The following is a 72,089-nucleotide window of genomic DNA, read 5'->3' as shown; positions in this document are numbered from 1 at the left end:
TTAGTCAACCTGTCTACCACAACCCAGATAGCTTCACAATTCTTGCCAGTCCTCGGCAAACCCGATACAAAATCCATTGATATGCTATCCCACTTCCACTCAGGAATAAACATCGGTTGCATAAACCCAGACGGTTTCTGATGCTCAATCTTTGACTTCTGGCAAATTAAACAAGAGTACACAAACTCGGCAATTTCTTTCTTCATTCTCGGCCACCAAAACAACTTTTTCAAATCATGATACATCTTAGTAGCACCAGGATGAATACTCAATCCACTACGGTGTCCTTCTTCCAAAATACGCTTTCGGAGTTCATCAACATCAGGAACACAAACTCTATCACCAAACCTTAGTATACCATTCTCGTCAACTCTGAATTCACCAATCTTGCCTTGATTAACCAAAGTCAACTTATCAATTAATCCAACATCAGCTTTCTGACCTTCTCTGATTTCTTCAAGAATACCACTAGTCAGCTTCAGCATGCCCAATTTAACACTAGTAGGAGTACTTTCACACACTAAACTCAAGTCTCTGAATTGTTCAATCAAATCCAATTCCTTCACCATTAACTTAGACATATGCAAAGTCTTCCTACTCAATGCATCAGCCACAACGTTTGCCCTACCCGGATGGTAATTCAAACCAAAATCATAATCCTTCAGAAATTCTAACCACCTTCTCTGTCTCATATTCAGCTCCTTCTGATCAAAGAGGTACTTCAAGCTCTTGTGATCACTGAACACCTCAAATCTCGAACCATACAAATAGTGTCGCCACAACTTCAAAACAAACACCACAGCTGCCAACTCCAAATCATGAGTCGGATAATTCCTTTCATGCACTTTGAGTTGTCTCGACGCATAAGCGACCACTTGTTGATTTTGCATTAACACACCACCTAAACCCATTAGTGATGCGTCACAGTAAACCACAAATGATTCTGTCGGACTTGGCAAAATCAGGATAGGAGCACTAGTCAATCTCCTCTTGAGCTCTTGGAATCCTTCTTCACACTTTGCATCCCAAATAAAGGCTTGTCCCTTCCTGGTCAGTTTAGTTAACGGCAATGCTAACTTTGCAAATCCTTCAATAAACTTCCTGTAATAACCTGCAAGGCCAAGAAAACTACGAATCTCTGATACTGACTTCGGAGCTTCCCACTGAGACACGGCTTCTATCTTTGTAGGATCAACAGCAATACCATTCTTAGAAATCACATGTCCAAGAAAACTAACTTCTTCTAACCAGAATTCACACTTCGACAGTTTGGCAAAAAGTTGCTTCTCCTTCAACAGTTCTAGCACAGTTCTGAGGTGTTCGGCATGTTCTTCCTCATTCTTAGAATATATCAGAATATCGTCGATAAATAACACCACAAACTTGTCGAGATAAGGATGAAATATTCTGTTCATATACTCCATAAAAACACCAGGTGCATTAGTAACTCCAAACGGCATTACAGAATACTCATAATGTCCATACCTTGTTCTAAAAGCAGTCTTCTGAATATCATCATCTTTCACACGTATCTGGTGATACCCAGACCTCAAATCAATTTTACTAAATACCTGCGCTCCAACCAACTGATCCATCAAATCATCAATCCTCGCCAATGGATACCGATTCTTGATAGTAACCTTGTTCAATTGTCTGTAATCTACGCACAGCCTCATCGAACCCTCTTTCTTCTGTACTAGCAGCACAGGCGCACCCCATGGAGAAACACTAGGACGAATAAATTTCTTCTCCAGCAATTCTTCTAACTGCTTCTTCAGTTCGGCTAGCTCAGACGGCGACATACGGTACGGTGCCATCGACACTGGACTGGTTCCCGGAATCAATTCAATAGAAAACTCCACTTCTCTTTCCGGTGGTAATTCATTTACATCTTCAGGAAAAACTTCTGGAAATTCACACACCACAGGTAAATCGCTACTAGCCACCTTTTCTTTCACATTCATCATTGCGAACAACATAAATACTGTTGCACCATCTCCGATAGCCTCATTCACCTGCCTAGCTGTCATTTCCAGATTATCAGCACAACTCTCTTCAGGAAAAGTTACCGTCTTCTCAAAACAGTTGATATGAACACGGTTGAACTCCAACCAGTTCATTCCCAGGATTACATCAAGTTCTTTCAACGGAAGGCACACTAAGTCCATTCCGAATTCTCTACCAAAAATATCAATCGGACAGTTCAAGCATGCAGATGAAGTAGTTACTGAACCCGACGCAGGAGTGTCAATAATCATACTTCCATTGATGTCAGATATCTCAAGATTTAACCTCGTAGCACAGTCCAAAGAAATAAAAGAATGAGTTGCTCCAGTATCAATAATCGCAACTAAAGGTGTGCCATGAATGAAACACGTACCTTTAATCAATCTGTCCTCTGGAGTAGTCTCTGACCCGGTCAAGGCAAAAACTTTTCCTCCCGATTGGTTCTTCTTTGGCTTAGGACAATTAGGACTGATGTGACCCTCTTCACCACAGTTGTAACAAGTCACAACTCTCTTCTTACAATCAGCCGCGACATGACCCACTTCCTCACACTTGAAGCACTTCTTCTGGTTCAGCTTACACTCATTCCTACGATGTCCCATCTCACCACAATTGTAGCATCTGATACGAGCACTGGAATCTCCCCCACTGGGTTTCTTCCAATCAACAGGTTTACCTCTACCATATGGTTTACCTCTGTCCATAGGCTTCTTCCCCTTTCTGTCAACCAACTCGCGAGAGTGAGATGACTTCAGCTTGATGCTATCTTCCTCAAAAATCCTGCTACAATCCACCAGATCAACAAATCTCCGGATCCTCTGGTACCTGATACCCTGTTTGATCTCGTCACGGAGGCCATTCTCAAACTTGACACATTTCGAGAATTCACTGGCTTCGTCGTTGTTGTAGTGCACATAGTACTTTGCCAGTTCCACAAACTTGGCAGCATACTCTGGTACAGTCATGTTACCTTGAACCAACTCCAAAAATTCCACTTCTTTTCTGCCCCTGACATCCTCAGGAAAATACCTCCTCAGAAACTCCCTTTTGAATATAGCCCAAGTAACCGCTATACCGCCGGCATCCAGTTCAGTTTTTGTTGTCAACCACCAGTCATCAGCCTCCTCAGACAACATGTGGGTACCAAACCTCACCTTGAGATTCTCAGCACAATCTATGACTCGGAAAATCCTCTCGATCTCTTTGAGCCATTTCTGAGCACCCTCAGGATCGTGCGTGCCTTTGAACAATGGAGGATTGTTCCTCTGAAAATTCCCCAGTTGTCTATCAGCACCAATCCCTGCTCCTACAGTCCCTCCTCCAAGCACACCAGCAATCATGCCCAGAGCCTCGGCAAGAGCATCATCGTTTCTTCCTCCTCTTCCAGCCATTTGTTCTGCTTAAATACAACAATCCAGTCAGAACAAGTATCGACAATAACTCGTATTAGTCGTATACACAGGAAAACTGATACTGACACTAAGACTCTGGTCACAACGACCGACTATGCTCTGATACCACTATTGTAACACCCCTCTAAATAACCCGCGGCAATTAAACATATTTATTTAAATCAGAGTAACATGTAGAGAGGTATCACACTTCATAAATAACAAAAGCACACGTCACATAAGTCATGCATCATTGGAACACCTGAAAATCATAACTCATTATCCAAACCATGTTCTACGCAGCGGAAAATACCACATCAAGTCTACATTATTACTAAATGTTTCAGACTTCAGTCAAAACAGATAAATATAGAGTTACATTCAAAACCACAAACAAACGTTCCCAGTGTTACAACTACCAGAGCATGACACCTGACGCTAACTAAAAACACTGACTCATGAGCTAATCCTCACCGAGTCGAACAGCCGCTATCTTCAGTCTGAAAATGACAACATGTAAGGGTGAGTCTCATCATAATTAACAAATGTTATAAGGTTATAAAGCAATAACACGTCACAGTTGCATCATTCACCCAATTGTTTCCTAAACAGACAATCAAAACAAAACAAATAACAACCAACACATCATCAGCATTTACAACACTGGAATACCTCCAAATCATGTCATAAATCATGCATATGAATGAACTGACACTATGCATGTGGTACCAACGTCATCCAATGGGAATAACCCATGACCGATCTATCATCATCCAGATACGGCCCTGCCAGCACAGATTCCACACAATGGGAATCATGCCCTTCACTGATCCAACACATCCCTTATGGATACAGTATCAACAATGCACATGAATGAATGCAACATATATAACATACTTATATCATTATCAACATCATCCTCAATCATCATCATCATCATTCAAGTATGTTCATATATATTAACATCATTCAACCACAATTCTATCATCATCATGTCGAAACACGTACATATTTGCTACAATCATCGTCATCATCAAGAAATAGCAACATATATTATCATCATTCTAAAACCAGTCAAATCATCATCACATAGATCGTTTAATAAAGTTCATTTAGCCCAAAACGGCGCATCAAATGAACCAACGGTTAGAAAGTTACGCCTCTTTGAACTTTCTTAAAATATCACAAAACATCAACAGCACGCGGCGCCATCAAACACTCGCGGCGCGGTACGAATCGAAACAACGCCTTCGCGGCGCGTACACATGTTCGCGGCGCGGAACGATTTGGAACAACGCCTTCGCGGCGCGGTCACCCGTTCGCGGCGCGTACTGAACGCAACAAAACTTCCTGACTTTTTGCCTTCAGGTTCGCGGCGCCTCCCCTCTGTACGCGGCGCGAACCGCGATTCTGGAAACCCCAATCTGCAGAAAAACAGCATTCCATGTATCCCAAACACCCCAACACATACCAGTGCGAACGTGGAAAATTATAATGCACAAACAACCCAATTTACGTCTCATAATGCACCAAATATTCATCAATTGAGATTATAACAACGCATACATCATAGATTCAAAACACAGGGTCAAATATCACACAATTGACACAATCCCTAAACCTATTATATGACTCAATTGATCCGAATTCTACATCTATTCAGCATTATCAACCCCTAACCCGATAATAGATGGTAATCAAGACAAGTCCCCCCTTACCTTAGATAATTCTGGATTCTTGGTCTCTCCCTCTATCGTTCTCCTTCGCGTTCCTCGTTCTTCAGACTTCTTTCTTTCACGCTCTTTCTTGGTTCCCAAATCCAATGTTTATGAAATAATAAAATTAGAAAAAAAGGTTTTACAGAATCACCCCCCCTTCTTCCACTATTTCCACATATGGCCCAAAAGCCAAAACCTCATTTATTTATTATTTCCACAATTTCTTTAATAATTCTAATTATTAATTCAATAATAAAATTAAATTAATATTAAAATTATACGGGCGTTACAACGCGGACTTGGGTCCCGAGGCGCGGTGTTGAGTTTTATCTAGCCGTCTGTACCTGTTCAATCACACTGGTCTGATGATATATAAAACTAAAACAAGAAAACAATAAAAACTTACTGCGTTGGGTTGCCTCCTAACAAGTGCTTTGTTTAACATCGTTTGAGCTCGACGATTAACTTTCTTAAGTACTCAAAAGTTCAAGAATACACACTTCCCGATCAAATTCTCCTCCAAGGTAAAATTTTAGTCTTTCTCCATTGACCGTCCAACTCTCTTTGGTTTTGCTATCCTCAATGAAAATAGCGCCATATGGTTTGACTTCTTTGACCATGAATGGTCCTGACCACTTAGATTTTAGTTTACCTGAGAAAAGTCTTAGCCTGGAATTGAACAGAAGCACAAGATCTCCGACCTTAAACTCTTTCTTTTTGAGTTTCTTGTCATGGTATCTTTTCATATTTTCCTTGTACATTTTGTTGGACTCATATGCTAAGTACCTGAACTCTTCTAGCTCGTGGAGTTGTTCTTTCCTTTTCTTAAATGCTAGGCTGTCATCTCTATTAAAGAAACGTAAAGCCAACAAAGCTTTGTGCTCTATCTCTATAGGTAAGTGACATGCTTACCATAAACCATTTGAAAAGGTGATGCACCAGTGGGGGCTTTGTACGCGGTCCGGTATGCCCAAAGAGCATCATCAATCCTTGCGGACCAATCTTTCCTGGATACTGAGACAGTCTTCTCTAGGATATTGTTTATTGCTCTGTTAGAGATTTCCGCCTGCCCATTGGTCTGAGCGTGATAAGGTGAGGCAATCTTATGATTGACGCCGCACTTTTCCAACACTTTAGCAACCTGTTCATTAACAAAATGGGATCCACCATCGCTGATAATTACTCGAGGCATGCCAAACCAGGTGAAGATGTTACGGTTTAAAAATTTCAATACCGTTTTGGCATCCGCTTTTGGAGTAGCGATAGCTTCAACCCACTTGGAAACATAATCCACAACAACTAAAATGTATTCATTAGTAACTGAGGGGAGAAAAGGTCCCATGAAATTGATCCCCCAACAATCAAAAACTTCAACTTCGATCATGGTTTGAAGTGGCATCTCATCTCTTTTACTTATTCCTCCAACTCTTTGGCATTTATCGCAATTTATCGCATGGTGGTGGGCGTCTTTGAAAATAGTTGGCCAGAAAAAATCGGATTGGAGAACATTTGTTGCTGTTCTCCATCCATTAAAATGCCCACCACTCGGAGAATTGTGACAATGCCAAAGGATTTGTTGGGCTTCCTCTTCAGTCACACACCTTATGAGTATGCCATCCTTACCTATCTTGAACAGATACGGGTCATCCCACACATAGTATTTAGCATCGGATAACAACTTTTTCTTCTGATGCCAATCAAAGTCCTCTGGTACCATACCGGTTGCTTTATGGTTTGCAAGATCGGCGAACCACGATCTCACTTGGATTTGAAAAAGTTGTTCATCCGCGAATTCGTCATTTATTTCTGCTTCTTGGTGAGTGACATTTACATTGACCAGACGGGATAAATGATCTGCTACCATATTTTCTGAACCTTTTTTATCCCGGATTTCTAAGTCAAATTCTTGTAAAAGAAGAACTCATCGAATGAGCCTTTGTTTTGAATCCGGTTTGGTCAGCAGATATTTAATAGCCGCATGGTCTGTGTAAATCACTACCTTTGTTCCAATGAGATAGGATCTGAATTTTTCAAGGGCATACACTATAGCTAGCAACTCTTTTTCTGTAGTGGCATAATTGACTTGAACGTCGTTTAAAAATTTGCTTGCATAGTGTATGACGTGAAATAATTTTTTCATTCTTTGGCCTAGTATCACTGTTATACCCCAAAATTTGCCCGCATCTTTTTTCAGAGAGAAGGCAACAAACCTCTGTCTAAAAATTGGGAGTTTCATATAATCTTGGATTTTATTTCATAAATATCCTGATTTTATGAATACTCAGTTTTTAGAATATTTTTATACAGTATTTTGGTTCGCTGTTGAATTCATTCTTACACAAATGCCAAATACTGTTTATCACTTCACACGCTGTTTATTTGAGATTTATTGACAGATAAATAATACTGACGCAATTGGTACATAATCAAATTTTGCAGGCGCAGAGTCCAGGGATTCAGACTGTACTGGTAACAATTAAATTATTATTGGTTTTGTTCCCCACTAATTTTTGTACTATATTATTGTTTTCAAATCTTTTCCTTTCTTTTCAAATCTCTTTCTTTCAAATCAAATCCTAACTTTATTCCATACACTTTCTTTCAAATCCTACTACCACTCAAACTTTCCTTTTTTGTACGGTATCACTTCATTCCCCAACGTCTCCATCCTTCTTTTCACTCTATATATACCCCTCACTTTTTCCATAAAATCTCACATCAAATTTCACTCATCTCCCAAATTTCTATCATACTATCTCATAATTATTTTCTCTTCTTCCCCGGCAAAAATGGCAAAGTGGGTGGATACGTTTTTTCTTGTTGTCATCACTGTTTTTGTGGTGATCATGTCCTTTTTCTGTCTACATAGTCCTGAAAAATGCAGACCTGGTGTAACACCCCTTTTATACCCCAAAATAAATAAGCATATAATCAGAGAATAAGCATGCATATAATTCAAAAGGGCGTCACATCGACTTTTCAAAAACTAAAAAGCCTTTAAAAACCGACAGCATTTACTTACAATATATGATACACCTGGTCATTTCAAATAACACTTCTCAATTAATCATACTTTATCTAGAATATGCATTCACAGCGAAAACTACCAATACTCATGTGTTTCATAAAATGATCCATGTCCCATACCATGATCAAGTCTCAATAATCATATCAACATAAATTAAAACATAATTCGGAATATTTGGCTTAAGAGCCTATCAAACAACAAGTAATAACATAACAGGTTCTCAAATCAAGCGTAATGCATAACCGAATAGAAACATGAGTTCAAATAACTAGTCTACCCAGTGTTACATGACCAGAGCATCGACTTACTACCTAATCTCCAAAAACTCAGAAGAAACTCCGACTAAGATCACATGCGAACTACTAACTCCAGAACCTGCATGTCGCCAAACGAGGGCAACATTAAAACAGAAGGGTGAGAATACGAATCATTATGAAGGAAGTATAATAAGATACAATGGTTAAATTAACATTTCAAGTAATAATAACCGATCGATATTTCACATGTTATCAAGTATACAACAAGTATAGAGAGTATAATATTTCAATTCCAATATTATATTCTCAATTACGCACACAACCATAATGATCACATATTCCCACATTTAATCAAATATGCATTCAAACATTACTCATTTCAATTATCAAGCTCATACACACATCACAACTACATCAACTTCACATAATCAATTATCGCATAATTCTAATGTGACTCAATGCAAGATTATGTGACGCTATGCATGTGGTACCGCAATGTGAACCCAATGTTTCACCAATTTCCGATTCAATATCTAGAATCCAAGCCACGCTTCCGATCCGGACAAGACCAAAGCCCACCAAAATGTAAACATATAGTTTACCGCTTCCGATTCACTCTAGAATCGAAGCCTCGCTTTTGTTTCAAAGCAAACCACCTTTGTTTCAAGGCACACCATGATATGAATGTATGTACAATGTTAATCAAACATATGCAATTAAGATCATCTCTACCATCTTAATATTTAGCATATTCCAATAATTCACTCTATGAATTATCCACAATATTGTACATAACATTCTCAACACATACATATCATTCACATATAAAAAGGTCAATTAATCAATTACGATTCACAAAATCCAATTAACACTAGTATCCATACTATCTCATGTCAATTCGCATTTATCACATATATATGAATATACACATTATCAAAATAACATCATTGGCATGACAATATATTATTCTCAACATAAATATTCGAGCCAAAAACCCAATTACAGATAAATTCTCAAAATATCGTAATTTACCAACAAACCGAATAGTTGATCTAATTCCAAATTATATTCCAATCAATTAAACACATTGAAATTAATTCAACTATTAATTTAATCAACCAATTAATAATCATACTATATTAATTTAATTCACTTCTACTTCTACTCCATTTCCAATTTCTAGCATTCTATTGCTCATGACCATTTTTTTATTGAAAAGAATATCACGCTAGCTTTCTAATGCTTCGAACGGAGACTCAAAACAGATTCACAGTTTGAAAGTTATGAATTTGTAAAGTTTCAACGACAATGTAAACACCGACATCTTAAACCGACAACTCTAAACATGTCAGAGTTACACAAAACAATTAGAAAAAATAAGATTCTTAATGACTCATAACAACTCTGACAACTTTATTGATAACTCTAACAACTCTATTGACAACTTTAACGGAATTGAAAATAATTTAAATTAACTCGTTAATCTAAGTGTTTATCTTTAATTCTAAAACTCTAAAAATATTATTATACTAATAATTTAAATATTAAATTATTATATTTAATATTATTATTATTAATTATACTAAAGAATTAGTATATTTTAGTAAATCTGAAACGTGATTTTTCTCAATTAACTCATAGTACTGCTACACTGTATATACATAAAGAAAAGTGGCTCGCTACAGTATACACTAGATTACCGGATTGGATCATCCATCACATTACTATATCCATACTAACCATAATACCACACAATATAATATGTATATGAATTTTAACAGCTTATATCTATATAACACTACAAAACATGAATCCTATAATTATTCTAATGACATACATATTAGTAGCACTAAAAGGATGCTTAGCTTAAAAACAAGTGTCAGACTGAATATCACGTTTTCAGGATATTGATTATATCAATTGTTTAGAACATATGTGCTTTGTTTCTTTTCTTTTTTTTTTCGAAAATATGTGTTATACTGTATATACTCCAGACTGAAAGTGATGCTACAGGTGTTCATATATTTATATCTCATAACGATGCTACAGAAGATATATATAAATAGTTCATCACAAGGCAGTATATACAGTAATCTATATTGCTACTATATTATAAAATATCAAAATGGATTCTCAATTTATCTCTCAAATTCACCAATATATCAACTCCAAACACAATTAATTGTCATATATTAAGGATTACTCATCAAAATCCAACATGTCAAAACCATAAAAATTAGGGATTCCAACCTAAACATGTCAAAACCTAGAATTTGAAGAACAAAATCCCTAAAGCATGTTAATCTACCCATTGACCCAATCATACTAACCCATAATAATAAGGATTCTCCCCCTTACCTCTTCAATGTGCTTCAAACCCTAGCTTTTGCCCCTTGTTATTCTTCCCCTTTCTTCCTCTTCCTCCTCTCCAAAATGAGCCAAAGTTATGATACCTCTATTCTTCCCAAACCCTTACTATATTATTCATATTGGGCTTAACCCATATAATTCCACTTCCTAACTAATTAGGCCCAATTGATGAAATAGAGTAGTTCAAATAAATAATTATCCTCCAACAAATAATATTATTACCCTTAATATTATTTTCCGTTAATCAAATTAAATCCGACTTTATCTTAATTAAATAAAAATCCAATAATAATATTATTTCTAATATTATTTCTCTCCATATTCCACTTTATTAATTCTTCGATTAACCGAATAAATTCCAACTTCACTTAATAATCCGAAGACGTTTCTCAATAACACCGACGATCCAATTAATTATCAAACTTCGTTCAAATTAAGTAAATAAATCCTTATTTAATTTAATTAGCCAATTAATTAAATTCGGACTGTTACAACTCCCCCCCACTTAAAATATTTTCGTCCTCGAAAATTATCTCAAACGAACAACTCCGGATATGAATCCTTCATCTGACTCTCAAGCTCCCAAGTCACATTACCACTAACCGGTCCATCCCAAACGAATTTGACCAAAACGATCTCTTTACTACGAAACTTCTTCATCTTTTCTTAAATCATCTTAATCTTATTCCTAGACTGTCGAACTAACTCGGGTCCAACCACAACACTCTCTCCAAACCTCAAAGATATTCAAACGACTAAACAGTCCTCTCCGGTTGACCATCAGTTCGCAGATGATATACCGAACTAAAAATGTAGCTTTGCACCTAAAGCATCTTGAAAACCTCCCCAAAATCTCAAAGTGAATCTTGGATCTCTATCCGCAACAATGCTCGACGGAATACCATGCAAACATACAATCCTCTCGATGTACAACCTAGCAAGTCTCTCTATCGAATAATCCATCCTCACTAGAATAAAATAAGTGCATCTCGTCAACTTTTCCAAAATGACTCACATCACTTCACAAATACTCGATGTTCTCAGCAACTTGAAAATAGATAACTGTTGCACCAACGAAACGGTTCCTGACAAATCCAATTCATTTACACACTTCCTCTATATTCCTCTTCATACTTTGCTACTAAACATTTTCCTCAAATATTGATATATTTTATTAGCATCATGACGTACTCAAACCATCACGATGTCCTTCTTCCAAAATTATCTTTCTCAAATCCAAAACATTAGGAATACAACTCGATCACAACACCTCATGACACTATTCTCGTCCATCCGAAAGTTATTACCTTTTTCTTGATTAAATCAATGTCCTCTTGTCAACGAGTTGTAAATCCAATTTCTGACCCTCTCGAATCTCATCTAGAATCTCTCACGTAAGCTTCGACATACTAAGCTTAACACATGAAGACGTCGCTTCATAAACCAAACTCAAGTCTCTAAATTGTTCCAACAATTCCAATTCTCGAATCCTCAACATAGGCTTATGCAATGATATCCTATTCAATGCATCGGCTATAACATTCGCTTTTCCAGGATGGTAGTTCAACCAAAATCATAATCCTTCAAAAGTCTACTCATCTTGTTTACTTCATATTCAACTCTTGTAGTCACTACACACCTCAAATCTAGATCCAAACAATAATGCCTCTTAAGTTTCAAAACAAACCCAACGACGGATAACATCCATTCATACATCGAATAATTCCTCTGATGAACTTTAAGTTGCCTTGAAGTATAACTACCACTTGTCTATATCTGCATCAACCCACCTCAACTCGAAATCACAAACCTAAAGAAACTCTCTTCCTTTAACCAAAGCTCACAATCAGAAAACTTCACATATAACCTATTCTCTTTCAACATCGATAACAAAATCCTTAATGTTCAGCATGTTCCTTGTCACTCTTAGAATCAAAACATCCTAAAAACATTACCTCATAGAACCTTATTTTCTTCTTACTCGACAAAACAGGCGCGACTTTATGACTATACACTCAGACAATTGAACCTCTTCTCATATAACTCTTCAACATGACCCTTCAACTTCTTCCTAGTCGTTTTACACACTACCAAATTAGTAAGACAAGTCTATCTCGTCCAATACGATCTCGTCTCCTATCAACAATAGATTAAGGGTGATCAAGTCCTCAATTTGTCAATAGACAGTCAACAATCATAATGAAACATAAACCTCCATTACTAAACTACAATATCGTCCCTTCAGAACTTGTACTAAATCAATTCCAAAATCTCTACCAAATATGCTCAACGGATAATTCAACACACAAAGAAGTAGGACAAAACTCGTAGCAAGTGTATCAATAACCATACTTCTACGTATACAGATAAAGCAAGATCCAAACTCGTAGCATAATCCAAAGAAATGAAAGAATGCATTGCATCATTATCAATAATAAAGCACGTACCTCAGATTAGCTCATCCTTAGCAATGGTCTCAACACCAGACAACGCAGTCACTTTCCCTTCTGCTCGCTCCTTCTTTGGCTTGTCACACATGGCACAATTATGTCCTTGCTCACCACAACTATAGCAAATCCTATCTGAACCAACTCAACAATCAATAGTTTTGTGACCTGTCTCACCATGCCTGTAGCACTTAATTGGAGTAGAAGCTTCTCCCCCACTTGGCTTCTTGCCAAGACCAGATTGTTCCCTCATGTCATCATACGATTTCTCACGGAATTGTTCTCCTCCTCATTTCAACTGTAGAAACCTCACTTCTTTCTTTCCACGCACATCTTCTGGAAAATAGTTTCCCAAAAATGCATCACGGAAAAGAGTCCAAGCAACTTCAATACCTTCTATTTCAAATCTCCACACAGTATTACTCCACCAAACGTCAGCTTCTTTTGTCAGCGTGTGAGTACCAAACTGTACCTTCTGTACATCAGTGCAACTCACGACTTGAAAGATCTTCTCAATTTCTCTCATCCATGCATGCGCTTTGTCCGGTCCATACCCTCCTTCAAAGATCGGCGGGTTTCACCTTTGAAAGTCTCCAAAAGCACGGAACTCATCCTCTGCTCCATAACTGACATTCTCTTGTAGCTGTTGTCCAATCGCACCAGTCCACCTCATCATTGCCTCAACATTAATGTCAACACTCCTTCCCGCATCCATCGTCCTAAACAACCAAACAACCAGGCAAAACAGTATCGATCGTGTCAGATACACGAATTAAATACAGCAGGATAAAAGACATTAATAACCTTGACCAACTGGTCAACCAGGCTCTGATACCACTAATGTAACACCCCTTTTATACCCCAAAATAAATAAGCATATAATCAGAGAATAAGCATGCATATAATTCAAAAGGGCGTCACATCGACTTTTCAAAAACTAAAAAGCCTTTAAAAACCGACAGCATTTACTTACAATATATGATACACCTGGTCATTTCAAATAACACTTCTCAATTAATCATACTTTATCTAGAATATGCATTCACAGCGAAAACTACCAATACTCATGTGTTTCATAAAATGATTCATGTCCCATACCATGATCAAGTCTCAATAATCATATCAACATAAATTCAAACATAATTCGGAATATTTGGCTTAAGAGCCTATCAAACAACAAGTAATAACATAACAGGTTCTCAAATCAAGCGTAATGCATAACTGAATAGAAACATGAGTTCAAATAACTAGTCTACCCAGTGTTACATGACCAGAGCATCGACTTACTACCTAATCTCCAAAAACTCAGAAGAAACTCCGACTAAGATCAGATGCGAACTACTAACTCCAGAACCTGCATGTCGCCAAACGAGGGCAACATTAAAACAGAAGGGTGAGAATACGAATCATTATGAAGGAAGTATAATAAGATACAATGGTTAAATTAACATTTCAAGTAATTAATCACACTATGTATAATCATGTAGATAATAATAATCGATCGATATTTCACATGTTATCAAGTATACAACAAGTATAAAGAGTATAATATTTCAATTCCAATATTATATTCTCAATTACGCACACAACCATAATGATCACATATTCCCACATTTAATCAAATATGCATTCAAACATTACTCATTTCAATTATCAAGCTCATACACACATCACAACTACATCAACTTCACGTAATCAATTATCGCATAATTCTAATGTGACTCAATGCAAGATTATGTGACGCTATGCATGTGGTACCGCAATGTGAACCCAATGTTTCACCGCTTTCCGATTCAATATCTAGAATCCAAGCCACGCTTCCGATCCGGACAAGACCAAAGCCCACCAAAATGTAAACATATAGTTTACCGCTTCCGATTCACTCTAGAATCGAAGCCTCGCTTTTGTTTCAAAGCAAACCACCTTTGTTTCAAGGCACACCGTGATATGAATGTATGTACAATGTTAATCAAACATATGCAATTAAGATCATCTCTACCATCTTAATATTTAGCATATTTCAATAATTCACTCTATGAATTATCCACAATATTGTACATAACATTCTCAACACATACATATCATTCACATATAAAAAGGTCAATTAATCAATTACGATTCACAAAATCCAATTAACACTAGTATCCATACTATCTCATGTCAATTCACATTTATCACATATATATATGAATATACACATTATCAAAATAACATCATTGGCATGACAATATATTATTCTCAACATAAATATTCGAGCCAAAAACCCAATTACAGATAAATTCTCAAAATATCGTAATTTACCAACAAACCGAATAGTTGATCTAATTCCAAATTATATTCCAATCAATTAAACACATTGAAATTAATTCAACTATTAATTTAATCAACCAATTAATAATCATACTATATTAATTTAATTCACTTCTACTTCTACTCCATTTCCAATTTCTAGCATTCTATTACTCATGACCATTTTTTTATTGAAAAGAATATCACGCTAGCTTTCTAATGCTTCGAACGGAGACTCAAAACAGATTCACAGTTTGAAAGTTATGAATTTGTAAAGTTTCAACGACAATGTAAACACCGACATCTTAAACCGACAACTCTAAACATGTAAGAGTTACACAAAACAATTAGAAAAAATAAGATTCTTAATGACTCATAACAACTCTGACAACTTTATTGATAACTCTAACAACTCTATTGACAACTTTAACGGAATTGAAAATAACTTAAATTAACTCGTTAATCTAAGTGTTTATCTTTAATTCTAAAACTCTAAAAATATTATTATACTAATAATATTAAATTATTATATTTAATATTATTATTATTAATTATACTAAATAATTAGTATATTTTAGTAAATCTGAAACGTGATTTTTCTCAATTAACTCATAGTACTGCTACACTGTATATACATAAAGCAAAGTGGCTCGCTACAGTATACACTAGATTACCGGATTGGATCATCCATCACATTACTATATCCATACTAACCACAATACCACACAATATAATATGTATATGAATTTTAACAGCTTATATCTATATAACACTACAAAACATGAATCCTATAATTATTCTAATGACATACATATTAGTAGCACTAAAAGGATGCTTAGCTTAAAAACAAGTGTCAGACTGAATATCACGTTTTCAGGATATTGATTATATCAATTGTTTAGAACATATGTGCTTTGTTTCTTTTCTTTTTTTTTTCGAAAATATGTGTTATACTGTATATACTCCAGACTGAAAGTGATGCTACAGGTGTTCATATATTTATATCTCATAACGATGCTACAGAAGATATATATAAATAGTTCATCACAAGGCAGTATATACAGTAATCTATATTGCTACTATATTATAAAATATCAAAATGGATTCTCAATTTATCTCTCAAATTCACCAATATATCAACTCCAAACACAATTAATTGTCATATATTAAGGATTACTCATCAAAATCCAACATGTCAAAACCATAAAAATTAGGGATTCCAACCTAAACATGTCAAAACCTAGAATTTGAAGAACAAAATCCCTAAAGCATGTTAATCTACCCATTGACCCAATCATACTAACCCATAATAATAAGGATTCTCCCCCTTACCTCTTCAATGTGCTTCAAACCCTAGCTTTTGCCCCTTGTTATTCTTCCCCTTTCTTCCTCTTCCTCCTCTCCAAAATGAGCCAAAGTTATGATACCTCTACTCTTCCCAAACCCTTACTATATTATTCATATTGGGCTTACCCATATAATTCCACTTCCTAACTAATTAGGCCCAATTGATGAAATAGAGTAGTTCAAATAAATAATTATCCTCCAACAAATAATATTATTACCCTTAATATTATTTTCCGTTAATCAAATTAAATCTGACTTTATCTTAATTAAATAAAAATGCAATAATAATATTATTTCTAATATTATTTCTCTACATATTCCACTTTATTAATTTTTCGATTAACCGAATAAATTCCAACTTCACTTAATAATCCGAAGACGTTTCTCAATAACACCGACGATCCAATTTCGTTCAAATTAAGTAAATAAATCCTTATTTAATTTAATTAGCCAATTAATTAAATTCGGACTGTTACACCTGGGATGCTTGCACTCCCTTACATCTATATATAGTTGTTTATAGCATGGGTTTTTAATCGTCATACTTAAAGTTTGTCGTATCTTTCGCTTTCAAATAACGTACCGTTCATTATATTTGTCGTACTGTTCGCTATATTTTTATGTAATATTTGTACTGTCAGTATTAAATATTGTACTATCTGTTGTACTGTCACTTAATTATCGAGATAATATTATGTGTGTTTATTGCTAGTTAAATATTTATTTTTGTGCATTAAATCCTTTTCAATTTTATTATCGGTAATTTCGTTCGCGTACAATATATTTTATTTATTTATTATGTTTTTGTTTTTCTAACAACTCATGTAAATAATTTTCACCATTAACACAACAAAAACAAAAAGAAAAAAATTAACTTTAACTGTTAAGTTTTCACTTTAACTGTTACGTTAATACCCAGAAAGCCAGTTAACAGTCAAACCCGCTGACAGCACGATTCTCGGTGTTTGTACCATCAGTCAAATCAATCTTTCGCATTTCAAAATTCCAAGATTTTTGTTCTAGAAGTCTTCTGATAATCACATGATCAACAGAGACTCAACACTGCACAGAAATCAGGTACGCCTAACTGTCTCCTACACAAACAGTCCCTAACTAGGGTTTTTGTTTTTTTCATGAGAACGAGTTTTTGAGACCTCAAAATGGATTTCATGGATCTCCATATGTATCAAAATGCCACCAGACAAATTTTCAAACTTCGATTCGCTCGGACGCACAGTCAACAACTCAAACGGTTAACAGACGACCAGTTTGACCGAAAAGTCAACAGACAGTCAAAAATGCAATTTTTTGTCAACATCCATATTTTGTCAAAAGATTCATCATTTGATCAATGGTTGATCATAATTCATCAAGAAAAGTTCAGAAATCGACAAAACTCCAAGTTTCAAAATTAGGGTTTTCTCATAAAAAGTCAATTGAACTGTGACCGGCCATAACTATTTCCTCGTTCATCTGAAAAATTCCAACCAAAGCTTAATTTGAAGAAAATTCAATTATCTTTCAAATGAAATTGGTTCCATGGTCATTGGATTTACCATTTGGGAAATATGAGCCAAGACATTACAGGTCATTTTCAAAGTCAAGAAAAAGCAGTTTTTTGTCAAAGCCCATAACATCAAGATAACTTCTCCAAATCCAAAAAAGCTTCCAAAGTAGCTTGTAGAGGACATCTTGAGGTTTCTAAAAAGTACAAGAAATCCTTCATATGATCAAAATTGAGGGAGTTATGCCTTGTTGAAGTTGGTCACTTTTTGGGAAAATGCATGAATCCAACATTGATCAAAATGGTTTTTTTTTCCAAAAGGGCCCAAGCATTTGTGATCCAAACATGTTCCTAATAATGTTTAAGGCCTCCCACGACCAATCTTAGGCCCATGGCATTTTTATTTCTTTTTTTGATTTAATTTTATTTCATTTAAAGTTAAATTAAAAAAATAAATGATCCAAGATAATGATCCAATGCTTTGTCTTTAGCTTGAGTCACCAAGTTTGATCCAAATTCTGAGGCATAGAGGTACAGAAGACCTATGGCAAGGGGGTGAAGAAAATTGAAGCCATGGCCAAGACTTTCAAAGCTTTTATTCATAAAAAATTCAAAATTTCAAAGGCACTCAAGTATGGAAGAAAAGCATGGTTGCTTAAGTTCTAAGCACTCAATCTTGCCTATATAATAGCTTGAGTCCATCAGCAACACACACACAAATTCTGAACCAGAAACATACTTGTATCAAACTTGAAAATTTCAAAGAAATTCAAAATTCGAATTTTAAGTTTAAGCTCAATTCAAGTCCAAATAAACATCCTAACACGATCCTTAAACATCACCGAACCTATCCCAATCATAAGCAAGCCTTGAAACTCACTAAACTAAGCTCTATAGCTCACGGTTTGTTCAAACAAAAATTAACACGAATTCCATCATACATGCATATTTAACAAGATGTAATTGCATATTTGTGTTTGGTTAGAGGCTCTGATCGTTTCTGGAACTTTAATTTGATTTTAATGGACGTTTGAAGCATATGCCATTTTAGGGTTCTTGGAGCTCGAAACGGGGTTTTTCGTTTAGGGAAAAATCAGACAAAACTAAGGCCATGGTTGTGACCAGTGGATCATTTGCAGTCGATCCATGGTCTCACAATGTATTTTTGATTCTTGTATAAAATTTTGACATATGCAGGTCTTGTAGCAACAGAAAATATCCGTAGTTAAAACTTTTAGCAACGGTTGCAGGTGCTAAGCCAACGGACGGAGGTAGGAGACGAAGACGTGGCATCTTCTCATTCTCCCATTTGAAAAAACGCGCGTGATCTCCCCCAGCCAGATCCTGTGTCACGCTTTCCATCATCTTTCCACACGCCCTCAACATTTGAGCCACATGATCAATCTGATTGCACATCTAACGCACTTGACTGCTGGTCCATACCATGGACTCTCCAAGCCAACCACACAGGATCCTTTTATTTAATTTTTCTATATTTCTTTTAATTAATTTAATTTCTCTTTTAAATTGATTAAAAATAGTTTAAAAAATCAAAATATTATACAAAAAATATTTTATTTTTCTTCATAATTAAAATATTTTGTTTAATTAATTAATATATATTTATATATTTGCCTTTAAATTATTTCTAACCTATCAAAAAATCAGGAAATATATATTCTTTTTATTAAATTAAGTTAATATATCATGAACTAATTTTGTACATAATTAGAATATTTTTCTCATTAAGTTTAATTTATGTGTGTAATTATTTGTATAATTATGTCTTAACTAACTTAATAATTTCAAAAAAAACATTTCAAAAATCACAAAAAAAAAATTAATTTTATTTTGAAATTAATTAACAAACAATTTGTACATATTTTAGACTTAATTTTTTAGGTTTAAATTTTATTTCTAATTCTTAACCTTTTAATTAAATTAATTATACATTAATTTTAATTAAAATCAACCATCCAAAAATTCAAAAATATTTTCCCTTTATCTAATTGCAATTTAAACTCATAGATAAGTGTATAGGTTGTCAAATTCATGTAAATAGCGTAGTTTACATTTCTCGCACAATCGATGTAATAGCGTAGATTTACTTTCCGCATTTTACATTCCCGCACTTTAAATTCCTGTACATATAAAATTGCGTGTATGTCAAGAATAATAACTGAGGTGCTAGATCACTAATTTCAAAGATAATATATCTGAAAACAAAACACAATCATACTTGCACCTCTTAGGGTAATCCCTCTGTTACTCTATTCAAAATCAATTCTACTGTTTCAAAATGCAATTCAAATTTTTGTTCTGTATCCAGTCAAGGATAATTTTCTAAAGAAATAGGAAAGAACCTTATAAACTTAAGGTATACCTCCTAATTGCTTGCTCAAACAAAAACAACAAAAGTTCTTACACATCTATGTTTTTTTCAAAACAAACTTTCAAAAAGGCAACACTTTGTATATATCCAAACAAGGATCATTACGAAGTTAAAAATATTTTTCAAACCATCAAAATATCTTTCGAAATATAAACACTTTGCATACATCCGCATAAGGATCATTACAAAGTTAATTCTTTACAAAATATTTAAAACCACATACAAGCATTTCAAGCAAAACAAACAGTGAGCTAAACAATTAAGAGCCCATGGATAACCATGGATACAAAGGGTGCTAACACCTTCCCTTTGTTAACCTACCCCCGAATCCAAAATCTCTTTAAGGTCTTTTTCTGTTTATTTTATAAACCTTTCTTTAATTGGATAAAATAAAAGTCGGTGGCGACTCTCTGATTTTCACAACTCAAAAATAAAAGAAGAGTCAGTTCGCATCCCACAAAAAACCGAGGCGACAGAACTGGCGACTCTGCTGGGGACTTCAAAAACAAAATGTTTTCAAAAGGGGGTACCTTAGAGATTAGATCACTTCGATGTTTTCAATTGCTTGTCTTGTTTGCTCTATTTTTCAAAGGTTTGTTTTGTTATTGAATTTACTTGTGTGAAAGATTCTAACCCGAATCTCGAGATACCTTAAGTATGTGACAATAGACCAAGGAAAATGTACGGCATGTACCGATATGGTTGATCTGGTAGTCGCCGTTAGTGCGACACTTTGGTCTGTACTGATATCCCTTGAAAACGATCAAGGAGTATGTTAGGCTTCCGAAATGTCATCAAGCACTAATTTGCCTTAGAACCTTTAGTTGAACTTGACTTGTGCCCTACTAAGTGATTGGCTTTGAAATTGATCAAAGTTGGTTATCCTCGAGGAATGTTTTGATCAGTCGTCCGAATGCTGTATTGAGATGTTGTCTCCAAGGATCGTAAAACCCGAATACCATTCTAAGACAGGTTTAAAACAACTCAACTTCAGTAGGGAGGGTATCACCTATGAACCTCGTGCAAGCCTTTAAACCTAAGGCTATTGTCTGATTTGTTTGTGTTTTCCACATGTTTGACATCATAATATCATAAACTTCATAAACATATCATTTTCTAACTAATCATTTCAAGGATCGAAGAGTTTACCTTTGTTCTGTTGTTGCAGTTAATGGCTCCCGTTACCAGAGATTATATCCGGATCAACATCTCAAGAGTACCATCTGAACTTAAGGAATTAATATCAGAATTTCCCAGAAATGCTTAATTCACCGAAAGGCACGGTAACCTACTTCATTTGGTTACCTCAAAATTTGAAGAAGACACGATACGAGTCCTGTTCCAATTCTTTGATCCCGAGCATCATTGTTTTACATTTCCTGATTACCAGCTAGTACCCACCTTGGAAGAATTCTCTGAACTAATTGGGCTACATGTTCGAGATCAATTACGTTTCACTGGTTTAGAAAAGATCCCAAAGTCTGAAATCATTGTTGCTGCCTTACATTTACGAAAGTCAGAAATCGAGTCTAATTGGGAAACAAAGAGTGGAGTCAAGGGTTTGCTTGCTAAGTTCTTAATGGGAAAGGCTCGATCACTATTAAAAGATAGGAGTTACTATGCTTTTGAAGAAGTTGCGGCTCTTTTGATTTATGGGTTGGTTTTATTCCCTAATCCCGACCAATTCATAAGTGTGCACGCTATCAACATTTTCTTAACCCGCAATCCGGTACCTACTTTGCTGAGAGACATTCTACATTCTCTACACACTCGTACCATGAAAAAGCGAGGAACTCTTATGTGTTGTGTACCACTACTGGCTAGATGGTTTACATCACACCTTCCCCGATCAGTGTTGAGAAATGAACAAAGGATGCAATGGTCTCGCAAGATTATGTTTTTGTCTCATTCAGATATCCGGTGGAACAAATTCTTTCAAGAAGACATCACTCTCATTGACTATTGTGGGGAATACCCTAATGTGCCACTCCTTGGCATTAGGGGAGGCATCACCTACAATCCTTCCTTAGCTTTGCGCCAATTTGGATATGCACGAAGAAATAGTCCTCATGACATGATCATCCACGACATTGTGTTCTACTACGAAGATGATTCCCAAAGATATCGACGAAGATTTATACATGCTTGGGGACAATGGAATTCTATTCCCATGGAGCCTTACCTCAAATGGGTGCGTGCTCGTGCTCAGAAGTTCATCATGCCATATCCCGCTATCCTACCTATGACTATTGAGCCAGAAGTCGAAGGGGAGGAACCTCGAGTTATTCTACATCCGGACATGCCAACTGACCTGGAAGAGCTGCAGAAATCTTGGGTTCAACTAAAAGAAGAAAGGGACACCTTCAAAGCACACTGTCAAGACTATGAGAGGAAAGTGTTGGAGCTCACCAGACAACTCCATGAAGAACAACAGATCAACACGTTCCTGGGTGCAAAGAGAAAGCATCCATGGGAGGCTTTAAGAATCCTTTATTTTCTTTATTTTTTCTTTATCTTGTAAGCCCGAAAGAGGCAAAGAAAAAAAAAGACAAAAGAAAAGACAAAAGAAAAAAAAGAAATAAAATGTTTGACTAATAAATGTTTATTTCTATTTTGTTTAAACAAGTTTAAATTCTAAGATCCTTGAAAACATTACATATACATTTCATTCATAAACATTGCATAACAGGTTCACATAACAGGTTTCACATCTCCTCGCTGTTTATTTCAGTTAGAAGGGATGGATTCCGAAACAAGCATCGAGAATCTCGAGGCACAAAACGCCCAAGTTCAGATAGCAATTTTGGAGCTAGCAAAGGGGCAACATGAACTAAAAGCCCTGATGACCAAGAAGAAAAAGAAGCCCAAGGGATCTGTAGGTTTGAGCCACCTCGTGAGGAAAGTTAGAGTCTCAGCCAAGATGCCCAAAAAGGCGCCAATCCCTGAAGTAGTAGATGAAGGTGATCAAGAAGACAATCACAGCAACCAGGGTTCAGCCAAACCCTCTCTCTGCTAACGAAGAAGATTATCATTCCGAAGACGAACAGGGTGATAGCAAATACCAGCAGTTGAAATAACGCATGAAAGCTATGGAAATACAAAAAAAATACCTGGTTTAGACTTCAATGATCTTGGACTCGTCTCAGATGTTGTTATCCCTCCAAAGTTCAAAGTTCCTGTCTTTACAAAGTATGATGGAGTCTCTTGCCCAAAGCTGCATCTAAGGTCCTATGTGAGAAAGATACTACCTCATACAGCAGATAACAAATTATGGATTCATTTCTTCCAGGAAAGTCTGTCGGGTATACAACTCGAGTGGTACTACCAACTGGAAAGTGCAAAAGTTCACACCTGGGAAGATCTGGCTGCTGCTTTCTACAAACAGTATCAATACAACGTTGACCTTGCACCAACCCGTACTCAACTACGGGGCATGACCATGGCACCAAAAGAAAGTTTCAAAGAGTATGCACAAAAGTGGAGAGATCTAGCTGGAAGGGTTCAACCTCCCTTATCTGATCGTGAGCTAGTCAACATGTTCATGGGCACTTTAACTGGACCTTTTTACAGTCATTTGCTGCGAAGCTCGTCGTCAGGTTTCACTGACCTGATATTAACTGGAGAGCGTGTCGAAAGCGGCATTCAAAGCGGAAAAATTCAAGTAGGCTCCTCCTCTGGAATTACAAAGAGGCCCATCAGTGGGAGAAATGAAGTCAATACAGTGCACAGTCAAAAAAGTCGCAACAAAAGTGAGCATCCCCAATCTATAGGGGCTGTTCTGATCTCTGCATCTGCACCTCAAAAAGATCAACCGCCGAAATATACGCGTCGACCAGATGCACCAAGAAGAAACTTCACCAAAATCAACATACCAATCTCTCAAGCATTGCAGCACTTGTTAAAGGCAAGTCTGATTACATTGAAAGACCCTCCGAAGAATGTCAACACTTCTCTCCTAGTTATCGCCCCGACGCAACATGTGCATACCATTCCAATTGTCCTGGACATGACGCAGATCACTGTTGGGCCCTAAAAAATAAAATCCAAGACATGATAGATGCTGGGGAAATTGAATTCGATCCTCCAGAAACTCCAAATGTCATCACTACGCATATGCCAAAACACGACAAGACCGTTAACGCTATCATGGACACTGTTTATATCTATGATGTGAGAGAACTGTCAACTCAGCTCCTTGAAATCAAAAGAAAGCTAATACAAGCTGGTTTATTTCCAGGTTGTGACCCTGATTGTTTTAATTGTGCGCACTTACCCAATGGTTGTGAAAATCTGAAAAGAGGAATTCAAAAGTGGATGGATCGTCGTATCATTATGTTTGAGAAGCTCCCTTCTATAGACAACTTGTGCGAAGGTTTTTCAAACGGGATAAAGATAGAGGACATCTCAGTGGTTTCTAGCGTGCCATTGAAAATCCCTACCAAGGCTCCCTTCAAGATTTCTGCTGCACCTAGAGTAGCATCTATAATCATTACCAATCCGGCTCCATTTCCATATTCCTCAGATAAAGCTGTCCCGTGGAGTTATGGCGCTAATGTTTATTTCCATGGAGCTAAATAAGACACCTCGACTGAGGAGGCCGTAAATCCAGCTGTTGATAATATTGTGGGGACTAGTAAGATTACAACTAATCCAATCCAGGTCCCAGTTCCTAATCAAGATGTCAATGCTCGAGGCAAAGAGCCACTAATTGAACCAGTTCAAATACCCGTTGAATTCACCGTTGAAGATCCGTCGAGGGAAGAAATGGAGGAAATATTTAAAATCATCTGCAAAAGTGAATACAATATTGTTGAACAACTGGGGCACACTACTTCAAAGATTTCAATGTTATCTCTGTTGAAGTATTCAGAAGCTCATGCCAAGGCCCTGATGAAATTCTTGAAAGATTCACATGTACCACAGGAGATTTCAGTCGACCAATTTGAAAATTGTGTTGCCAGTTTAACAGTGGATAACGGTCTCGGTTTCTCTGATGTTGATTTAACACCTGCTGGGAAAAATCACAATAAAGCCCTGCACATCTCTATTGAGTGTAACGGGACCACTTTGTCTCATGTGCTGGTGGACAATGGTTCCTCGTTAAATGTGTTACCAAAAGTAGTACTGGAAAAACTTGACTTCGAAGGAGTTGTGTTACAACCAAGCAATATTGTGGTAAGAGCCTTCGACAGGTCAACAAGAACAGTATACGGAGAAGTTAAGCTCCGAATTAGAGTGGGTTTCAGATCTTTGATTCTACTTTTTATGTGATGGAAATTCATCCAGCGTACTCTTGTTTACTAGGACGCCCTTGGATACATGGGGCAAGCGCTGTAACTTCTACCCTGCATCAGAAGTTAAAATATCCTATAAAAGGCAAGGTCGTCACGGTTCATGTTGAAGAAGAATATGTGGTTAGCCACCTGAGTAACTCCAAGTATGTTGAGGTGGATGGCGAATTCATCGAAACCCCCTGCCAATCTTTTGAGGTGGTCCCTCCAGCTATCTCTATTGCCAAACAAATTTCTGCTACTCCTGCTACAAGAATAACTCCAACAATGGCTTCTCTCAAAGATGCTAAGGCTGTGATCGAAGAGGGTGGTTGCATAGTATGGGGACAACTCCTTGACATGCCTTACAAGTTCGATAAGCTAGGACTGGGCTATGCTAATGGAACTCAGAAGAATGATCAAAGTCTTCATTCTAGAGGATTAATGTCCCATTTCATCAACCAAGGAGTAAATGCTATTGAAGACGACGAAGTGATCTCGAACCATATTACTAAGCAACATCCAAATGAAGTTCCACCCGTTTCCAAGGAGGTTTGGGATACGTTGGGAGAACCAAGCAGCAAGTACGACTTTCTAGTGAAATACATGGCTCCGCAGAGTTCTCTGTTTGCCATTTAAGACATTGTCCCAACTGGATGGTATGATCAGTTTGAAGATGACATAAGTATCACAGGTTCCATTGCTAAGCAATACCAAAGTCCACTTATTCCAAGAGAAGTATGGGATACACTGGGAGAACAAAGTGGCAAGTATGACTTTATGGTGAAGTATTCCGCTCTTCTGAGCTCGCAAATTGCTATCGAAGACATTATCCCAACTGGATGGGATGAACATTTCGAAGACAATATGACAATCACAAGCCCTATCACTCCTGAAGAAGTCTAGGAAACACCAAATGGCGAGAATGATTTTCTGGTGAAGTACACTGCTCTGCAGAATGCACAAGTCTCTATCAAAGACATCATCCCAGTTGGATGGGACATTCTTATTGAGTATCTGTCACGGGGAAAAATCGTATCTTTTTTTCGGGATGAGACACCTGATGCCTTCTTTGGGCTCGAGTGCTCAAAAAAATGATTTTTCTTTTGTTTTTGTCACGACCAAACTTTTTATTGTTTCCAAAGTAGGAAAAGGAAAAAGCTGCAATAACCTAAAAAGTGCGGGAGAGATTCCGGGTAAGAGGGTTGGTTATACGAAGGGAAGGTATTAGCACCCAACGTATCTATAGTACTCTATAGGTTTCTTTGCTATGTTTGTTTCATTCTATGTTATGGTGGAGGTTCTTGTGAGATAGGTGGGACCTAAGGTGTTTGTTTGATTATGCTCGCAAAGATCATCGCGATCCTCTGCATACATATCCCTTAAAGGGAATCAGAGCATCTATAGCTCGGGGTCTACGGGTGCTAAGGTTTGAGTGGTTTGAGGGAGAAGTTTTGCTCGCCAAGGATACGACCTTGTGCCTACGTATTCTCAAAGGGATGTTGAGAAAGTCAGAGCAATCGTAGTTCCCACTTATGCTAGTGGAAGCAAAGGGTAAGAGACAAATGTCATCTAACTGTTCGATGTATCTAATCTATATCATCACATACATCTGTTTGTTTTTGTTTGAAATCTTTTCATTAAAAGCCCTGGGCTGTGCCACTTATGGTGCTTAGAATGATAAAGATGTTTTGTTGTTTAACCAGCCTTGTGGCAAAAACAAGTTTGATTAGCTAGCCTTGTGGCAAAAACTTTCAATGAAGTCAGCCTTGTGACAAAAAGTTTTGATTAATCTGCCAGCCTTGTGGCAAAAGTTTCGACGAAGCCAGCCTTGTGGCAAAAACTTTGATTAATCAGCCAGCCTGGTGTCAAAAGGTTTGATTAGCCAGCCTTGTGGCAAAAAGAAATTTGATTGATTGATTGTTTGTGATGATATAGATGAGATACTCCTATCATAGAGATGATAAATGTCTAATCTCCTAGGGTATTTGATTTTGGATTATGGGGATGCTTATAAGAAGCCCGTGGGTCCATGTACGAAGCCCAAGAGGAGGCTATTCGAGGGTCCTTGCATTGTAAGCCCAAGAGGAGGCTATGGGAGGGACAATCGAGGGTCCTTGCATTGTAAGCCCAAGAGGAGGCTATGGGAGGGACAAGTCGTTTGTACAAAGCCCAAGAGGAGGCGTGGTATAGTTGGTTTGAGCCCTTAGAGCGATTTCACCGGGAAACCATACTCTATGTCCTAACCTAAACTAGGGAGATTCTTTGCACGAAGCCCAATAGGAGGCTATGGGGAAGCTAGTGTTGTACTAAGTTGAACAAGCATATATAACATGAACAAACACATGAACAAGTATGAACAAACATGGACAAACATGAACAAGTATGAACAATTACATATATATGTCAAGGTGTGTGTATACAATGGAGTTTATGAAGGAAATATACTTGTAAGCATGATCCGTTTGTACACACGGGGGCTCGGGACTTATACTCGGGGAGAGGCCCATTGAGTTTATTCAAAAGCTATGTAAACAAGTATTTACAAAAGGGCTTGGGACTTATACCTACATGGAGGCCCATGGTATTTTTGGGAAGATTTAAAGAAAACCTTCATTTTTGATTTGTTATTCGAGGTTAAAAATCTAATTGATCGAGGTATGTACAAAAATGTGTATGTACAATGAAATACCTAATTTCATGTAAAGGAATGGGACTTATACCTATGTGGAGGCCCAGATTGATTTTTGAAGAAAAACCCTAATTTTGATCTTGTTATTCGAGGGTTTAAATCAATTTGGTCGAAGTATAAAAGATAGGTATATATACAATGAAAAACCTAAATTTATACAAAGGAATGGGGCTTATACCATAAGGGATGCCCAATGTTTTTAGAAAATCAATTGATCAATCCAAAAAGATTTAATCAAGAGTTTTTGAAAGGAGAACCAAAAAGAAATGGTTTTGAAAGCGATTTGTTTTGAAAAACGACGATCGTTTGTTTTAAAATGGTTTGAAATTTTGAAAGAAATCAATTTAATTAAGATAAAAGCAAAGATTATACTTAATTAATACCTAAATGATTAGGGTTTTGATCACAAAATATTTAGAAGTAGTTAATTTTGAAAAATCAAATGAAAAACAATTTTTAAAGTATTTAAAAACACTTAAAAACATGTCATTTTAAATCTATTTAAAAATGTATTAAATAAATATTTTTTTGTGATTTTTTTGGATGTTCATAAAATATATAGGGTTAATGAACTTTTTCGTCCCTTTAAATATTTCAAATTTCGTTTTTAGTCCCTCCAAAAAATTTCTTTAAGAAATCGTCCCTTCAAAATTTTTCTTTCAAACTATTGGTCCCTAACGTCAAATTTCGTAGCTAATCGGTGGCTAAAGTCGTAGCTAATCTCTAGCAAACTTGACGTTAGGGACCAATAGTTTAGACGAAAAATTTTGAAGGGACGATTTCTTAAAGGAAAATTTTGGAGGGACTAAAAACGAAATCTGCAATATTTAGAGGGACCAAAAAGTTCATTAACCCAAATATATATATTAAACAAAGAGTGTGCAAAATATGAAGTGGAAATGATGAATTTTGATTGGTTAAATTAATGGATGAATTTGTGTAAAAAAATTAAAGAAAATAAGTGATAAAAAAGAATGGTTTGGCCCCTAGGAGTGTTGAACTCGTGACCTTGAGGTCATTACTCAAAAACTTAGCCAACTGGACCACGCGCGTGGTCTGTTTAACATTTGCAACGAATAGATTATATTACAAACTCAATTTTCAAATTTCCTTCGCAAAAAATGGCGCCAAGAACACACCCTAATTTGATTTTTGAAAATTCTGAAAACTGAACCAAATTGATCAAGTGAAGGGTCTATCTCACTCGTTTTTTCACGAGGATCATGATGGTGTCCTCATAATTCATTTATTTTTTTCTCTAAGGTGATCAATTTTGTGATGAACACGAAGAACCCTAATTCTGAATTTGAACATGAAATCGTGTATGATTGATGAATTGTGAAATTGATTGAGGGCTATTGATCAGTGATAATGCAGAAACAAGATGGCAACTCAATTTTTCATTTATGATGCATGTATGTATGAGTTTGAAGTTCATGAGGCTTACCTTCAAAAACGGCCAAACTGGAGATTGAATTTTGAGTTGGAGGTGTTGCAGATGCTTTGTAATGATCTGGATAGCTTCAATGATGATTATAGAACATGTCTGAATGCTTGGAGTGGACTGAATTCATCTGAGCATAGCCATGGGACCCGATCTGCAGAGCTATGGAGTGAGGATCGAATTTGATGGTTTTGGTGTTTCAGATCATGTATGATGGTTGGAACCGTTCATATGAAGCATATGGATGATGTTTAGAAGGTTAGTTGGACATATATGGCTTGGTATGAGAATTGGCATGATAAGGTTCACCATATGCAAACATGGAGGTTGAAGAGTGATTCTGAGTTTTAGGTGTTTTTGGGGGTGTGAGTGGATCAAACACATCCCATATGATGTTTATGAGATGTTAGAGCCATCACTTTGGCCATAACTTCAAGGATTTGGAGGTTGAGTTTTCTACCTCTTTGAAACTCATGAAACTTGCAACTTAAGAAAGAAGAGAGAAAACCTATGATTGTGAGGTTTTGGTGTGATTTGAAGAGTGATTTGAACCTCTATTTATAGGCCAAGGATTCTGAATGTAGAGCTTTGCAAGTTGATCAAAGAATGGTGATTTGGCATTTGGAGATAAAATGGAATCTTTACATTAAATGCAAATGGTTAAAAGTGACTTAACCATGGTTAATCTTCCAAGCTTCTTATCCTCTTCCATTCTGATCTTCAAATCAGAAAAGACCTCTCAATTATTGCATTGATGCATCATTACTTGCATTATAGGTCATATAGTATTGAAACTTAGTGAAAATGGTTTGAAATTTCAAGTGAAAATGATCACTAAATGCATAATTCAAAGCCGTAGCTATGCTCCATATTTTTTCATGCTCTTGGACATTTTGGAAAGCTCATGTTACACACTTCAAAACCCTAGTTGAAAGTTTCTTCAAGACATTTAAGGAAATGGGTGAAAAAGATCCATGAACTTTGAAGAAAATGAGGTTTTAAGTGAAATTTTCAAAAGATACCAACTTTGAAGCTCCATATCTCTTAAATGGTTAATCTTTTATAAAAGTCAAACTTTTGACTTTTTGATTCTTGATTGATTTTCTTGATTTTTATTGATCAAATGACTTCATATATCATATATTGATGATTCAAAACTTCAAAAGTCATGGTTGACCAAAATTCCCCAAAAGTCAATGGTGACCTTGTACAGTTGACTTTTTCACCAAAGAAGTCAATGCTGTGGAAGACGAAGAAGACAACTGCAACTGGAGCAACTGAATATTCCCTACTCACAACAATGGATTAAACAACTGGGAGGCCGAAGATGTTATCTCCTTTGATCAGGAGTAAATGCAATTTCCTGTTTTCGTTGTTTATATGTTCAAAAATAAAAATGATTCCTGTACTATCGAACCATGAACTTAAAAGCCAGGTGCCTTGCCCGAAGCACACTGGTCCTTTTTATAAGGGTTTGTCATTCCATGATCATATGTTCATTCAATAAAATCATGGGACGTTTGCATATTCAAATTTTGCGATCCTTTCTTTACTTTATTCATTTTCAAATAGCTATGTGTTCTTACACACACCCACATAATAAATGCAGATTCACATTCACTCTGGATCCTGTTGATAACGATTCTGCTATTACCAGTCATGACTTTGAAAATTCGATCTACCAAACTGAGGACGAAAGTGAGGAAGATTGTGAAGTACCTATGGAACTTGCAAGGCTATTAGAACAAGAAGAAAGGACTATACAGCCGCATGAAGAGCCAATTGAGGTTATCAACCTGGGCAGTGACGAAGAAAAGAAAGAAGTCAAGATAGGGGCTGATTTAGAAGACAGTGTCAAGCAAAGACTGATTCAAATGTTACAAGACTACGTTGAGATATTCGCTTGGTCCTATGAAGATATGCCTGGTCTTGACACGGATATTGTGGTCCATCGCCTGCCGATCAAAGAAGGTAGCACTCCAGTTAAGCAGAAACTGCGGAGAAGTAGGCCCGATATGTCCAAGAAGATTAAAGACGAGGTTGAGAAGCAATTCAACACTGGTTTTCTAAAAGTTGTGAGTTATCCTCCATGGATAGCTAACATCGTGCCTGTGCCTAAAAAAGATGGGAAAGTCAGAATGTGTGTAGACTACAGAGATCTAAATCGGGCAAGCCCCAAAGATGATTTCCCTTTACCTCACATCGATGTACTGGTTGACTATACTGCACAATGCAAGGTATTTTCCTTTATGGATGGATTCTCAGGTTACAATCAAATCAAGATGGCGCCCGAAGACATGAAAAAAACAACCTTCACAACACCCTAGGGAACCTTTTGTTACAAAGTAATGCCCTTTGGTTTAAAAAATGCAGGAGCAACGTATCAGCGTGCAATGGTAGCTCTGTTCCATGATATGATTCATCAGGAAATAGAGGTTTATGTGGATGATATGATTGCAAAGTCCAACACCGAAGAATAACATCTTGGTCATCTGCACAAGCTGTTTGACAGACTCAAGAAGTATAGGTTGCGACTAAATCCGAACAAGTGTACCTTTGGAGTAAGATCCGGTAAACTCTTAGGTTTCATCGTCAGCAGCAAGGGTGTTGAAGTTGATCCTGCCAAGGTCAAAGCCATTCAAGAAATGCCCATACCCCGTACTGAGAAACAAGTCAGAGGATTCTTGGGATGTCTTAACTACATCGCCAGATTTATTGCCCATATGACTACTACTTGTGTGCTAATCTTCAAATTGTTGAAGAAAGATCAAGTAGAAATATGGAACGACAAATGGCAATTAGCCTTTGATAAGATCAAAGAATATCTTCAAAAACCACCAATCTTGTTACCGCCAGTGGAAGGAAGACCTCTGATAATGTACCTAACAGTGTTAGAAGATTCAATGGGGTGTGTACTGGGGCAACATGACGAGTCTGGCCGAAAAGAGCTTGCAATCTACTATCTTAGCAAAAAGTTTACCGATTGTGAAACAAGATACTAACTGCTCGAGAAAACTTGCTGTGCCTTGGCATGGGCGGCTCGCCGACTAAGACAGTATATGCTAAACCATACCACTTTGCTGATCTCCAAAATGGATCCTATCAAATATGTGTTCGAAAAACCTGCTCTCTCTAGAAGAATAGCAAGATGGCAAATGATCTTAACAGAGTATGACATCCAGTACACTTCGCAAAAGGCGATCAAAGGAAGTGTGGTAGCTGATCATCTGGCTCATCAAGCAGTGCATGATTATCAAGCATTGAACTTTGACTTCCCAGATGAAGATATTATGCTAGTTACTGACTATGAACAACCCGAACCGGAGGAAGGACCCGAGCCAGGGTCTCGAAGGACTATGGTTTTTGATGGAGCCTCTAATGCGCTTGGCAATGGCATCGGAGCAGTGATCATTTCTCCTGCAGGAGGACATACACCATTCACTACCAGATTGTGTTTCAACTGCACTAACAATATAGCCGAGTACGAAGCATGTATTTTGGGTCTCAAAGCTATAATCGATCTGAGAATCAAGTTCCTGGAGGTATACGGGGACTCGGCCCTTGTAATTTATCAAGTTAAAGGAGAATGGGACACAAAGCACCCGAATCTAATTCCTTACAAAGAACATGTGCTGAGTTTGATTCCTTACTTTGAAGAAATCACTTTTGAACATATCCCGCGAGAAGAAAATCAATTGGCTGATGCTTTAGCTACCATGTCGTCTATGTTCAAAGTCATGTGGGACAATGAGGCGCCTATGATCACCATTTACCGACATGACGAACCAGCCTATTGCAATGAGATTGATACCGAAAGAGTGGAATAAAAACCATGGTTCCATGAAGTAAAAAGATATCTCGAAGCCCAGGAATATCCTGAAGGGGCATCCATTAATGATAGAAAGTTTCTAAGAAGATTTGCTGCCAAATTCTCTCTAAGTAATGGAATCTTGTACAAACGCAACCATGACTCGTGTAACGCCCCAATTTTCGATATTTATTTCATTTCGTAATTATTGATGTATTTGGTGCTTAAACTGATATTTTAATTAATATTAAATTAGTTTAATAATTATTTAGTAAGTAGTAAAATGATTAATTGGTTATTTGGGTCAAGTAGTGGTTAGTAATTGGGGGGGGGGGTGTGTAGTAAGCCCAGTAGCAAATTAAGGATTAGTGAGAGATTAATAAAAATAAAGAAAATTAGAAGGAATAGTTTCTTTTGGCAAGAATTGTGAAGAACGTAGAAACAGAGAAAGAGGCTAGGGCAAGAGAGAAAGGAGACTTCCACCATTGTTGAAGGATCAAAGCTCAATCCTAAGGTAAGGGGGGAGAATGGGTTCTTTAAATGGTGATTACAACATGAGAGGGTAGTGAGGGTTCCTTTACCTCTTTAGGTTTCACAATTTATATGTTTGATTCCTTCTTTGATGTGTGAATTGATTTGACTTGTATGATGTTCTTCATGACTAACGAGTATTGTATGATTGTGGACGAAATTCTGTTTTAGATTGATAAATTATGGTATGGCTTTGGGTGTCAGTTGAGTTGTTGTTGTGTTCATAAGAGGAACTGAATCTGAATGAAAAACTGTCCAATTTGGTGAGTAGGAATTGAGTTGTTATCATGTTAAAACTGATGTAGTATAATAGGTTAGTGAATCTAGGTGAAGGGAGTGAGTTAATAGGTGAAGATATGATGTTTTGGACCTGAAATCACAGACTGGAAGTGATGAAAACGAGTGAGAACGAACTGGTGCGAGTGCAGACATGGAGAGACAGTCTTACTGTCAGTTTGCATATGATACGCGTATGGATAGGGGCCATACGCGTATGAGGGTCAAACCCAGGGGGCTATACGCGTATGATACGCAGCCCTGTCCCAGCATAGTACAACTTTTGGTGAAACGCGTATGGTACCCGTATGGAAGGGAGGCCATACGCGTATGGAAGAGTGATATGCGTAATGTAACACCCCGTTAATTCTAGTGTATTAATTTAATTATTTTATTAATTAAATTATTAGAATTAATAATCTGTGGGAATTATTTGGAAAATAATAAAAATATGGTGTTGGGCTGAGTGTGGTAGTTAGTAGAAGGGGGGGGTGTTAACTAAGCAAGCCCATTAAGAATATTTTATTTTATTTTTCATAAAATGAAGAAATTGGGGAAAGAAGCAGTAGAAGCAGATTTTGGAACTGAAGAACACGTGAAAGTGAGAAGAGCCTGAAGGGAAGGAGAACTTCGAAGATTCGACTCTGAGGTAAGGGGGGATTCTTCGGGTTAGTGATCCTTATGCGATTGTAGGTAGTAGGATTGATTAGGATTATCGTTTAGTTCAATCGTACGTGTCGGGTTGGGAATTTTGTTAGGTTTTGATAATCTTGTATGAATTGACATGATTCTGTTGATACTTGTGATATATGATGTTAATACATGTTAATAACTTGTTTAGAATGTGTAATTGTGTGAAAAACAATGATAATTGTGTGCTATGTTCGTATGTACCTGAAATTGGGGTTATGGGATAGGGTAAAAGCTGTCAAAATGGTGATTTTTGCTGTGCAGGTACGTAGGAACCGGTTCCCATGTGGGACGAACCGGTTCCTCCTTGTAAAAACAGAGAAGTATGGATTCTGGGCAGCTGGGAACCGGTTCCCATGTAGGGACAACCCGGTTCCCCATAGTAAAAATCCGAGGCGTGATTCTGGAGACTGCCAGGAACCGGTTCCCATGTAGGGACAACCCGGTTCCTGCAGCATTTTTCTAAAAATGTTTTATCTTTGAAAACTCATAACTTTTGATCCGAGTATCCGATTTATGTGCCGTTTTGGGCGTTGCGAAGCTAATGAGATGCTTTATCTGATGAAGTAATAATACGGGCAGTAGCCGACTTATTTATTTATTCAATTGAATTATTGTTGAATTGGTTTATGATGGCAATTAACATTAACGTGATGTGTATGTTATTGTGATGATGTGGTGTATGTATGTGAATGATTGAATGATGCTTATACATGTCCATACTTGTTGTGATGTTATTGGAAAGAGGTAATAAGCGATGTTAAGCATCGGAATGATGACGATGTATGATGATGTAAGTATGTGTCATGTGTGCATTATTCATAAATCATTTGCATTGGAAGGCTAATTCCCATTGTGCGGAGATTAGCGGGAAGTCATCGTGTGCCCATGTGGGGTGTGAGCGATGAGGCAGTAGTCGTGTGCCCATGTGGGGTGTGAGCGACTAGAGCGCAGTATCAAAGAGAGAAGTCCTGTGATATGATTCACGAATTTTGGTACCACATGCATGAGTGTCAGTCCATTCATTGCATTATAACATGATATAATTGGTTGATTGTGTGGTGTGATAGATGATGTTTATACACTGATGCTTGCTTGTTATAATAATTCCAATTATATGTATGTTGAATGGATGATAGTTGCTATGAGATTTTATTGTTTATGATTGTATAATGGTTGTTAATTCGAATGAAACTCACCCTTACTTTGATGATTTCAGATTAAGGATGTAGCGGCGTTTTGATTGGGTGAAGATAGCTTATAGGCTAGCCCGTAGTTCGTGTCGAGTCATGCTCTGGTTGTAACACTGGGATCGACTAGTCTTAGCGTTACTTGTTATACTTTGTTGCCTTTTGGCTATGGATTTATGTATGGAGTATTTATGTGGAGATGTTCCTAATACTGTTGGTTTTAAGTTCCGCTGTGCTAAACACCTGTTTGTTATTGGTTAATTTTTAATAAAAGCATGACAATCGACTTTGATGTTTTATTTATTTAATAATTGTAGCATCCTTGCTGTTTAATTACTCTGATTATATTATAATTCCGAGGGGGTTTAGAAGGGTGTTACACGTAAGGGAGAATTTTTAGTGCAAAACTGGTCCTGGTGGTACGCGTATGGAACGCGTATGGGGAAGGGGCATACGCGTATGGAATAGCGATACGCGTATGGTTACGCTGGTGTGCAGAATTTTCCATTTTTGTGATTTTCTTCTGATCCTTGAGTGAAATAAATACCCTCTGAGTTTCTTAGATTGTAGGACTTAGGTAAACATAAAGAGACTGTAAGAGTTATGTTTTGGACATAAAATATTGTGATAAGTTGTGTTGATTGTTGTGAATGTAACTACAAAATAATGAAATTTTAGTTGCATGTTGTTGAGCTGGTTGATAGCCTAAATGGCAATAAGTTGAAGGCTGAAGCCTTGTGTTGTTGAATTGTGTTGATTGGATGTCCATATTGCATACATATGTCGTTAAGGGCTTATGCACTGTTGTTGGCCTGTATTGGCGTTGTTGAAGGCTTATACCTTGTTATTGCCTCTAAAATAATGGCAACTGTTGAGGGCTTATGCTCTGTTGGTACCACATACATGTAGAGTTGATAGTTGCATTTTCATTCATCTGACTGACTGTAAATGTTATGTATTGATGTTGTGGTGTAATTGATGGAGTGAGAATCTGTTTATGATTGTGTTTGTGCGTGGTGTAGATACTACTCCTTAACCATGTGATATTTCACTATGCATTTATTGAATGTAATTCTCACCCCTTTTCTGTTGTTGTGTCTGTGCTTCTTCGGGAGTACAGATAACCACATACCAGAGTAGTGCTTGGATTGTCGAGTGTTACCTGATCGAGTCTTAGGAGTCACTCTGATACGTAACACGGGAATGTTGGGATACGCTGTGCTTTGTTTTCTTTTCAGTTAAATGTTAAATTATTACGTATCTTGATTTTTGATATTATTGTTGGACCACCTGTTTAGTGGATATAATTTATTTGTTGAGGCCGTGGTGCCATGAGAATTAATAAGCTGTTTTAAATTTCGTTGCAGTATTGACTATTCTATTTTAATAAGGAACTATTAAATAAAGTGATGTTTTATTGATTTATTTGGAAGATGTGACATCCTACTCATATTACTCTGATTATTTATGTATTTATAATTCGTTTATTTTCGATATGGGAAAGTGGGGTGTTACAATTGGTATCAGAGCAGGTCGGTCCGTCCGACCAAGTAGTTGAGTCGCTAACAAATCGAGTATGGTTAAAACTCGTTATCTAACTATGTTTTTGTTGCAGTGTTTAGTTGAAATGGCTGGGAGAAACGATGTTGCGATTGCTGCTGCTTTGGAGGCTATGGCTGAAGCTCTGGAACATCAACCTAATGCTGGTGAGAATGCTGGGTCTCGCAGTTTGGCTACCTTCTAGAGGGAGAACCCGCCGGTCTTCAAAGGCAAGCATGACCCTGATGGAGCGTTAGAGTGGTTGAAAGAGATCGAGAGGATCTTTTGTAACATCCCGATTTTTATTCATATTTTATTTATTATATTAGTAATTATATTATTTTGTGTTTTTAATAATTATTTGCTTAAGTTAGTCTGTTTATTGAAATTTTCGCGTTTTGAGACGATTTAGTCGGTATTAGTTCGGGATAGCGGATCAATATTTAAACAAAAATTTTAATATTTTTAGTATTAGAAATATTAATGATTTAATATTTAGCGTTTTGGGAATTTTCTGAGTAATTAAGATTAGACCGGAAATATGAGACATTGAGTTATTAGAGGATTTTATTAGTATTTATTTTACTTTACTATTTTATATTATTTGGTGTGTTAATTATTTATTTAATTATTTGATGTGTTAATTATTCATTTAATTATTTGGTGATATAATAATTAATTTAATTAATTGACTATGTGTATATTTGTATTGGTTTAGTTTATTGAGCTAAATAGAGATATTAAGAGATTATGACTATTGGGCCTATTTATTTGAAGTAGAAATTATATTTTCTTAAGCCCATTTTATAAACCATAAGTTAGTAAAGGTTGAGGAGAGTAGACATTTCATTTCATTTGGTCATTTTGAAAAGAATAGAAGGTGGAGGAGAAGAGCAAAAGGGGAAGAACAAGGAGAAGCTAGGGTTTGGAGGAGAAATTGAAGAGGTAAGGGGGAGAATCCTTATTATTATGGGTTAGTATGATTGGGTCAATGGGTAGATTAACATGATTTAGGAATTTTGTTCTTTAATTTTTAGGTTTTGACATGTTAGTATTTTGTCTATATAGCAAAGGATTATGATTATAAGAGTTTATAGTGATGAAAGTATAGGCATAGAAGAATGGATTTTAGGAATAGAATGATTTAGAAGTTGAAAACTAGTTGGTTGTTGTTACTGTTACCAAAACCAATATACTGCTACGTCTGTTTCTTATTGTTACAGAAATTGAATTAAAGTACCTCTTAAATATTTTAGGATGTTAATGTGTCAATTTATTGAATTAATTCATTGATGTTAATAAGTCTGCTTGTCACACAGAATGAGAACTTTTAATGTTGTATGGATATAATGATTGTATAATGAAGAAGAACGAATCTTCGAAAATTGCGATTGGCTTAATTCTATAGGATGGTGGATGTATCACGTATCCATTCCTACCAAGATGTAATAATTTCATTAGTTTATAATAATTAGTTTATAATAATAATAATAATAATAATAATAATAATAATAATAATATTTTAGGTATTTTATAATTAGAGATAAACAATTAGATTAACGAGTTAGTTTTAATTTCAGTAGAGTTGTTAATAGAGTTGTTAGAGTTGTCAATAGAGTTGTTAGAGTTGCCAATAAAATTGTCGGAGTTGTTTCGAGTTATTACGAGTCATATTTTAATTGTTTCGCGTAATTCTGACATGTTTAGAGTTGTTAGTGTATAGTGTCGGTGGTTGGTTTTTTTGTAAAAACTTTAAATATTCATAACTTTCAAACCGTGAGTCCGTTTTGAGTACCGTTTGAAGCGTTAGAAAGCAAGTGTTACATTCTTTTTAATAAAAATAGTTTTGTTGGTCGTAGGTGATATTAATTGATGATTAATAGTTGTATTAATTGCATTGAGCCGATTTGATTGGATTATGTTCGGACTTGGATCGATTATTCAGTTTATCCGTAAATTGCGGAATTTTGTGAAATGGACCGAATTTGTATTTTGGCTTGAATATGTATGTTGAGAATAAAATATTGCTATGCCAATTATTTCGTTTTGCGAATGTTCTCTGTGGGTAGTCGTATGACATGAATCCTAGTGATTAGTTGATTGATTGCGAAATGTGTGTATTCATATATGTTTGGCAAATGTGAATTAACATGAGATATTATGGTTACTAGTGTTAATTGGATTGTGTGAATCGTAATTGGTTAATTGGCCTCTCATATGTGAATGATGTGTGTGTGTTGTGAATGTTGTGTACAATTGGTGGATAATTCATAGAGTTGAATTATTGTGATATGCGGAAAGTTAAGATGGTAGAGATGATCTTAATTGCATATATTTGTGATATTGTACATACATTCATATCATAGTGTGCCTTGAAACACAGGTGGATTTGCTTTGAAACACAAGCGGGCTTGGATTCTAGAGTGAATCGGAAGCCGTAAACTATATGTTTACAATTGGTGGACTTTGGTCTTGTCCGGATCGAAAGTGTGGCTTAGATTCTAGAGATATGAATCGGAGGCCGGTGAAACTTAGAATTTCACATTGGTACCACATGCATAGTGTCACATGTTTCATTGAGTCACATTAGAGTTATGTGATAGTTGACTATGTGCATTATGTTGTCATGATATGTGCATGATTGTGATAATTGATTATGTGCATTATGTTGTTATAATAAGTGTACGAGTGAACAATTGATTATGTGCATTGATGTCATAATGCTATGTGTATGAGTTTTGTAATTGATTATGTACACTTGGTGTTGTAGCGATATTTGTATTAGTTGATAATTGAGAATGGGTGATGCTTGAATACGTAATTGGTTAAATGCGGGAATATGTGATAATTATGGCTATGTGTATAATTGAGAATATAGTATTGAGATATTATACTCTTATACTTGGTGTATGCTTAATATATGTGAATTATGATTAACATTAATTTTATGATTAGGCAAGTGTAATGCATTCCTATAATTGTTGATTTAACCATTGTATCTCATTATACTTTCTTCATAATGGTTTGTATTCTCACCCTTCTGTTTTAATGTTGCCCTCGTTTGGCGACATGCAGGTTTGACGATTAGTAGCTGGCGTGTGATCTAGTCGGAGTTTCGTCCGAGTTGCTTGGTAATTAAGTAGCGAGTCAGTGCTCTGGTCATGTAACACTGGGTAGCTTAGATGTCGAACTCATGTTCTATTTGCTTATGTATTTTGTTATAACTTGTGAACCTGTTTAATTGGTTACTTGTTGTTGAGAGGCTTTAGGCCAAATATTATGATCATGGTATGGGACATGTATCATTTATATGAAACACATGAGTATTAATTCCGCTGTTAATGCATATTCTGGATGAATTATTATTATATGTCAGGTGTTATTTGAAATGACCAGGTGTATTGTATTTTATGGATAAATGATGTCGGCTTTAAAAGCTTTTTTTTTTTTATTTTTTTTGAAAACGTCGATGTGACGCCCTTTTGAATTATATGCATGCTTATTCTCTGATTATATGCTTATTATTTTATGGGGTAAAAAGGGGTGCTACATCTTTCGTGTAATGGATTGTACTCAGGCACAGAAAGTTCGCTATGGGACACATATGCTAGTTGTCGAAGCTGACGACTGGTGGCTAGCAACGCGCCAGAGACTAGAAGCTGCAGGTGAAGAGATCACTTGGGATGTGTTCCGAAGAGAACTTTTAAGAAAGTATTATCCTGAGAGTGTCCGTGGTAAGAAAGAAATTGAGTTCCACGAACTGAAACAAGGGAACATGTCAGTGATTGACTATGCTGCTAAGTTCACTGAATTGGCCAAATTTTATCCATACTAAGATGGAGAGGGTGCAGAGTTTTCAAAATGCGTTAAGTTTGAAATGGGTTACGCTCTGAAATCAAGAAAGCTATAGGGTATCAGCAGATCCGCGTTTTCCCTAACTTGGTAGACAGCTGCAGAATCTTTGAGGAAGATAATGCTGCTCACTATAAGATTGTCAGTGATAGAAGAGGCAGGCAGAATCAGCAACGTGGCAAGCCTTATGACACTCCAGCTGGCAAGGGCAAACAAAGAGCTGTTCCGGGCCAGAGAACAAGTGGGGGAGGTGCTCCTGCTCCGATTGTGTGTTTTAAGTGTGGGAAGGCTGGTCATAAGAGTACTTACTGCACTAATGATGTTAAGAAGTGTTTTCGTTGTGGCAAGATTGGTCATACGATGTCTGAATGTAGACATAAAGAAGTGGTGTGTTTTAATTGCGGCGAAGAAGGACACATTGGAAGTCAATGTCAGAAACCAAAGAAGGCATAAACTGGTGGTAAGGTGTTCGCATTGGCTGGTACTCAGACAAGCACTGAGGACAGACTCATTAGAGGTACTTGCTTCATCAATAGTATTCCTTTAATTACTATTATTGATACTGGTGCTACTCATTGTTTTATTGCTGCTGAATGTGTTGAAAGATTGGGTCTTATGCTATCCTCGATGAATGGCGAAATGGTAGTTGAGGTTCCAGCTAAAGGATCTGTGACTACATCTCTTGTTTGTTTGAAGTGTCCGCTGTCGATCTTCGGCAGGGACTTTGCTGTTGATTTAGTATGTTTACTGTTAGCCGGGCTAGACGTAATTTTGGGAATGAACTGGTTAGAATATAACTATGCTCATATCAATTGTTATAACAAGACTGTGAGATTTTCAACTGCCGAAGAAGAAGAAGCTGGTTTAGTGTCGTCTAAGCAGGTACGACAATTGCTGAAGGAAGAAGTAGAGATGTTCTCGTTGATGGCAACATTGTCAATCGAGAATCAGAACATCGTCGATGAATTACCGGTAGTAAGTGAATTCCCTGAATTTTTTCCCGATGAGATTCCTGATGTGCCGCCAGAAAGAGGAATTTAGTTTACGATTGATCTTGTACTTGGTACCAGACCTGTTTCTATGGCACCGTACAGGATGTCCGCATCTGAGTTGACGGAATTAAAGAAGCAATTAGAAGACGTACTAGAGAAGAAGTTTGTCAGACCAAGTGTATCGCCGTGGGGAACTCCAGTGCTGTTAGTGAAGAAAAAGGATGGAAGCATGAGACTTTGCGTAGATTATAGACAGCTGAATAAAGTAGCCATTAAGAATAAATACCCGCTACCGAGAATAGATGATTTGATGGACCAATTGGTGGGTGCGAGTGTGTTTAGCAAGATCGATCTGAGGTCGGGTTACCATCAGATCAAGGTTAAAGATGAAGATGTTTTGAAGACAGCATTCAGAACAAGATATGGACATTATGAATATTCAGTGATGCCATTTGGTGTTACGAGTGCGCCAGGAGTATTCATGGAATATATGAACCGTATTAGATCAGTTTGTCGTGGTGTTCATAGACGACATTTTGATATATTCTAAATTAGAGCAAGAGCATTCTGATCATTTGAAGACAGTATTGCAAGTGTTGAAAGAAAGGAAATTGTATGCGAAGTTGTCCAAGTGTGAATTTTGGTTGAAAGAAGTCAGTTTTCTGGGACATGTCATATCTGGCAGTGGCATTGCTGTAGATCCATCTAAGGTAGATGTTGTGTTACAGTGGGAGACTCCAAAGTCAGCTACTGAGATCAGAAGTTTCTTAGCCTTAGCCGGTTACTATAGACGGTTTATTGAAGGATTTTCTAAGTTGGCACTTCCGTTAACTAAGTTGACGTGTAAGGGTAAGGTGTTCATATGGGATGCACAATGTGAAGAAAGTTTTGTGGAGTTGAAGAAGAGATTGACGACAGCCCCGGTTTTGACATTACCAAACCCAGGAGAACCTTTTGTAGTTTATTGCGATGCTTCTCTGATGGGTTTAAGTGGTGTACTTATCCAGAATGGTAAGGTAATTGCTTATGCGTCGAGGCAACTGAGAATTCATAAAAAGAACTACCCTACACATGATTTAGAACTCGCTGCTGTTGTTTTCTTACTAAAGATTTGGAGGCATCATCTCTATGGTTCTAGATTTGAAGTCTATAGTGACCATAAGAGTTTGAAATACCTATTTGACCAGAAGGAGCTGAACATGAGACAACGAATGTGGTTAGAATTGTTGAAAGATTATGATTTCGGGTTGAATTATCATCCCGGTAAGGCGAATGTTGTGGCTGATGCCTTAAGCCGGAAAACCTTGCACATGTCGGCTATGCTGGTTAACAAATTAGAACTGATCGAACAATTCCGAGATATGAGCTTGATTTGTGAAGTGACCCCGCAAAGTGTTAAGTTGGGAATGCTCAAAATTGATAATGACTTTCTGAACAGTATCAAAGAGGCTCAGAAAATTGGATGTGAAAATGGTGGACCTTATAGTTGGTTGTGGCAAATCCGAGAAGAGTGATTTTAAGGTGGACGCGCAAGGAGTGTTGAGATTGCAGGATCGAATCTGTATCCCTGATGACAATAATATGAAAAGAATGATTTTAGAAGAAGGTCTTCGAAGTAACTTGAGTATTCATCCTGGAGCCACTAAAATGTATCAAGACTTGAAGAAGATATTTTGGTGGCCGAGAATGAAAGAAGATGTGGCACGGTTTGTATATGCTTGTTTAACTTGCCAAAAATCGAAGATTGAACACCAGAAGCCTGTAGGGTTGATGCAAGCGTTAGAAATTCCAGAATGGAAGTGGGATAGCATTTCGATGGATTTTGTAACGGGGCTACCTAATACTGCGAGTGGACACGATTCAATATGGGTGATTATGGATAGGCTTACAAAATCAGCCCATTTCATACCTATTAACATCACGTATCCGGTGGCGAAGTTAGCCGAAATCTACGTCCGAGTGATTGTGAAATTACATGGAATTCCCTTGTGCATCGTGTCAGATAGAGATCCGAGATTCACTTCTGATTTTTGGAAGAGCTTGCAAGAAAGTTTGGGTTCTAAGTTGAGGTTGAGTTCGGCGTATCATCCTCAGACGGATGGTCAAACTGAAAGGACTATTCAGTCCCTAGAGGATTTGTTGAGAGCGTTTGTTCTCGAACAAGGAGGCTCGTGGAGCGCTCATCTTCCAATGATCGAGTTTACTTATAATAACAGTCATCATTCTAGTATCGGTATGGCACCTTTTGAAGCGTTGTACGGTCGGAGGTGTAGAACTCCGCTATGTTGGAGAGTCCGGCGAAGGCGTAGTACTTGGACCGGAAATCGTACGAGATACTACAGAGAAGGTAAAGTTAATCTGGGAAAAGATGAAGGCTTCACAGAGTAGACAAAAGAGCTATCATGATAGGCGAAGGCAGGAGTTAGAATTCGAATCGGGCGACCATGTGTTTCTAAGAGTCACGCCTGTGACTGGTGTTGGTCGTGCCCTGAAGTCTACGAAGCTGACTCCACGATTTATTGGTCCCTATCAGATTTCAGAGAGGGTTGGTACTTTTGCTTATAGGGTGGCGTTGCCGCCTAACCTTTCAAATCTGCACGATGTGTTTCATGTGTCGCAACTTCGGAAGTATGTTCCAGACCCATCTCACGTGATTCATATGGATGATGTGCAAGTGAGAGAGAATCTTACTGTAGAGACAATATCGATTCAGATCGCAGATCGTGAGGTAAAGTCCCTTAAAGGTAAAGATATTCCGTTGGTGAAAGTAGTCTGGACCGGGACTACCGGAGAAAGCATGACGTGGGAAATGGAGAGCAATATGCGGGACTCTTATCCCGAGTTGTTTGAACGAGGTAGGATTTTCGAGGACGGAAATATCGTAAGTGGGGGAGAGTTGTAACGCCCCAATTTTCAATATTTATTTCATTTTGTAATTATTGATGTATTTGGTGCTTAAACTGATATTTTAATTAATATTAAATTAGTTTAATAATTATTTAGTAAGTAGTAAAACGATAAATTGGTTATTTGGGTCAAGTAGTGGTTAGTAATTGGGGGGGTGTAGTAAGGCCAGTAGCAAATTAAGGATTAGTGAGAGATTAATAAAAATAAAGAAAATTAGAAGGAATAGTTTCTTTTGGCAAGAATTCTGAAGAACGTAGAAACAGAGAAAGAGGCTAGGGCAAGAGAGAAAGGAGACTTCCACCATTGTTGAAGGATCAAAGCTCAATCCTAAGGTAAGGGGGGAGAATGGGTTCTTTATATGGTCCTTGTGTTGTTGAATTGTGTTGATTGGATATCCATATTGCATACATATGTCGTCGAGGGCTTATGCTCTGTTGTTGGCCTGTATTGGCGTTGTTGAAGGCTTATGCCTTGTTATTGCCTCTAAAATATTGGCAACTGTTGAGGGCTTATGCTCTGTTGGTACCACATGCATGTAGAGTTGATAGTTGCATTTTCATTCATCTGACTGACTGTAAATGTTGTGTAATGATGTTGTGGTGTAATTGATGGAGTGAGAATCTATTTATGATTGTGTTTGTGCGTGGTGTAGATACTACTCCTTAACCATGTGATATTTCACTGTGCATTTATTGAATGTAATTCTCACCCCTTTTCTGTTGTTGTGTCTGTGCTTCTTCGGGAGTACAGATAACCAGGTACTAGAGTAGTTCTTGGATTGTCGAGTGTTACCTGATCGAGTCTTAGGAGTCGCTCTGATACGTAACACGGGAATGTTGGGATATGTTGTGCTTTGTTTTCTTTTCAGTTAAATTTTAAATTGTTACGTATCTTGATTTTTGATATTATCGTTGTCCACCTGTTTAGTGGATATAATTTATTTGTTGAGGCCGTGGTGCCATGAGAATTAATAAGCGTTTTTTAAATTCCGCTGCAGTATTGACTATTCTATTTTAATAAGGAACTATTAAATAAAGTGATGTTTTATTGATTTATTTGGAAGATGTGACATCCTACTCGTATCACTCTGATTATTTATGTATTTATAATTCGTTTATTTTTTATATGGGAAAGTGGGGTGTTACAACTCGACTCTGCTTCGTTGTGTGAACAAGAAGGAAGCAGAACAGATTATGGAAGATATACACGATGGTGCCTTTGGTACTCATTCAAGTGGACATACAATGGCTAAAAAGATTCTGAGAGCAGGTTACTACTGGTCTACCATGGAGACAGACTGCCACCATCACTCCAGAATTTGTCACAAATGCCAGATATATGCCGACAAAGTACATGTACCTCCAACGTCCCGACGGCTCCTTGGCCTTTTGCAATGTGGGGTATCGATATGATTGGAGAAATCAAGCCTACTGCCTCCAACGGACATCGTTTTATCTTGGTCGTTATTGACTACTTCACAAAATGGGTAGAGGCAGCCTCGTTTGCTTCAGTCACCAAAAATGCGGTGGCTCGATTTATCAAGCACAATCTCATTTGTCGGTATGGCATTCCTGAAAGGATCATCACAGACAATGGCACAAATTTAAACAACAAGATGATTACCGAACTCTGCACGCAGTTCAAGATTAAACATCATAATTCCTCTCCATATCGACCAAAAATGAATGGTACCGTGGAAGCTGCCAACAAGAACATCAAGAAGATCATACAAAAGATGGCAGTAACCTACAAAGACTGGCATGAGATGTTACCTTTTGCTCTTCATGGTTATCGCACCTCAGCACGTACCTCAATAGGGGCAACTCCCTTTTCCTTAATCCATGGTATGGAGGCAGTTCTTCCAATTGAAGTTCAGATTCCCTCTCTAAGGATTATGAAAGAAGCCAATCTAGACGAAGACGATTGGGTTCAGACTCGGTTGGACCAGATAAACTTGATTGATGAGAAGAGGCTTTCGGCTATTTGTCATGGTCAGTTGTACCAGAAACGTATGATCAAAGCCTTCAACAAGGAAGTCAAAAGTCAGGCATATCAAATCGGTGATTTGGTTGTAAAACGCATCATCTTACCACAGGGTGACCCCAGGGGCAAATGGACTCCCACTTATGAGGGACCATTTTTAATCAAGAAGGTATTCTCCGGCGGAGCCATGTTGCTTACCACTATGGATGGCGAGGATTTCCCACACCCTGTAAATGCAGACATAGTCAAAAAGTACTTCACTTAAAGAAAAGCTCGCTAAGTTGAAAACCTGAAAGGGCGATCCAGGCAAAAATTAGAGACTAAAAAAAAAATAATTATCCCGGTAGGCTGAAAACCTGAAAAGGCAGCCTAGGCAAAAGTTAGGGAATAAAGCGTACGACTATGTCCCGTTTGGCCACCTACTCACATTCAAGGTTCAACACATTAAAATCCGAAAGGCACCAATCAATCCAATCATTTTCTTCCAACAAGTGAGGGATGAGATACTCAAAGACAGATTGGCAATAGCAGAGTTGAAACTTGACTGGATTGTTTTCACATAGCTATTTTCCTTTATAAGTACTTTTCAAAAGTTTTATGACAAATTCCTACTACTAGGATTTTTGTCTCCTTGTACTAATCTGCCTATTACGGCTCTCTTTCAAATTAATACAGTTCATGCTCAAAATCAATGTTTTCACTTTTTCTGTTTTGAACGCGTAAACGTCCCAATGATAATTTTGAATGAACATATGCATTTGAATATGAATGATGTTTATAAGAAAAACAGGAATAGCATTCAGGTAATGTCCCAATCATCTGGACATTATCTTGAAACCAGCAACATGGGAATATCCCCCACAGAGCAATCGTCAAGGAGTCATCCCCGGATAAGCAAGGCCCAATTAATTCCCCGACGGAGTATTTTATCACCGACACTGAGTACGAGCATCAAAAGAAACGCTTCCCCAACAGGGATACATTTCTCAGCAGAATCCTCGATGAGATTTTTCTCTCCAACAAAATGACTCAAAAAGCCTTATCTCAAAGCTTGGATAGATATTACATCGGACAATTGCTCCTCGTTCCCCAGCAGGGCTGTTCAAGATCACTATCCCTAGAAGGTGTGATTCCCCACATCAAGGCTTGGTCAAATAGTGCATCGGAGGAGTACGCATCTCTCTTATTCCCAGTCAGGGTGCATCAAAGTCAGAACCTTCAAGTTACCTTCATCCCTAAGCGGTAGTCAAAGATCCCTCAACAGAGCATCCTGGCTCGTAAGGAAGATCCCCCAGCTGAGTATACTCGAACAAGATAGCAAAGATCATCAACGGTCATAATGTCATCGTTTCCGAAATAACAAGCATGGATTTATTTTCCCAACCAGAAGTTTGATACGCTCTAAACAGCATAAGTCAGGTCCATACATCATACATCATACGCATATTCATACATAGCATATAATATTTCATGACAAACGCATACATAACATACACGGTTCTCATTTAGTTTGAGAATCTCAACATATACATTACATGCATCATGTCATTGCATGTCACTAACTTGGTTTTTTTCAGGTGGACGGATATCCTCAGCAAGTTATTCTCAATCACATGCAATATTCTCCTGGGTTCTATTCAGACAAGCATTCCTCTTAGATATAATCAAACCAAAGATTCATTCTGAAGAGCTCTCTCTTTCCAAATCACTTATCAACTCTAAACAAGCAAATCAGATACGGTCTAATGGTGACTCATTCTGACGCTTCCAAGCTATACCACAGTCGAATAAACAACTTCAAATCCTTCAGATCTAAGTCGATACCTTGGACGGTTCCTTAATGATCTACCTTCAGATCTAAGTCGATACCTTGGACAGTTCCTTAATGATCTACCTTCAGATCTAAGTCGATACCTTGGACGGTTCCTTAATGATCTACCTTCAGATCTAAGTCGATACCTCAGACGGTTCCTTAAAAGTAATCAATCTTCAAGATCTAAAGCAGAAACTTCGGACGGTTCTGTAACGATCAACATTCAAAATCTAAAGCGGAAACTTTGGACAGTTCCGTAACGATCAACCTCCAAGATTTAAAGCGGTTACCTCGGACGGATCCGTAACGGTCAACACAGAGATTTAAATCCTTCATCAAGATATAATCAGTGGATTCATTCTGATGAACAAGCCATCAACACATTCACTAGATGGCATCTGAAAGCCCATCTCAGGTAATGTTTTGATCCGCCAACGATTTTTATCAAGCCGCATTCAATACAAATTCCAGCATCACTTATGGTGAAGGTAAGTGCAAATTTCAGGGAATCTAAATATTCAATCATCTTCTACCTTCAGATTCCAATCGGTCTCTTCAGGTTTAAGAAGATTGAATAGGGGCAACTGTTATACCCCAAAATTTGCCCGCATCTTTTTTTAGAGAGAAGGCAACAGACCTCTATCGAAAAATTGGGAGTTTCATATAATCTTGGATTTATTTCATAAATATCCTGATTTTATGAATACTCAGTTTTTAGAATATTTTTATACAGTATTTTGGTTCGCTGTTGAATTCATTCTTACACAAACGCCAAATACTGTTTATCACTTCACACGCTATTTATTTGAGATTTATTTTTAGATCAATAATACTAACGCAATTAGTACAAAATCAAATTTTCCAGGCGCAGAGTCCAGGGATTCAGACTGTAGTGGTAACAATTAAATTATTATTGGTTTTGTTCCCCACTAATTTTTGTACTATATTATTATTTTCAAATCTTTTCCTTTCTTTTCAAATCTCTTTCTTTCAAATCAAATCCTAACTTTATTCCATACACTTTCTTTCAAATCCTACTACCACTCAAACTTTCCTTTTTTGTACGGTATCACTTCATTCCCCAACGTCTCCATCCTTCTTTTCACTCTATATATACCCCTCATTTTTTCCATAAAATCTCACATCAAATTTCACTCATCTCCCAAATTTCTATCATACTATCTCATAATTATTTTCTCTTCTTCCCCGGCAAAAATGGCAAAGTGGGTGGATACGTTTTTTCTTGTTGTCATCACTGTTTTTGTGGTGATCATGTCCTTTTTCTGTCTACATAGTCCTGAAAAATGCGGACCTGGGATGCTTGCACTCCCTTACATCTATATATTGTTGTTTATAGCATGGGTTTTTTATCGTCATACTTAAAGTTTGTCGTATCTTTCGCTTTCAAATAACGTACCATTCATTATATTTGTCATACTGTTCACTATATTTTTATGTAATATTTGTACTGTCATTATTAAATGTTGTACTATCTGTTGTATCGTCACTTAATTATCGAGATAATATTATGTGTGTTTATTGCTAGTTAAATATTTATTTCTGTGCATTAAATCCTTTTCAATTTTATTATCGGTAATTTCGTTCGCGTACAATATATTTTATTTATTTATTATGTTTGTGTTTTTCTAACAACTCATGTAAATAATTTTTACCATTAACACAACAAAAACAAAAAGAAAAAAATAACTTTAACTGTTAAGTTTTCACTTTAACTGTAACGTTAATACCCAGACAGCCAGTTAACAGTCAAACCCGCTGACAGCATGATTCTCCGTGTTTGTACCATCAGTCAAATCAATCTTTCGTATTTCAAAATTCCAAGATTTTTGTTCTAGAAGTCTTCTGATAATCACATGATCAACAGAGACTCAACACTGCACAGAAATGAGGTACGCCTAACTGTCTCCTACACAAACAGTCCCTAACTAGGGTTTTTGTTTTTTTTTCAGGAGAACGAGTTTTTGAAAGCTCAAAATGGATTTTAAGGATCTCCATATGTCTCAAAATACCACCAGACAAATTTTCAAACTTCGATTCGCTCGGACGCACAGTTAACAGCTCAAACGGTCAACAAACGACCAGTTTGACCGAAAAGTCAACAGATAGTAAAAAATGCAATTTTTTGTCAACATCCATATTTTGTCAAAAGATTCATCATTTGATCAATGGTTGATCATAATTCATCAAGAAAAGTTCAAAAATCGACAAAACTCCAAGTTTCAAAATTAGGGTTTTCTCCTAAAAAGTCAATTGAACTTTGACCGGCCATAACGCTTTCCTCGTTCATCTGAAAAATTACAACCAAAGCTTATTTTGAAGGAAATTCAATTATCTTTCAAATGAAATTGGTCCCATGGTCATTGGATTTACCATTTGGGAAATATGAGCCAAGACATTACAGGTCATTTTCAAAGTCAACAAAAAGCAGTTTTTTATCAAAGCCCATAACATCAAGATAACTTCTCCAAATCAAAAAAAGCTTCCAAAGTAGCTTGTAGAAGACATCTTGAGGTTTCTAAAAATTACAAGAACTCCTTCATATGATCAAAATTGAGGGAGTTATGCCTTGTTGAAGTTGGTCATTTTTTGGGAAAATGCATGAAACCAACATTGATCAAAATGGTTTTTTTTCCAAAAGGGCCCAAGCATTTGTGATCCAAACATGTTCCTAATAATGTTTAAGGCCTCCCACGACCGATCTTAGGCCCATGGCATTTTTATTTCTCTTTTTGATTTAATTTTACTTCATTTAAAGTTAAATTAAAAAAGAAATGATCCAAGATAATGATCCAATGCTTTGTCTTTAGCTTGAGTCACCAAGTTTGATCCAAATTCTGAGGCATAGAGGTACAGAAGACCTATGGCAAGAGGGGTGAAGAAAATTGAAGCCATGGCCAAGACTTTCAAAGCTTTTATTCATAAAAAATTCAAAATTTCAAAGGCACTCAAGTATGGAAGAAAAGCATGGTTGCTTAAGTTCTAAGCACTCAATCTTTCCTATATAATAGCTTGAGTCCATCAGCAACACACACATGAATTCTGAACCAGAAACATACTTAAACATCACTGAACCTATCCCAATCACAAGCAAGCCTTGAAACTCACTAAACCAAGCTCTATAGCTCACAGTTTGTTCAAACAAAAATTAACACGAATTCCATCCTACATGCATATTTAACAAGATGTAATTGCATATTTGTGTTTGGTTAGATGCTCTGATCATTTCTGGAACTTTAATTTGATTTTAATGGTCGTTTGAAGCATATTTCATTTTAGGGTTCTTGGAGCTCGAAACGGGGTTTTTCGTTTAGGGCAAAATCAGACAAAACTAAGGCCATGGTTGTGATCAGTGGATCATTTGCAGTCGATCCATGGTCTCACAATGTATTTTTTATGCTTGTATAAAATTTTGACATATGCAGGTCTTGTAGCAACGGGAAAAATCCGTAGCTAAAACTTTTAGCAACGGTTGCAGGAGCTAAGCCAACGGACGGAGGTAGGAGACGAAGACGTGGCGTCTTCTCATTCGCCCGTTTGAAAAAACGCGCGTGATCTCCCCTAGCCAGATCCTGTGTCACGCTTTCCATCATCTTTCCACACGCCCTTAACATCAGAGCCACATGATCAATCTGATTGCACATCTAACGCACTTGACTGCTGGTCCATACCATGGACTCTCCAAGCCAACCACACAGGATCCTTTTATTTAATTTTTCTATATTTCTTTTAATTAATTTAATTTCTCTTTTAAATTGATTAAAAATAGTTTAAAAAATCAAAAAATTATACAAAAAATATTTTAGGTTAATAATTATTTGTATAATTTATATGTATAATTATTTGTATAATTGTGTCTTAATTAACTTAATAATTTAAAAAAAAAAACATTTCAAAAATCACACAAAAAAAATAATTTTATTTTAAAATTAATTAACAAACAATTTGAACATATTTTAGACTTAATTTTTTAGGTTTAAATTTTATTTCTAATTCTTAACCTTTTAATTAAATTAATTATGCATTAATTTTAATTAAAATCAACCATCCAAAAATCCAAAAATAATTTCCCTTTATCTTATTGCAATTTAAACTCATAGATAAGTGTATAGGTTGCCAAATTCATGTAAATAGCGTAGTTTACATTTCTCGCACAATCGATGTTATAGCGTAGATTTACTTTCCGCATTTTACATTCCCGCACTTTAAATTCCTGTACATATAAAATTGCGTGTATGTCAAGAATAATAACTGAGGCGCTAGATCACTAATTTCAAAGATAATATATCTGAAAACAAAACACAACCACACTTGCACCTCTTAGGGTAATCCCTCTGTTACTCTTTTCAAAATCAATTCTACTGTTTTAAAATGCAATTCAAATTTTTCTTTTGTATCCAGTCAAGGAAAATTTTCTAAAGAAATAGGAAAGAACCTTATAAACCTATGGTATACCTCCTAATTGCTTGCTCAATCAAAAACAACAAAAGTTCTTACACATCACTGTTTTTTTCAAAACAAACTTTCAAAAAGACAACACTTTGTATATATCCAAACAAGGATCATTACGAAGTTAAAAATCTTTTTCAAACCATCAAAATATCTATCGAAAGATAAACACTTTGTATATATCCCTTTGTATAACCTACCCCCGAATCCAAAATCTCTTTAAGGTCTTTTTCTGTTTCTTTTATAAACCTTTCCTTAATTGGATAAAATAAAAGTCGGTGGCGACTCTCTGATTTTCACAACTCAAAAATAAAAGAAGAGTCAGTTCGCATCCCACAAAAAACTGAGGCGACAATCGCGCCTATGGCATAATCGCTAGCATCACACATAAGTTCAAAATGTTTTTTCCAATCAGGTGCCACGATCACATGTGCGGTAACTGGCCTTTCTTTTAATTCATTAAAAGCTTGGACACATGATTCATCGAAAGTAAAATACGTACCTTTGTTGAGTAAGTTACTTAATGGTTTGGCAATCTTCGAGAAATCCTTTACGAACCTTCGATAGAATCCCGCATGACCCAAAAAGCTTCTTACCTCTTTTATGTTTACAGGAGGTGGAAGATTTGAGATTACCTCCACCTTAGCTTTGTCCACTTCAAGCCCTCTTGAAGATACCTTGAGCCCTAGTGCCTTGTACCTAAAAAGCTTCTCCCAATTTAGAATTAGGTTGGTCTTAATACATCTTCCTAGTGCCTCATCCAAATTAGCTAGACAAATGTCAAAGGATTTTCCAAACACCGAAAAATCGTCCATGAACACTTCAATACTCTTCTCAATGAGGTCGGAGAAGACTGCTTGCATACACCGTTGAAAGGTGGCTGGGGCATTACATAATCCAAATGGCATTCTCCTATATGCGAAAATTCCAAAAGGACATGTGAAAGCTGTCTTCTCATGGTCTTCTAGGTTGACCATAATCTAGTTGTATCCGGAGTATCCATCGAGGAAACAGTAATAGTTTTGTCCGAATAATCTTTCAAGCATCTGATCCATGAAGGGCAAAGGGAAGTGATCTTTTCTCGTGGCTTTATTGAGTCTGTAATAGTCGATGCACATTCTCCACCCCGTGACAGTTCTTGTTGGTATTAGTTCATTCTTCTCATTACTGATAACTGTCATTCCTCCTTTCTTCGGCACTACTTGTACTGAACTCACCCATGCGCTATCTGAAATTGGGTAAATCATTCCTGCTTCTAAGAGTTTAACTACCTCTTTTCTTACTACATCCTTCATAGTTGGATTTAATCTTCTTTATGGTTGAGCTACCAGTTTGATTTCTTCTTCCAACATAATTTTTTGCATACAATATACTAGACTTATACCTTTTAAATCGGCCAAGACCCATCCGGTTGCAGCTTTATTATTTTGTAGGATAAGAAGTAGTCTTTCTTCTTCTTGTGTTGTCAGCTTTGAACTAATAACTACTGTTTTCTTTTATTCCTTATCTAAGAAGACATATTTTAAATGAGGCGGGAGAATGTCGCATTCGACTGATTAGCTGCAATTTGTTTTGCAAGTTTCCCCACTTGAGTTTCCAAATTTTTGATTGCCGCATCTTGGTTTTTCTGGTTTGTCATTGACATCTGCATGAATTGCGTCATAGTTTCTTCCAACTTAGACGGCCCTCCTTGTTGTTGTGGTGGCGGTTGAGTGTAAGGTTGAAATGTTTGCTGTTGGTAACCTTGATTGTTAGGTCTTTGTTGATAACCTTGATTGTTATTCCTTGGTGGATAACTCTATTGATACGGAGGAAGATTTGGGTACTGATTTTGCCTTTGTCCTTTGTTGTTGTTCATATAGTTTACTTCTTTTGCCAAGACTGGTGGGCAAAATCTGGTTTGATGATCTCCTTTGCATAACTCACACTTAGAAACTTGGTAGGAATTTGAGACTCAATTCAGCTCTTTGATTTTTTGTGGAAATTTGGACATATGTTGTGTCAAAAGCTCCACTTGTGAAGTTAGCAATTTATTTTGAGCCAGCAGAGCATCACTATTAGTCAGTACTAATAATCCTGGTTTCATATCTCTGACAGTTCAATCATGATTACCCTGTCGGTCATTTAGAGCCATTCTCTCAATTATCTGAATTGCTTTAGCAGTTGTTTTGGACATTAGTGAGCCACCAGCTGTGGCGTCCAAGAGTGTCTTATTTGTAGGTGTAAGACCATTGCGGAACATGTGAATTTGATCAACTTCTGCAAATTCGTGTCCCTTGCATTTCCTCAGCATAGCTTTATATCTTTCCCAAGCTTCATTTAGTGATTCATTACTACCTTGAGAAAATAGCGCAATTGTTGTTTTAGCGTCAAAGAACCGGTTTTGACAGTAAAATCGTTCCAAGAATTTTTCTTCCAGAGTATTCCAATCAGTCATAACTGTTTCAGGTTGATCTAGATACCAATCTTTAGCCTTTCATAGAAAAGAATGTGGGAACAACCTTTTGAATAAAGTTTCTTCATCCGCTTGGGCTACACCTGAAGTACCTGCTAACTCATAGAATCGAGTCAGATGAGTGTATGGGTCTTCATGGTCCAATCCGGCGAAAGGACTTGCACAAATGAGCTGTAGAATACCGGTCTTCAATTAAGATGTCCGCCCGTTAGCGGTAGTCCTCACGAATTGTGGATTGAGATGAGGAGTATTTGCACATGGAGTTGTGGCGGCCATGTTTACAACAACGTGTTGTATGATGGCTTCTTGCTCTTTTTCAAATAGTTCGTGAAGGTAAAGTCCGTCAGATGACTCGTCAATTGTTTCTAAAGATGGTGACGACGTCGCAGTTGCGTTGTCTCTTGCCTTTGCTATGTTTGCTCTCCCTCGTGTTTTGCTATTCAATCTCCTAGCGATTCTTTCAATCTCGGGATCAAAAAGAAGTTGATCGCTGGAAACTTTGCTGCGCATACACTGATTCTGCAAAAACTAACAAACACGTGAAACAACCAAATTAATGAAAGTAAACTCAAAATAAAAACTATTGCAATACGTGCAATATTGACACAGTCCCCGGCAACGGCGCCAATTTGTTGAAAGTATTTTGGGTAAATATTTTCTAATATCGTATCCATAGAGACTGAGTTAATATTACTTCCGTTCTATAGTTAATTTATAATGAGTAGTGAAAAATATTGATTTTGATTGTTTTAATCTCCAATTGCAAATAACAGAATAGTAATTGAATGACTAAAAGCTTAAAGAACGAATAACAATGGTGAATGAATATGTTGAGTTCTAGGGTTCATCAACCTATTCATATGCAATAATTAATTAATCCACAAGTGAACATTATTAAAGTTATTATCTTCATTCATCCTCAAAACTGATATTATGTCTAATGATCAATTTAGAACCACCTCTACCGGTATGATATTCGATCTCTCGGAATAACTATAAAGATAAAGGGAATTAACCACGATGATTTATGAAAACTTCTTCAAAATCTCATCTCTGAGTATTAATCTAAAAGTCAATTTAAGAATGATATAAAATAAAAGCAAGGTTCTTTATTGATAATAAAACTTAAACAATTGTTCACAGAAATTAATCAAAGTAATTGCATCTTCATAGGTTAACTACTACCTTAAACTCAACACAATGGGGTTTAGCTCTCCATAGACATGAAGAACACATAAAACTTCATAGAGGGATTCATCTTCATCAAGGGAATGTCTTCAATTGATGTTGAATTCTCCGTCGGATGTTGTTTTCTGCTCTGGAATAGGATTGCTCTCTGAATTTCGCTCACCAAAGATCCCTTTCTTATGAGGATTAGGGCTTCTATTTATAATAATTTTCCTTATATACGAAGCTACCACGGCTCGACACAGATTGGCGAGGCGCGAGCCAAAGTTAGAAGTGATGGCGCGTCTCGCCCCTAATCACCACGGCTCGGCCTCTACTTCATCCTCCTTCTTTATGATTTCTCTTCTCCAGAACCTCTACGCCTTCGTGTTTCTCCGTCTTTTACTTTTCAACTTTAAAATCTGCACAAATAACACCCATAGTGATGCAAGTCGCTCTACAATTAGCATCGAACCTCTAAAGTTCAATTCTAACCATAAAATCCTAAAAACTCATAAGATATGTTCAACTTAAGATCAAAAGGTGGATATTTTAACACATGAAAACACTACTAATTCACTCCTAACAGTAAACAAAAAAGATCTTCAACAAAAAGGGAAAATTCGCATGTCTATAAATTCAAGATCGTGTGGTCAGACACCATGAATAAAAGGTAAGTGACTACCATGTCCAAACACCTCATCAATTCCTCAATCGTACGTCTCAAACTCCTCTTGGAGGATGAATGCTTGTATCGAGTTAACTAAACTTAGATTGGAGAACATCACGAAGGGGGTGGGCACCAAAAAAATTTTGAGCCTAAAAATCCTTTTTTCCAAAAAACCGTGAACCTGGCCACGTTACAACCCTTAAAAGTCCTAATTGAAGCAGGGTTAATTCGAAAGCATACTGTAACGAGAATACGGTAAACTGACTCCTATGAGTTTTTCTAAACGCATGAGCTAGTATCACACCATCTTTCACAAAAATCGATGTTTTGACATCCTTTCAAAAAATGTTCTTTTTTAAACTTCAAGGCAAACATGAACTTTGCATTAGAATTATATTTCTCATACTAAACATTCTTTGAATATGAACAAGTACTTGACACCAAGAAAGATTCCATCATGAGCTGTAGATGAAAAGTTTAATCTTTTCAAGGGACAGGTTATCTTCAGAACTCCGTTGAGTTCGAGCAACAATATCTCAAATTTTGATCACCCTCAGGGGCACAAAAGCAGTCGAAATACTCTGTTGAGTAAGCATTCAAATATCCAGGGGCAATCTGGTCACGATTCATAGAATCTCTCTAAAGAGTTGAATAACCAGAAATTCTAGTCCATCACTAGGGGCATGTTGCATTGGTTACCAATCTCAGCAAGAGCTGTTTAGCTACTAGTATCAGATGGTGTCAGTATCAGTCTCTCATTTGAAGTTCTGGTTCCAATCATCTCAAGCGTCAGGTATAACAGGCTACCGACCCCATGGGCAGGTAGACTACCACAAATGAAGGACCACGTATGGTACTTGAGGACATGGGGCAATGAAAAATTGAAATCTCCGGGAATCTTCCCCACAGAGTTGTTTTCACAGAGTAATCCTTGAGAAGTTATCTTCATATATTCTCTTCCCAACAGATACTTGGTTCCCCAATACAGTTTACATCTCCAATAATATCAGTTCTCTGACATAATCTTCTTCTCCAATAGGGTTTTTTCAAACTCGCTATCCCCATTAGAAGAAGACACTCCAAAGACTATTCTTCTCTCTTGTCCCCGGTCAGGATACATCAGGATCAAATCACTCAAGCTACTTTCATCCCCAAGCGGTAATAAAAATCCCCAGTTGGAAATCCTCGAACGGAGGGAAGGCATTCTCAACACAATCACCTTGTCATCATCTCCAGCAGCATATAGAGATTTATTTTCTCAACCAGCAATTTCTATACAAAGTTACCTATATGCTTCGACTATATAGTCCATCCATGCATCATTTATGATACATACATAACATACAACATTCTCGTTTATTTCGAGAACGTCATTCACATTACATACATAACATACAACATTCTCGTTTATTTCGAGAACCTCATTGTCACACCCCAAATTTGTCCCACCCATTTACTTTTATCTGGCTTATACTTTACATTTCATCTGCATACCTCCATTAGGTCATTTACGTTCACTCATTAAATAAAACATCTAAAAGCATGAGATCAAGGTCCCTGGAGCAAACTAGGATTTCATCTAAGCCATGGCAAAAGGTTATTTATTCCCTCAAAAGGGGTGTTTGACACTTAATCAAGATTGTGATTGGTACAGGTCTTCTGGAAGGCATTTGTTCAGATGACTTATTGCTTGACCTATGGTTTATTTCCTAGGTCATTTGAAATAAGGTTTCTTGATTAGGCTTATGGCCTCATATGTACTACATTGGTTGATTCGGTTACGATGCTATGAATTGAGTTGAGGTATTGATTGGTCTCCGTGTGGGCAACGATTGTTCAAAGTTCATTCAAAATTGGCAAAATGTCAAGAAAAGAAAACAAATATGTTCATCATCCATTTCCAATACAAACATATTACAAGACACCTTTCAAATACATTCAAACACCATCATATTCAAAATTCCATTACAATTTCCTTCACCATTATATTGAAATTTAGTCCATTGCAAATGCAAGAAGTCATTACAATAAAAAAGGGACTATAAAAAGTGAAATTACAAGAAGAAAAAATGCACATTTTGACAAAATTGGCCCAGGATCTTTGACACATGCTATTGAATTCCTAAAGCCTATCATTAAGCTTTCATGTGATTGAACCTTCAATTCCAAAAGAGCCAATTCTCCTCCAATTGTTTTCCTCTTCTTCATGAGCTTTTAACATTCGAAAACCTGCAGCAAGAGAAACACAATCAGTATAGTATCACCATTAACATCCATTTAAGCAATTCAGTACAAAACCATTCAAAGCTCCAACATACATTCATACAAAACACAATTGAAGCAAACAGCCAAAACATACACTGCAACAGGAAAACAAAAAAAACATGAAAGCCTGCATACAGAATTCAGAACAAAAGCAAAATGAAAAGCCCTATCCAATTCAAACACCCATCTCCTGGTATACATTATGTTCAAACTCATATGGTTATGAGATATCATACAGATTACCTTAATCACATTTCCAAGGCACATCACCACTGCAACGAAGTGCCGACAGTTGCGGGATGCCCTTCAGTTTATTGGACTTGTCTCAAAAACCCTGCAGCATTCAAAATAAATCAGAATAGGCCCACAAAAATTCTATACCAAAACTACCAAGCATTGTCGTACCTGCCACCGATACGTCAAAACTGCCGGCACTCAGTAAACTGCAACATTCCAATAACCCGCGCCCTGCATATAGAAAAATTTGAGTTCACAAAGGGCAGCCAACAGAAAAACAGAAATAACAAACCTATAACTAACCCATGACTAATTTTCAAACCTCCCAACATTCTGAAATAACAAAAGTTAACTAACTTCAATCACTGAGTTGGGATGAGTCAACAAACTGAGTCAAACCTAACCGAATCCGAGCCTGTCAATAACTAACTCCAACCCTGACTCCAGACCAAGCTCTATCTGAACCTCACTCTCTCTGATACTTATATAAACTACCTCCCTCCACAATTCAAACCTCTACGCCATTCTTCTCCCTCTACGCATCACTTCATTCATCTTCCTTCCTCCATCATCCACTTCATCCCTTTCATTCATCTCCAATCATCTTCATCTTCTCTCTGCTCACTCTCTGCAACCACATCTTCTCCACTCTCACCAAAGCACAACCACCAACCTTCATCAGAGTTCCACCTTTGAACTCTGAACGAAGGTGTGCTAAGCCTAATTTCCATCAACTCCCTCGGCATTCTCTCAAAACACGCTGATCTCACGCTACTAACACACACGCAATCAAGAATAAAACAAAGAAGAAGAAGAAGAAGAGGAAGATAACGCAAGAAGAAGAAGAGTAACAGAAGATTACCTGAATTGAAGTTATCCTCGCGTTTATTTAGCTAGCACACAGTCGCCGAAGAGTCTACGGAACTACTCCGGTAGGTAAGTCACCGAACTTCACCTCTTTGCAAGTTTCTTGACACTATAAGATATCTCTGAGCTTGCTGACCTCTTCCCCCATGGCCTCACTTCATGATTCAAAGTCGTTAGCATTTAATTCTATTTCTCTATAGACCTAGGGTTTGCGATTTTAGTCAGATTTAGAGAGAGGAAAAGGGAATCAAGGCAAATGACGTCGAAATTGATGAGAGGAGGCGAACGAGTGTTTGATTTTGTGAATCAGGCGAGCTCCGCCGCCTCCGGTGCGGCGGAGCGATTTCTGGTGATTTAAGAGGAACGAGAGAGGGAACGAATTGAGGTTGAGAGATAAGAATTCTGATATTCATAAACGCCAAAACGCACCGTTTCACCTGTTTTCTTTTCCTTAATAAAAACACAATAAATTCATCATTTTCTAGTTAGATTTTAGGTGTTTTGTTTAGAAATTAATTGTTAGACTTTTAGGATTTGTTAACAATAAGAACTCATAAAAATAGTAGTATTTTTTAGATTAATTTTGTATTAGTACTTGAATTGCTTCTTCTATTCTTTTGTATCATTTCCAAGTTTTTTGGTATAATTGTTGTGATTTTGTTGCTAGCTTTTGGCCATATTTTAGGCCTACTATGTTAATACCATTAGTATGCTCCTTTTAGAATTGATCCCAATAACGTGTTAACCTTAGGCTAGAATCACTTCTTTATGCATAAAACAATAACTATTAGTTTAGAATAATACTTAGGCTAGTCTCCCCCATTTCATTCTTTTTATTTTTACAACACTAAAACACCTAATAAATACTCAAACTAAAATCCCTTTAAAAAATACCAAGAAAACACTTAAAGAACATTAATAAAGGTTGAAAAAACGATAAAAAGGGAATGGAAACTTGAGTCTCCCAAGCTTAAGGGAATCACCCGAGTACAAGTTCCCAATATAAAAAATACCAACCAAAGAGTAACTCGAGCTTCTCTTGCTTAAGAGATCTCCTCGAAACACTCAAACTCTCTCTCTTCTCTCTTTCTTAAGGGCAATGTTATTTCCACTCGAATGCATCGTAGGTTTTCCCCTTATGCAAGAGCGCGAACATTAACTCCTTGCAACTAAAAAACACAAAAACAAACAGAAACATGTGAGCCGAGCTACGGTAACTCTGATTCTTGAAAAGGATACGTAGGCAGCGGGGTAGGGCCCGTGCGAGTACAATTCTTTATTTTCCCTACATTTTGCATTCATTCACATATAGACATAGATATAGTGCACACCCTTTAGATAGAAACAAACATAGGTGGATACCATCAAGTACGATGGGTGCGAAGGGTGCTAGTATCTTCCCCTTGCGTAACCGACCCCCGTACCTAGTTCTCTAGTCGAAAGACCTTGTTCTTATTCTTTGCCAGTTTTCCTGATACTCCTTTCCCTTTTGGGATAAATATATTAGTGGCGACTCCGTTGTTCTTTTTTCGCGAGCGTGCGACAGTTGGCGACTCTGCTGGGGACGTCAGACCTATTGCGGGTCCGTACTTAGCGAGTCAATCCTAGCCGTTGTTTGTTTGTTTGTTTATTGGGTGTGCTATATATTGCTTATGTTTAGATCATGTACATATGCTTGCATATCATGTTTATTCCCTTCTTGCATATCATGTTTACTTTCAACATGCATCTGGACTATATTATGGGTCCCCGTGGGGGCCACATATTTTTCTGCTTTGTTTTGCAGGTGGGGGGTTTTTGTGAGATAAAAGGCCCACTACCCAGGCCAGTGACACATAGGATTAGCATGGATGCTCATGTTGACTCCCGTAGCGCTTGCTATGATCGAGCTTGACATGGGGTACCACAACTCGGCGAGGTTCTTTCATGAAACACTGTGTCTGACATGCTTGTTGCCTCAAACACTTTGTAAACCATGGGAACTGTACACCCTAGTGACCATTAGGGACCACCTGTCCGTGTCTAGACTACATACCCGTGAGATTGGGGTGGGACAGGAAACCTTGGCTCCTACATACCATTGGTTCTTTATAGTTGGGGTCGGACCTTTATTTGGTCTGTTCTCACGGTGCTTAATATTCTGGTATTCAAAAAGGCGTCGAACCTTTGATCATGTGACATTTGACCTACAGAGGCTTTACATCAGTCACTCAGAGGATTATACAATGGTTACTCAGATTCTAGGGACCTTGATCCCATGCTTTTGCGTTGCATAACATCATTTCTTTATCCACTTCATTTGTGGGGGATTCTAAAGTCTATTTCCAAAAAAAAGGAGAAAAAGGAAAAAGAAAAGAAAGGATACTCCATACAAAATAAAGCTTTGATTTCAAAAGAAAAAGAGGAACAAAAGTTTATTAAAAGACTTTAGGATCCCTTGGAAATGAAACATTGCATTCATATCATATTGCATTTCATGGTTCTATCAGAAGCTTATTAGGGTCCCTTTCAATTCAGATATCTGACTTCAACAACAAAATTAACTTCTCACCGCTACGTGCTCGAAAGTTACCATTGGGACAACTTCGTGGGGTTTTGACTGAGATGAGAACAATTTAGAAATTGGAGTCTTCAAGTTTCCGAGTATTGAAATTGACAAAATATTCCACCTCTTGGAGAAAAGGTTGAAAGTCATAGAAGGTCGTGACTCCGTAAATTTAGACATTGTGTGTTTGCGCCTAGTGCCTGGTATCAAGAGCTGCAAAGGTCATTCACTCTCACTCCGAATGGTTTGGATATTGAAGCTAAAGTGGTAACCACCTCTTGTGCATATGTGAAAATTGCTTGGGGCTCCCGACCGAAGGATAAGCAAGACCTGGTCTATCTTGAGCATTGCATCATTCGCATTGCTCGAATCCCTTAAAGCATTACAAATTCCTAGAGTGACTTCGTCAGAATCTTCTTCTGTGTGGTAGTCAAGAGTGTTCTACACAATGCTTCTCATTCTCAAGGTTTTACTTCACATCTCAGTGGCCTTTGCTCAGAATTTCCTTCTCAGTGGCCTCCGCTTGTTAACAGAGACGAGAAGAATATGAGAAACAAGTTGATGTGATTCTATGGCCTTGTGCCCATTCGCTTCCCTGTTTGTTGGAATTTCAATTTGTTAAGATTCGTGTATTGGGTCTTCTTCACCACGAATAGATCTCTTCAATTTGACGACCATACAAGGTTCTTCCATTTATGATGGCGATTACTACTCTAGCAACTATGCTTGGGGCTCCCGATTGAGGAATAAGCAAAACATACTCTTATCTTGAGCATTGCATCACTCGCATTGCTCGAATCCCTAAAGTAAGGCAAGAGTTTACAACTCTGGGGTGACTTCATTGGAGTTTTCTTTTGAAGTAATCTGAAGTGTTTGGAAGGAACACATGATAATGCTAAGTGACTACCATACTGGAGCACAAAGCCATTCAACTGAGGATTGTGTGTCATTCACTCCAAGAGGTTCATGCGTAAATTGAAGTCCCTATGAGGTCTCAAAACTGCAGGAAGTATTCAAGAGCAATAAATCCAGACGGAGTCAAGTCTCCTCGACAATGGCAGTCATTCAATTCTTTATTGCATTCTTATTTGTAACATTTCATTGTTTGTTTAAGCATAGCTAGCATGTAAAAACTTGTTAATTTCTGAATGAAAATCATAATACACTATTTATGTTTGTCTTGAGGTAATCTATTTGTTATCACTCATAAAATGTTTTTGGCATTACGATACTAACTTTACTAATCTCTTGCTTAGGCAAAAAGCTGAGGGAGGATGATGAAAAATAAAAATGCAAAATCTCTAATCGTGTGTTTTTGAATAAAACCCTACTGAGGATGTACAGGCATTATTTCAAATCCCCAAACACCGGAGATATAAGGGAGATAGACCCTCGTCAACCCCTTTGAGCCTTGAAGTAGGAGTTTCTTTTCTAACTATAAAAACCCTTATTTTAACCTTGGGACAGGGTAGCGTTCATTTTACTTGATCGAGTGTTCAAAACTCACCAAAAGGGTATGCATCTAAGGATACAACAATGGTTATCCTTCAAAAGGTTGAGGAATGTCAAAACCGCAATGATTATCCTTATTCCATCAAGAGATCAAGAGATGACAATACCACAATGGTAATCCTTCAAACCTCTACGCCATTCTTCTCCCTCTACGCATCACTTCATTCATCTTCCTTCCTCCATCATCCACTTCATCCCTTCCATTCATCTCCAATCATCTTCATCTTCTATCTGCTCACTCTCTGCAACCACAACTTCTCCACTCTCACCAAAGCACAACCACCAACCCTCATCAGAGTTCCACCTTTGAACTCTGAACGAAGGTGTGCTAAGCCTAATTTCCATCAACTCCCTCGGCATTCTCTCAAAACACGCTGATCTCACGACACTCACACACACGCAATCAAGAATAAAACAAAGAAGAAGAAGAAGAAGAGGGAGATAATGCAAGAAGAAGAAGAGTAACAGAAGATTACTTGAATTGAAGTTATCCTCGCGTTTATTTCGCCAGCACACAGTCGTTGAAGAGTCGCCGGAACTACTCCGGTAGGTAAGTCACTGAACTTCACCTCTTTGCAAGTTTCTTGACACTATAAGATATCTCTGCGCTTGATGACCTCTTCCCCCCATGGCCTCACTTCACGATTCAAAGCCGTTAGCATTTATTTCCGTTTCTCTTTAGACCTAGGGTTTGCGGTTTTAGTCAAATTTAGAGAGAGGGAAAGGGAATCAAGGCAAATGAGGTCGAAATTGAGGAGAGGAGGCAAACGAGTGTTTGATTTTGTGAATCGGGCGAGCTCCGCCGCCTCCGGCGCGGCGGAGCGATTTCCTTTGATGTGAGAGGAACGAGAGAGGGAAGGAATTGAGGTTGAGAGATAAGAATTTTGATAGTCATAAACGCCAAAACGCATTGTTTCACCTATTTTCTTTTCTTTAATTGTTTTCTTTTTTTAATGATAAGTGAATCAAAATAAAATCCAATAAAATCTGAACAAATCCTTGGCCCATACATGAACTGCTGAAGAACACCCCCCATAGACCCGCACACCATATATTTTACAAAAAAAAAAAACTCTGGGCCTCCTCTGTTTGGGCCAGGTGCCTATTTTCTGAACTGCACCACTGAATTCAATTTTGACCCCCCTAATTCTATTGAAACATGTTGATTTTTGGTTTATTTTACAATACATTTCTTTTTTTAGATAATAAAAACACAATAAATTCATCATTTTCTAATTAGATTTTAGGTGTTTTGTTTAGAAATTAATTGTTAGACTTTTAGGATTTGTTAACAATAAAAACTCATAAAAATAGTAGTATTTTTTAGATTAATTTTGTATTAGTACTTGAATTGCTTTTTCTATTCTTTTGTATCATTTCCATGTTTTTTTGGTATAATTGTTGTGTGATTTTGTTGCTAGCTTTTGGCCACATTTTAGGCCTACTATGTTAATACCATTAGTATGCTCCTTTTAGAATCGATCCCATTAACGTGTTAACCTTAGGCTAGAATCACTTCTTTATGCATAAAACAATAACTATAAGTTTAGAATAATACTTAGGCTAGTCTCCCCCATTTCATTCTTTTTCTTTTTACAACATTAAAACACCTAATAAATACTCAAACTAAAATCCCTTTAAAAAATACCAAGAAAACACTTAAAAAACATTAATAAAGGTTGAAAAAACGATAAAAAGGGAATGGAAACTTGAGTCTCCCTTGCTTAAGGGAATCACTCGAGTATAAGTTCCCAATCTAAAAAATACCAACCAAAGAGTAACTCGAGCTTCTCTTGCTTAAGAGATCTCTTTGAAACACTCAAACTCTCTCTCTCTTCTCTTTTTCTTAAGGGCAATGTTATTTCCACTCGAATGCATTGTAGGTTGTCCCTGAAGGATAGAAAAACACTTAGAAAGGGGGGGTTTGAATAAGTGTAGCTTTAAAACTTGTAAGATAAAAACAATTTGCACAATGATTTTTATCCTGGTTCGTTGTTAACTAAACTACTCCAGTCCACCCCCTTGGAGTTATTTACCTCACCTAGGGATTTAATCCACTAATCACACAAGATTATAATGGTTTTCCACTTAGACAACTTCTAAGTCTTCTAGAGTATACTGATCACAACCTGATCACTCTAGGAACAAACTGCTTAGATACCCTCTAAGACTTTCTAGAGAATTCTTATCACAACCTGATCACTCTAGTTCTTACAACTTAATGTAAACAAATTCGTTTAAGAGTTACAATGCTTCTTAAAAAGCTATTATCACAACTGTGATTTTCTCTTAAGTTTAAGCTTAATCTCACTAATATATTACAACAGCAATATAGTGAGGTTGAAGATGAAGTTTGAGAGCTTTTTGAATTTGACAGCATTTATGTATATTTGTGCAGAGTGTTTTATTCAGCTTCTCATCATAACTTCAATTTATAGGCGTTTGAGAAGATGATCGTTGGGAGCATTTAATGCTTTGCGTGATCCGTACAGCATTGCATTTAATGTTTCACTCTTTTGTCAACTACCTCGAGCCTTGCTTCCGCTGTGTCTAATGACGTTGCCTTTAATAGCTTCTAATGTTCCTTTTGTCAGTCAGTGTAGCCTACCATCTTGTACTTGCTTCTGATCTAATATTTGTGTAAACAACGTTTGAATATCATCAGAGTCAAACAGCTTGGTGCAGAGCATCTTCTTGTCTTCTGACCTTGAAGTGCTTCTTAGCGTGATACCATGAGAACTTCAGTGCTTCTGCTTCTGATCTCAAGTTCTTTTGATGCTTCCATAGACCATGTTCTGATTCTGCTTGACCATCTTCTGATGTCTTGCCAGACCATGTTCTGATGTTGCATGCTGAACCTTCTGAGTCAGTGCTTCTTGCGCTGATTTTGTGCATACTCTTTATGTAACTCCTGAAATGGAAATTGCGTAGTATTAGAGTACCACATTATCTCATACAAAATTCATTTACATTGTTATCATCAAAACTTAGAATATTGATCATAACAAATCTTGTTCTAACAATCTCCCCCTTTTTGATGATGACAAAAACATATATAAATGATATGAATTTGCAATCATAATATCAGACGGCTAAAGACAATTACACAGTTATAGCATAAGCATATAAACATGGTGTGTGAATATGTCTCCCCCTGAGATTAACAATCTCCCCCTGAGATAAATAATCCCCCCTGAAATAAATACTAGAAGAAATTTATAAATAAAGGACTTCCCTGGGTATTTTTCATTTCAGTTGAGACGATCACATATGCTTAGATCTTCAGAACATTCATAGCTCCTGCTTCTTTCTTCCATAGGACAGCTTCAGAGCTTGAATTTCTTCTTGAATCATTGCATGCTAGATTGTATTAGAACATTGTTGAATGTACCAGAGCATCAACAGAGCATCTCTACATCCTGAAATGTTACAGAACAAACTAAACGACAAAAGTCAGAGCATGAATGAATCAGAACATAAAATATGTATCAGAACATATAATATGTATCAGAGCAAAAACAATAATGTTTCAGAGCATATTCAGAATAAAAACATGCATCAGAACATATAAGGAACAAGAATGTGTTAGAGCATATTCTATCATCAGAATATCATAACATTCTTTCTTCTTGCTTCTGATCTTGAAGCTTCACAGCACTCAGCTTGCTTCAATTTCCATGAGCTTGTTTCCATACAGAATTGCTTTTCCCCATGTCTTTGCTTCTCATGTTGAGCCTTTAAGATTCTTCAATCCTGTAAAACACTCAAAGACATAGAACTTGCAAGTTCTGTTAGAAATGTCGAGACTTTCTCCCAGCAACTGATAAAATAAATCAGATCATTTATCACAGTTTCTCCCCCTTTTTGTCATAACATCAAAAACACAAAAGATTCAGAAGAAAAACAAAACAATATGAGAAAAAAAAAGGAAATTTTCATTGATAGCAAAAGAGAATTATCAGAAGGTACAAGGGAGATGCATAGAAGACAGATGCAAGAAACAACGAAACAACTATGACACAAAGGACTAAGACGACCCTAGCTTAGACATAATCTTGGCCAGCATGTCATGAATCCCAGCATTGCTCTCAGTCTGCTTCTCCATGAATGAGCCGAACTCAGCATTGATGTCATCTTGCTTGTCCATACGAGAAGCTAGCTCAGCTTGATTCTTCTGAATAACCTCTAGAGTCTTCACCAAAAGAGAGGGTTCACTAGAAGAAGCTTCACAACTTCTGTCCAGAGGGACAGCATTCTCAATTGCAGCTTCCATTGTGAGATCATCAACTTGATTTTCCTCAACAGGAATAGTCTCAGTAGGATGACCTTCAGCATCAGCTTCTCCCTTAGAAGCATCTTCTTCATATTCTGGAGCAGGAAGATCAGAATCTCCATTCTCAAGAGCTTGAAGAATGGAAGCAAGATTCCTTGGAGCAGAAGGACCTTCAACTTCTGGAGGATCAACAACTTCTGGAATGACCATATTGGGGGACTTCTCAGAAGGATTCTCCCTCAGAAAGTCAAACAGTGACTTGAAGTCTCCAGTCAGAACTGGATACTTAGGTATCCAAATCACAATCTCCCTACACGGATTATCCAGCAGTTCATCAACAAACATCTTCTCCTCAAGAGATCTCCAGCTTCTGATGGGATGATAATATCTGCCATCATCAGCTTCTAAATGATATCCAGCATAAGCAGGTGCAGCAGCCACTAGGCGCTTCTGGATTTTCATAGCTTCAACCTGAAAATCCTGTCGAAAGCTTCTCCAAAGATTTCTAGTAGAAACATCATCAAGATCATTGAAGAAGGCATCTCTCAAAAGATCCAGCCTACAGACAAATTCATATTTGAACAACTTCAGGAAGATATGAGGTTCAGGTTCAGGAGGGTTGAAGGTGAATTTGTAGTCAGGGTAAAGGAGGCAATATGGGTTAGATTTTCTGGAAGGTAAGGGATGGGATAGAGAAGGTGGTGCTGTTGTGGTGGATGGAGATGGAATATTTGTGGGGAGGGTTGCTGAGGATGGGATATCAGAAGGTGTTGGGGGACACACATTTAGTGGAATGGGGTTCAAAACAGGTGTTGTAAGAGATGGTTAGGGAGGATTTGGAATGGTGAAGGTGTTGTGATGTTCAGAAGGAGGAGGTTGGATACTGTTTTGGATGGGGAGAGAAGTTTGAGGTTCAGAAGGAGGTGGTTGGTATACTTGGCTGGGAAAGTTGTTAGTTCTTTCAGCACGGAAAGACTCCCTGATGCGCTGCTCTTGATATTCCTTGGAACTTACTTTGACAGGATCAAAGGTGGCCCTCTTCTTCTTGGCTTTCTTGGCTTCTCCTTTTTGAGCCTTTCTCCTCAGCCTTGCTTCTTTCTTCTTCTGGTCCTTCTTCTGTAAGTCAGCCAGAAAAGGAAGAACTCTTCCACGAATCCATGCAGGATCAACAGAAGATTGAGCTCTTACAGAAGCTTCCAAATAACGCTTGACAGCCTTGTTAAGTTCTGCTTGGAACAAGGTAGCAAAGCCTTCAACCGGAATTCTTCTGGTTAGAATATCTGCGAAGATTACAGGAACAGAAGTTACCTCCCTGATAAGTTCCAATCATTGCAGATCAAAATCATTAATAACATATCCTTGAATGACTCGAAAGAACTTGGACGTTCCAATAGTCCTTAGGGAATCCATCAAATCACTTTCTATCAGAATGTCTGAAATCATTCTGGCGAAAGGAAGAGCCGTTCTTGGAAGATGAGGAAACTTCTCACGTTCTTCATCTCTTGACTCTTCAATAGAAGTCTTCAAACTCTGAAAAAGAATGTTGGAGATGTTGAGTTCAATTCTTCTTCCAATGCAGAAAAGAGTATATTTATGATCGGAACTAATGTATATGGAGGAGAACGATCTTCTTCTATGATGGAGAGATCCCAGAATAATCTCAGCCCAAACTTGGTAGAACGGCCTCAACACACCAGTTTGATGAGATTCAAGACAAGTAGCATTAGATATTTGTCGATCAACCTGTGGCCAACAAACTCTTCCATGAAGAGGACCAGAACATCCTTCTTTATCATCCAGGTTGTACACCTTCCTTATCAACTTCTCAGTTATCATAACTTCATGCCCTAACACGAAGGAGATGATTGCAGTTGGGGTAACCGTTGCATGAGCC

General features: G+C 37.2%; 3 protein-coding genes across 3 annotated transcripts; all 3 read left to right on the top strand.

Annotated features, from left to right (window-relative positions):
• Nucleotides 1–41,752: 41,752 nt before the first annotated feature.
• LOC131597300 (uncharacterized) lies at nt 41,753–42,495 on the top strand. Its single transcript, XM_058870005.1, has 2 exons — nt 41,753–41,971; nt 42,091–42,495. The coding sequence occupies exons 1-2, from the start codon at nt 41,753–41,755 to the stop codon at nt 42,493–42,495; spliced, it is 624 nt and encodes a 207-aa protein (XP_058725988.1).
• A 186-nt stretch (nt 42,496–42,681) lies between these two features.
• On the top strand, nt 42,682–43,083 carry LOC131597299 (uncharacterized). The gene has a single exon (XM_058870004.1). The coding sequence runs from the start codon at nt 42,682–42,684 to the stop codon at nt 43,081–43,083; it is 402 nt and encodes a 133-aa protein (XP_058725987.1).
• Nucleotides 43,084–45,402: 2,319 nt separating this feature from the next.
• On the top strand, nt 45,403–45,936 carry LOC131597298 (uncharacterized). Its single transcript, XM_058870003.1, has one exon. It carries the CDS (start codon nt 45,403–45,405, stop codon nt 45,934–45,936), a length of 534 nt encoding a protein of 177 aa, XP_058725986.1.
• The last annotated feature ends 26,153 nt before the right edge of the window (nt 45,937–72,089 follow it).

This window comes from Vicia villosa, linkage group LG4 (genome assembly GCF_029867415.1).
Source record: "Vicia villosa cultivar HV-30 ecotype Madison, WI linkage group LG4, Vvil1.0, whole genome shotgun sequence".
Lineage (NCBI taxonomy): Eukaryota > Viridiplantae > Streptophyta > Magnoliopsida > Fabales > Fabaceae > Vicia > Vicia villosa.
The sequence above is the reverse complement of the archived record's forward strand: the minus strand, read 5'-3'. Positions and strand labels throughout refer to the sequence as shown.

Bases quoted from the DNA above. Each gene is read 5' to 3' on its own strand.
- LOC131597300 (XM_058870005.1), top strand. From the start codon at position 41,753: ATGGATTGTACTCAGGCACAGAAAGTTCGCTATGGGACACATATGCTA. The intron at 41,972-42,090 runs GTGATTGACTAT...TCTGAAATCAAG, and splicing joins TGAAACAAGGGAACATGTCA to AAAGCTATAGGGTATCAGCA.
- LOC131597298 (XM_058870003.1), top strand. From the start codon at position 45,403: ATGAAGGCTTCACAGAGTAGACAAAAGAGCTATCATGATAGGCGAAGG.
- LOC131597299 (XM_058870004.1), top strand. From the start codon at position 42,682: ATGGTAGTTGAGGTTCCAGCTAAAGGATCTGTGACTACATCTCTTGTT.